At 37.7% G+C, this 72,089-nt stretch overlaps 1 long non-coding RNA gene across 1 annotated transcript; it reads right to left on the reverse strand.

Annotated features, from left to right (window-relative positions):
• Positions 1-3,088: 3,088 nt before the first annotated feature.
• On the reverse strand, positions 3,089-58,243 carry LOC113624532 (uncharacterized). Its single transcript, XR_003434374.1, has 4 exons — positions 58,037-58,243; positions 57,408-57,515; positions 6,825-6,917; positions 3,089-5,422 (listed from the first exon to the last, which is right to left on the reverse strand). It is a non-coding gene; the product is annotated as an uncharacterized LOC113624532 (long non-coding RNA).
• Positions 58,244-72,089: the final 13,846 nt, after the last annotated feature.

The raw sequence follows: 72,089 nt of genomic DNA on the forward strand, positions 1-72,089 counted from the left end.
GTTTTGGAGATTAATCCTTTGTCAGTTGTTTCATTTGCAAATATTTTCTCCCATTCTGAGGGTTGTCTTTTCGTCTTGTTTATGGTTTCCTTTGCTGTGCAAAAGCATTTAAGTTTCATTAGGTCCCATTTGTTTATTTTTGTTTTTATTTCCATTTCTCTAGGAGGTGGGTCAAAAAGGATTTTGCTGTCATTTATGTCATAGCGTGTTCTGCCTATGTTTTCCTCTAAGAGTTTGACAGTGTCTGGCCTTACATTTAGGTCTTTAATCCATTTTAAGTTTATTTTTGTGTATGGTGTTAGGAAGTATTCTAACTTCACTTGTTTTCATGTAGCTGTCCAGTTTTCCCAGCACCAGTTATTGAAGAGACTATCTTTTCTCCATTGTATATTCTTGCCTCCTTTATCAAAGATAAGGTGACCATATGTGCGTGGGTTTATCTCTGGGCTTTCTATCCTGTTACATTCATCTATATTTCTATTTTTGTGCCAGTACCATAGTGTCTTGATTACTGTAGCTTTGTACTGTAGTCTGAAGTCCGGGAGCCTGAATCCTCCAGCTCCGTTTTTCATTCTCAAGATGGCTTTGGCTATTTGGGGTCTTTTGTTTTTCCATACAAATTATGAAATTTTTTGTTCTGGTTCTGTGAAAAATGCCATTGGTAGTTTGATATGGATTGCATTGAATCTGTAGATTGCTTTGGGTAGTAGAGTCATTTTCACAATGTTGATTCTTCCAATCCAAGAACATGGTATATCTCTCCATCTATTTGTATCATCTTTCATTTCTTTCATCAGTGTCTTATAGTTTTCTGCATACAGGTCTTTTATCTCCTTAGGCAGGTTTATTCCTAGGTATTTTATTCGTTTTGTTGCAGTGGTAAATGGGAGTGTTTCCTTAATTTCTCTTTCAGATTTTTCATCATGAGTGTATAGGAATGCAAGAGATTTCTCTGCATTAATTTTGTATCCTGCTACTTTACCAAATTCATTGATTAGCTCTAGTAGTTTTCTAGTAGCATCTTTAGGATTCTCTATGTATAGTACCATGTCATCTGCAAACAGTGACAGTTTTATTTCTTCTTTTCCGATTTGGATTCCTTTTATTTCTTTTTCTTCTCTGATTGCTGTGGCTAAAACTTCCAAAACTATGTTGAATAATAGTGGTGAGAGTGGGCGACCTTGTCTTGTTCCTGATCTTAGTGGAAGTGGTTTCAGTTTTTCACCATTGAGAACAATGTTGGCTGTGGGTTTGCCATATATGGCCTTTATTATGTTGAGGTACGTTCCCTCTATGCCTACTTTCTGGAAGGTTTTTATCATCAATGGGTGTTGAACTTTGTCAAAAGCTTTTTCTGCATCTATTGAGATGATCATATTGTTTTTATCCTTCAGTTTGTTAATACAGTGTTTCACATTGATTGATTTGCATATATTGAAGAATCCTTGCATTCCTGGGATAAACCCCACTTAATCATGGTGTGTGATCCTTTTAATCAACATATGAATTTTGAGGGGACATAAACATTCAGTCCATTGCAGGCAAGATCTATACATTAAATAAAATAGTTGATGCTAAAGCTAGAGGTGAAAGTTCACCTGATTCTTATGAACTGGTAGGTACACTTAGAAATAATCTAAGTGGAAAAATCTCTAAGCCTTTGAACAACCTCAATCTCTATTTTCAACCAGAAGCTAAAAGTGTATTATTTCTTGACAATCTAAACTATAATGATTTTAGTGCAAAATTGTATTTGTCATTTCTATATTTTATAGCAATTACAGTAAATGTAGCTATAAATTTCAATTGCAAATTTGAGCTGTGTTGAGGAGGTATCTATGTACCTATCATGTCCTCAGCGCCCTCCTGTGAGGAAAACAACTGTAGAGAATGTCTTCTATTAAAGCTGTTTTGTCATGTGACCTCTCTGTATGGGTCACAGCTGGCTGAACTAGAATGCCCAGAGAAAGAATTCACAGAAGCCTACTCCTGAGTGGATGATAAAATAGCCAGGTCACAGGAATTGCTATTTGGTCTTGGACCTATTGTGTTTTTTTTGTTTTGTTTGTTTGTTTTGTTTGTTGTTGTTGTTGTTTGCAGTAAATGGGCCTCTCACTGTTGTGGCCTCTCCTGTTGTGGAGAACAGGCTCTGGATGCACAGGCTCAGCAGCCATGGCCCGCGGGCCCAGCCGCTCTGCGGCATGTGGGATCTTCCCGGACCGGGGCACGAACCCATGTCCCCTGCATCTGCAAGCGGACTCTCAACCACTGCACCACCAGGGAAGCCCGGACCTATTGTTGAATCTTGAAAAATGTTCCAATTTTCCATAGACCTGATTTCATTGTGAAATTTGGAAAACAGTTTTCTATGCCTCCTCATTTCTCCATGCATACTTAAAGTAAATCCCTACTACTTGAAGGAGACAATTCATCAGAGCCTAACTAGCAATGTGTTCATCACTATTACCATAATTTTTAACCACTAATAGGAAGAACTTTTAAAATCTGCATTTAAAGCCGTGGTACACATGATCAAGCAATCCCACTCCTGGGCATATATCCAGAGAAAACTCTAATTCGAAAGATACATGCACCTCAATATTCACTGCAGCACTGTTTACAATAGCCAGGACACAGAAGCAACCTAAATGCCCATTGACAGATGAAAGGATAAAGAAGATGTGGTATGTACATATACAATGTAATACTACTCAGCCATAAAAAAGAATGAAATAATACCATTTGCAGCAACATGGATGGACCTAGAGATTATCATACTAACTGAAGTAAGTCAGAAAGAGAAAGACAAATACCATATATCACTTATATGTGGAATCTAAAATATGACACAAAAGAACTTATTTACAAAACAGAAACAGACCCACAGACATAGAGAACAGACTTATGGTTGTCAAGGGAAATGGTGGTGGGAGAGGGATGGATTGGGAGTTTGGTATTAGCAGATACAAACTATTACATATAGAATGGGGGTAAACAACAAGGTCCTACTGTATGGCACAGGGAACTATATTCAATATCTTGTAATAGAACATAGTGGGAAAGAAAATAATAAATAAATAAAGCCATGGCAACAACAATAAAAAAATACTCCTAAAAATAGCTTAGCAATTTTATATGGTCTGTAAGTCTACCATAAATAATCAGTAAAAAACTTTCCATACTATAGGAAAGTCCTGAGAACAACTAGGTTATCACTTCTCTCGCTGTGTGATCTGAAACAGAATGGGTTTAAGTCTGGTTCTGCTCTTACTAAACAGGTACCTTGAATAAGTTAGTTTACCTGTCTGATCCCAAATGTTCTCACCTTTAAAATGGGCAAAAATTAGTTCTTATCTCATAGGATTATTATAGGGTGAAAGAGATAAGATCTGTAAAGCAGTGAAAACAACTCTTAGAACATAGTTAATACATTTTTTTTTCTTTTCTTTTGAACTTCTTAGTCTCTAGGACTGGCTACTAAGCAACTACAGCCACCACGAACAACAAATGTGTTCTCTGACATATCTCACTGGAGTCTTCATTCTGAAACACATTAAAAAATGGTCCCCTTTCCCTGAATTCTCCAATTCTTCACCACTTCCCCTCCCCGCCACGTCTCCACATTCCTAAAGTGAGCTGCAGGACCAGTGTATGGAGAAAAGCGTGAATGTAAAAGGTACAGTCTGATAGAAAGGCTCTTCCTCCCTCCCCTGGATAGTGGCAGGGATTTATGTACTCAAAAGATGAGGCAACAGGAAGTTAGATTAGGATATGCCCATTTCATCACAGGATCATTCAGTCAGTTTCTGAAATTTCCTGGTCTCTGCATGTACCCTATTTCTAGATCCACAACCATGGTTCCTTTCAAATGTGTACAAAATGTCATAGCAATAAATAAAAACCCAACTGCCCCTGGCTGCCATTTCTACCTAAGGGACATGGTTAGATATAGGAAATGAAACTCTGGCTGACAGGCGGTCAAAGGATCATTTATTTTCATTCTCTGCACATAAAAGAAAGAGCTTATGAACCTATGAAACATGCCAATATGTACATTAAAATAAAATCTTCCCCATTAGAAGTTTGACTTTCAAAGCAATGTAAAGGTCATGTATCAAAATTAAGCAGGTGCAAAGAATCTCAAGACATCAACAATTCAACTCTAGAAACCCGAAATGGTTCAATAAAATGAAATATCCATATTTTATTCACCAAGTGAAAAATATTTTTGACTCACCACAGAAAATGGATGATTGACAAGCCAGCTAACAAGTGAAGCCTGAGACTTGAAGAAGCAAGTCAAATTACCTTGAGTTATAAGTGATGTGGAATGAAAAACCACAAGTTAGTCTTAGGAAACAGATGCGGGGGTGGAATTTAGCCAGTTTCTTAATGTAGTAGAAACACCTTCTTGGTGGGGCATAAGTAAGGGGCAGAGTGAGGAAATCTGTACAGACTTCAGAGTTAGAAACCAGGTACATTTTCTTTGGCCTGGTAAAATGTGATAGGGTGATTTTTTAAAAATTACTAATCTCCTATCAAAGGAATGAAAGATGATTCTTCACACACCTCTGCCCCCTAAAAAGAAGTCCATTAGACCTTTCTGCTCACTGCTAAGGAGCTAGTTAAACATTTTTTTGTTGTTAAAGACAAAAAACGTTGGTAAGACATGGTTGAAAGTAGAACTACTTTGGAGAAAACTCCCACTAAGACCTCTATGTGGAAAGATCTGGTCCATGGATCTCATCAAATATTTATACAAGTCAAGTCAGTAATAATAAAGAAATAAAGCAATAATAATATAAAATAAAAACACCTACAAAGCACTTACTATGTGCTAGATATGGTTCTAAGTGTCACACATACACTAATTCAGTTAATCCTTACAACACCTTTATGAGATAGGTGTCTTTTATGTATTTGCAATGTAAAGGTGGGGAAACTGAAATACAGAAAGGCTAAACAACTTGACCAAGCCGTACAGCTAGTAAGTGGTGGAGCTTGGATTTAAACTTGGACAATCTGATTTTTGGAGTTGGGAGGTGAACCACAAATGTAGGAAAAGCAACAGTGAAAGAATGATGACACAGATGCTCAGTTGTATTGTTGGGAAACAGCAGGGAGTAGTGGAGACTAGCAATTGGAGAAGAATCCCATCTGTGAATCAAATTCAATCCTTAGATCACTGGTTTGCAGCCTTAGGCCTTACGAAGACAAAGACTGCATTGCCGAAACAGGACATGGTAGAAGCTGTAGCCTTGAGAATTGAGCAGGGTAGTAGTTCAAAGCCTCGTGGTAGCTTGATTCCCAAAGACTGAGGAGCTGGATAAAAGTGGGTTTTGTGGAGTGGCATTCACTGGCCTATTTATTCATGGCATCATGAAAAGGACAGGATCTAGGACATCGACAGCTACATGAATTCCTGTGGAAATGGAGACAAATAGAGCCTTGGCAAAAGTTCCTAGAACAGCACTTGGTTCTTGAGAAAGGATGCTACCTGCAGAGCCAGACACTTTCAAAAATATCTTACGATCAGACAAAAATCAATGCTCGTGGTGATGTCCAGAAACGGAGAGCCAGGGATTGCTCTTAATTTTCCGGGATTGTGTAAATCACAGGTTTGGACTAACCCAAGACATAGGGCAGGACTTGTGAAAAATGAGTGATACTAGACTTCATCCTTGGACAGTGAAAAATAGAAAAAAAAAATCCAGTAGGGCAAGACCTTGTCTGCCTGCTTTTCCAAGAATATCCCCATAATTGAACACGTCTGGCATATAATGGCCGTTAAATGATTATTTGTTGAATAAATAAACCAGATTTAATTTCACCTAAAAAAAGGCTCTGTGATATTTCTTACATCTCAAGTTTTACAGCAATTCTTCCTCTACTTATTGCCAATTTATAAATTATTTTTAAGCTGAAAGGGACTTCTGGAATTAACCCTATATTTTATGGATGAGGAAACTGAATGACCCAAGAACTCAGCCAGTTAGTAGGGGAGCTAAGACTAAAGACTCACCCAATCCTTCCTCACTCTCACAATATCACTATATACTTTCCTTCTCAGGAGATCTCATGGGATCAAAATAAAACTGCTGGTTGAGTCACAAAACTTCAGACAATTACTGTCCTTTTGCATTACATACTTTCCACTCACCCACACTACTGCAGTCATATAAAAGTAATTTCCACTTTCTATACATGTCCTTTGTGGCCTCACCTTCAACTTTCACACATGCCATTTACTTCTACCCAGAATGCTTTCCCACACTACTCCTTTATAGGAAAAACTCCCTCTCGGAGCTCAAACTTTTCTCACCATGGAGTCTTCCTTAACTACATAATTCTTTCATTGAAAGTTTACCCAATTACAACCGAGAGCCACCAGCTGGCCAAAGGGCCCTCCCCACGTTCTAAGAGGCCATTAGGGTCACTCACTCAAAACTACGTTAAGTGAAACAACTTTTCTGTATAGATAATTCATTCAGTTGTTTTTTGGGGTTTTTTTGCTTGTAATTCAGTAAGCAGACATTTCAGAGCACAAGTCTCTTACCAATAAATTCTAGTGAATCCATGTTTTGTTTATTTTTAACTCACTTGGGTGGGGCTAATCATTTTTTTTTTCCTTGACTGAAGTTTTAGTGTTTTAGCCTTTTCTTACTCAGAGGTATGAGAACTCTTCCTCCCCAGTTGGTTTTAAAGGAAACTTCTGGAGACAAGAAGAAAGCCACAGAAGTGGAGGTGCTAAAATATAAAATCGCAGTTAGAAGTCACATCACCATCATGGTAGCGTAAGATGGCCCGCATTGTTTGGTCCCCACCTCAAAGGAGCAGTGTGACTCCAGCTGTGACACCATCTCCCAAGGCGGTACAGCTTGGAGCCAAGAAAGATATTCCTCAGCCTGTGATTTATCCTGTAAAGGAAAAGGAGGGCATGTGAGTAAGCACCCAACTTCCCCAGCTGTGTGGGAAGCTACCAAAGGAGGCCGTCTCTCTCTCTTGTCCTGTCTAGAGTGCTAAATCCAGAGCTCCATTATGGGGGCGGGGGGCAGAAAGAGTCTGGGAGAGCAGCACAGAGGAATCTCAGAGACTTCAGCTGTCAGGTAGAGGGAAAATGGGAAGCTAGCGGCAAGTTTTGAGCATAGAAATGACACGACTGCTAAGAAGAAACTCACAGTGGGCAAGAGAACAGAAGAGAGAACAGTTAGGAAGCTACTGCAATAATCCTCAAGCAATAGCTGTTTGTTGCCTGGTTTATAATGATAGCAGTGGTGACAATGAGAAATGGTCAGATTCTGGATATTCTCTGAAGGCAAGGCTAAGAGGCAATGCTAAATGATTACATATAGCATATCAGAGAAAACAGCTTCAAGAATGACTCCAAGGCTTTGGGCTGGAGCGAGTGGTATGATGGAGATGTCACAAGTAGCCCGTGGAAGAAGTCTTGGGGCAAAAATCAAGTGCTCAGCTTTGGACATATTACATTTAAAATGATTATTAGATCTTTAAGTTGAAATGTCAAATAGGCGGTTAGATATGAGTCTGGATTTAGGGGAAGTATCCAGGTTATAGCTACAAATTGTTTAGTCATCAGTGTACAGATTGTTTTTAAATCCATCAGAGTTGTTAAGACCTTGAGCACAGAGAGAAAAGAAAGTTCAAGTGTAAGTTCTAGAGCACTACTACGTTAAGTTTGGTAAGATGAGGCAGAACCAGCAAAAGAAATGGAAAATGAAGGGTCACTGAGATAAGAGAAAAACCAGAAGTATGCAGTGTCCTAGAGGCCGAGAGAAAAAAGAGCTTCAAGAAGAAGGGAGTAATCAATGGTACCAGTGCTGAAGATACATTAATAAGCTGAGTACTGAAAACTGACCATTGGATTTAGAAACCTAGAAATCATTGGCAGAGGTTGGGTGGAATGATGGAGGCAAAAACCTATTGCAGTGGATTCAAGAGAGACTGGGAGGAGAGACACAAAATATAGAATAATATTTCAGAGGACTTTTCTCCAAAGGGAAGTGGAGGAATGGGGCAGTAATTTGAGAGTGAATGGGGTCAGGACAAAGTTTTTCGTAATCTAAAGAATTAACTGCATGAATATTGGTGAAAGGTGTTGCTTTGAATTTATACAGAAATTAAAATTTCCCTTGATAATTAAGAGTTAATTTTTATCTGATTCATCGTGAATAGCTATGTTTAAAATTGGCCTACACTTTCTTAACAAGAAGACAAAGTTGTGGAATCAGTTCAGTTTAGGGATGCAGAGTAGTGTTAACATAATTCTAATTGGATAAAGTCCTCAATTAAATATTTCCTTTAATATTTTAACTTGAATGTAAAGAAATTATTATTGTTTCCTTTGATCATTACAGATTATTCGATTTTTTTTAAACTTAGTGTAGAGTCTAGAGTAGATGTAAACACCACAGAACATAAAACTGGGACAATAAGCAGAGGATAAAAGGTTAATACCTCTAACAATATGAACACATGTACTGAAAGTGCTATAGAATTTACTGAGACATATTAATCAGTAACTTCTATATTTTTCATGTTAACTTTTATGAGGAAATGATTCTTGGCTTATATCAAAAATGACTATGAATTAATTTTAATTATATTGAGTTATATATTAAGGTGTGAGAATAGAAACATTCAAAATTGCTGTGGTGTGCAGGCTGCTCTAGCATATGAATGGTATGCAACTGAATTTATGAATTATCTTAGTAGAATAAATGGAATTCTCAGTTCTGAATTTGACTGACTTCTGTGATGTGTTTCTTAAGAATGTACATGTCGGTATGGTATGTGGCAGACACCAATGGGCTGTTTGCCAAAATCATTCTTCCTTTAATTTTAGTGCCAGAATCCCCCAAATTTAGCTAAGCACACAGCAGTTCAAAATGTAGACATTTTCCCTCTCTTCGTGCAGCTAGGTGTGGCCATGTGACTGAGAGCTGGTCTGTGTGAAAGTGATATGAGGCATCTTCTAGGAAGCGTTCTTGAAGAGAGGGTGCTTGCCTTGATTTATCCGTTTCTACTTTCTGACTGGACTGTAGCCCTACTGGACCATCCAGTAAACTTGAGAATGCTAACTATGCATAAGAAAGGTAGCAAGGAGATAGAAGCCCAGATTTTTCCCTAACCCTATGGAATGCCATTCAGTCCTATGCTGTCTCTTCCAAATTTCTCAAATGCAAGAGAGAAATATACTGTTCAAGTCACTATTAGTTGATGCTTCTCTCTTGACCATGTTACATGGGATAATATAGGCAGGCCCAGAAATTAATAGCTTTGAATGGTGTGAAGTAAAAATAGGGGACAGCAGTCCCAGGAATAATGACTGAGAAACTTTTTAGAAAGAGAAATGATGACTACACAGATTCATATGTGGGATAATTGTCTGAAAGAATCTCTTTCTCTCTGGTTTTATCTAAGATGTTTATTTATTAAAGCAATGACTAGAAAGGCATCTGTGCTGTCTTAAGGCCCGTTCATGACCACCCATCTCCAAATAAGAACAAATGCTCAGGCTTCCCTAGTGGCGCAGTGATTAAGAATCCACCTGCCAATGCAGGGGACACGGGTTCGAGCCCTGGTCCGGGAAAATCCCACACGCTGCAGAGCAACTAAGCCTGTGCGCCATAACTACTGAGCCTGTGCTCCTAGAGCCTGTGCTCTGCAACAAGAGAAGACATTGCAATGAGAAGCCTGTGCACCGCAAGGAAGAGTAGCCCCCTCTCGTCACAACTAGAGAAAGCCGGTGCGGAGCAACGAAGACCCAAGGCAGCCGATAAATAAATAAATTAATTAAATAAATCTATTATTAAAAAAAAAAGAACAAATGCTTTATGAATATCCTTGTACCCTGCATGCAAAACATACCTTTGTCCCTTACTAACGGAGTTCAAGCGCCCAAACAAAAGTGAAACCATGAATATTGGTTGAGCAAGAGGATAGATCGTTAGCTGTAGTGATAATTGTCTTGAAAGAAATTTATTCACAGTATATTAGAGAATACTATCAGGCTACTATAAGAAGAAGAAAGAATTTAATAACTCTTACTAAGAGAAATATCTTTGATAAAAGAGACAAAAGATAGGAAATATGATCCAAGAAGGAAACTGATGATAAGTTTCCACAAAGAAAAACTACTTGTCATATAATGCTTTTTGAACCACATAAATAAAAAGGGACGCCAAATCAAGATTTTTCTATAACTTCCAAAGCCAATATTTTTTTGTCTTTTCTTCTTTTATTGTTTTTATTCAAAAGTAAAGATGTTCCTCTTATGGTAGTGAGCACTGTGGGTGGAACAGTGTTAATTCTGGCAACTTTGTGTGAACTTGAGAACATGAAAGGAAATAGAATAATTGTCCACATTTGACTCTATTTCACTCCCACTTGAGTGGTGAAAGAGGCAAGGGGTGGGGAGGGGGGCATGGATGTGAGGGTATATAGCCAAATTTCTGCTTCTGCATTTCAGGCATAGATCACAAGAACCCGGTTTTACTTCCATCAGTTGGAAGCGTAAAATACAAGTATATACTAAGAGAGGTGACTACCACAGGCACAGACCTAATACAATTAAGCATAATCTATAAGTATTATTGGATCCAGTAGAATGAGCAGCTATGCTACTGGAAGATGAGGCTGGTAGGAAGACCCTGTAACAGGAATACGCAAAGGCACTAAGGAAGATGCACAGACGGTAACTCTAATAACAACAAAACACAAACCCAGTTCAGTTTCTGACTAGATGAACTCAATCCCCATGCAAAAGGCTTAGCAAAGTAAGAGGTATAACAATTTCCAGGCTTTTATTCCCAGATTCCACTTACCTCAGTCTCTACATTCCTACACAAGATTAATACAATGCATGTAAAACCTAAAAGGTACATGAAGAATCAATTAAAAAAAAAATACTGTCAAGAGACAAAGTAATCAACAAAACCAAACTCAGATATGACTGAGATGTCTTAGACAGGGAATTAAAAACAACTATGCTTAAAATACAAACATGGGAAAGTTGGACAGCGTGCATGAACACATGGTAATTTCAGCAGAGATACAGAAACTATAAGAAAAAATTGAAAGGAAATGCTATAAGTAAAAAATACAGTAGCAGATGAGGATTCTGTCAACAGGTTCACTGGCAGATTTAACACGACTAAGGGAAGAAGAAGTGAACTTTAAAAGAGGTCAACAGAAATCAGCCAAAGTGAAACAAAGAGAAAAGGTGAATTTGTTTTTAAAAACAGAATCACAAAGGAAATTAAAGAAGATTTTAAATTGAATGAAAATGAAAACACAGCCTATCAAATTTTGGGATGACTGGAAAGTAGTGCTTAAGGGAAATTCATAGCACTAAACACTCATATTAGAAAAGAAGGAAAATTTCAAATCATTGATCCAAGTTTCCAATCTAAGAAAACTAGAAAAAGGAGAGTTCAGATAATCACAAACCAAGCATAAGGAAGGAAATAATAAAAAGAGCAGAAATCAAAGGAATTGAGGACAACAACAAAAGTAATAAATGAAACCAAGTGCAGTCAGCAGGATTCAACAGCCAGCAGCTTCCCTGGTACCTCCCTTAGGTGGTTGTGTCATGAAGTACCTCCAGTGAGACACTTCCTCATGAACAGCTTTCCCTGGAACCCTAGATTCAGATTTCCAGCAAGTTCCACCTGTGCAGTACCCCAGTGAGTTCTCAGCCATATACTGACCCATAACTGTGTCTTCAACAAAGTGCACCTCAGCCCTACAGGTAGTGGCTGCTCCTTATATATGCTATTCTTATCGTTTTTAGAGCTTTACTTTATACTATCTAATCTCTCCTTACTCGAATCCCCTGTTATAGTCGACAATTCTTTATATTTAACTTTCCCTGTTCAAATAACTAATCACTGTGTGGTTTCTCTCTCCTGACTGGACACAGACTGATAAAATCACAAGTCATTCTTCCTTCCACCTGGTGGTTTGACTCTCAGACAAAGGGCTTTATACTACCCTCCCTCTAAGGATCTTCAGACTACTTCACTGCAATGCCTACACTCAACCCCACTCGAAAAAAGGAGGGGGGATCTATTTTTTTCTTGTCATACAGGAAATTATCAATATGGCACCTGCATATAACATGTGAGTCAGACACCCAAAGAAGCTTGCAATTTTCTTTTGCCTCTTGAATGGAAAGCAGAATAGAAAGAGCACTTGTGCCTCCCACAAATTCTTCATTTAATCTATCCTTTGGGACCACCCAGGCTGGGGAAAAGAATTGTTCACTATATGAATAAAGCTTCCCGTTGATGGGAAAGCACAGCAGGAGAGTCAAATTCCTGATTTCTCATTTCGCATGACACCTAAGACTTCATTACAAGACTGCATCTCTTTCCAAGCTTTAAAAAAGTGAAATTCTGTGCATGGTCTTCCAAAATTTCATGTGATTTTTTTATATACCTACTATTTTAACACCATATAATTTTCTACTTGGAGGTTATTCCATTTCCCTAGCTGGTAGAAGTTAGAAGACAAGACCAGAATCTACAATAATAATGAGAATAGGTAAGAGAGAGAGGAAAGATAATTTGCTTTTTGTACGTTGATTCATTTGAATTTGACATGTTCGAAAAATTCTGACTGGCTAATCAACAGATCTGGAAAAAAAAAAGGCAAAATCACAAAACCACAGACTATGGATAAAAAGGAGAGTTAGAATTCATTTATTCAGATCATTCCCTAATATTTGAACACCTTGTAGAAGTCCCACTTACGTGACTGTCTCTCATCATGGAAAACTCAGTGTCAACACTACAGTCCATTCTATATATGGACAACTGACTGTTAGAAAGTTCTGCTATTTATTTTAAACTGAAGTCTATTACCATTGTTCCTGGTTTTATTCCTTGGTTTTACAGAGAGTAAGTCTCAGTTCATTTTCATCCAGCAGTCTTTCAAATAGCTAAAGACATTTGCTATTTTCTCCCTTACCACACTGCCTATGTACCTTTGGTAATGACGAACTTTGGTTCGCTCCCAGAACTAGGCTCCTGAAACAACAAAGATAGAAATTCTAATCAATGATGAGACGAGACAGAGTTCTCCTCACCTTACTCCCACAAAGAGAGACTGAACGCTAAGGTCCAACCTCACTAGAGTCTGAGAGGAATGAAACCAAAGCACATTTCCAAAATTCCTCCTAAGCAGGAGCCGCCTCAGCCCAGAAATGCTTCCTTCTATCGAGAGCACCTCTTAGAGCCCCAGAACCTCTGAGATCCCTGTACTTCTGGAGACTGAGTCTCTGATCCCAGGATCTGGCTGAGTTTTTCACAAAGAACCTCACTGTGTACAGCTAACTTGGGATGTGAAGAAATATATTTTACTCTGACATTCTACATTTTCTCTAATGGTCTTCTCAATTCATTTTAAGTAGTCTGTTAGCTGATGTGTCCTCCTAAAAATGTATTTCTCTATTGGAATACCAAAGTAAGCATTGACAGTATACTGTTTGCAGAAGTTGGTTAGAATATACATGCAAGGTTAAGCGTTGAGTTCAAAGACCCAGTATTTTTCATGCAATCAATAATGGGGGTGGACGTCACATGCTAACACTTGCATCATATTTTGCACCAGCAAAGCAGAGATGAAAGGGTTCCAGATACCACAAAAAAATGACTGAAAAATAACATCTATGGAATCTGCGTTCAGAGCTCATACCTGGGGCCTTCCACACTAATCTTGGTTCTAAGACATAGACCCCAATCACTTGCCCCCAAACCCAAAATATAGTCATATTTCTTCTTTCTTAAATGTCCAATGTTGATAGATATTACATTATATACACTATTTAAGGTAACATATACATGTCTCAAAGGAAGTTCAAAATAAGAGATATCCACCATTTATCTTTATTCTGTGAAATAGGATACCAGGAACTCTAATCACAGTTGTGAGCACCAAGTGTACAGATGACATCAAAACCTAAAGCTGGCCTAGATTATGGAAAAAAAACAGTTCCATGAATGAGTTCCTCCTTTACACTGGAAGGGAGGGGCAATATATTTCAATACACGACAGCAGGTGCTAAATGCCGAGATAGAAATAGCTACATACACAAGAAGGGAGAGATCTTTAGGAATCCAGCAGATGGGGAAGACTTCCCAGAAAACATACCCCTTATCCTGAGGCCATGAAGGAAAAGTAAGATCTAGATAAAGGAAAGGGAGAGAACAAGGCATTTCAGATGGTGGAAACTGTATGATCAAAAATGCAGAGGCAGGAATGTGCAGAGTATCTCCATTAAACAGTTAATCCAATTGGACTGGAGAAAAGGATCAGTGAGAGATAAGTATGGAAGACAGACAGGTTAGAAGCCAGAGGGTAAAATGCCTAATTGATAAAGGAAACCTCAATTTGTTAGGAACAGAGGAGTTTCCAAGAAGAAGAGTAGTTTATCAATAGCATGATTTAGAATTGCTGGTGCAGAGTGATTTTAGTTGGTATTATTACTGTTTTTAAACTCTCTACAGATAATGCATCTCCTTTCTGCCTGCACCTGGGAGTTACCTGCTCCCATCTCCCCCGTGGTACCCCAGTGGTTTAGAATAAGTTATAGAAATTTCTTGTGAGAGATCATGCTCATATTTGATATGGGTCATTCTCTCCCCTACCCCGAGCCCTCTCTCTCTCTCTATGTAAGTACTTACAATTTTCTAGGCATGGGTTAAACCTTTTACCTACATTATCTTTCTTAATCTCCAAACGACCATGTAGCTATTATTATTCCCACTTTACAAACTGAGGAAACAACACTTAAAGAAATTGTCTTGCCTGAGTTCACACTGCCACTGAGTCAAATTCAGGTATCTCTAGCACTGATGTATATGTCCTTAACCAGTTTCCTTATTTTAATTGCCATCCATAATTTGTAGTTTTTGAAAAAAAAAGTTGTTTTTTTTTATTTGGTTGTGCCGGGTCTTAGTTGTGGCAGGCAGGCTCCTTATTTGTGGCATGCAAATTCTTGTTTGTGGCATGCATGTGGGACCTAGTTCCCTGACTGGGGATCAAACCCTGGTCCCCTGAATTGGAAGCACAGAGTCTTAACCACTGCACCACCAGGAGGAAAGTCCCCATAATTAGTAGTTTTGCAACTATTTGCAACATATTCATATCATGTTTTTAAACCATTATTTTTCATAAGAGTTTTTTCTTTCACATTCTCTGCTGCCACCATCTGGTCTCTTGAAAAATTTTCAAGCTTTTCTTCTCAAGTCATTTTCAGCCTTATAAGAGTTTTTCATTCCCTTGAAAAAGAACTGAAATGTGTGTGGACTGGATTTATTTAACTGAAAAATCCCTAAACTTATCAATAGACTCTTCTTGTCTACAATGTGTTAGGGTCATAAATTAATTGGCTAATAAATTGTACTGGAAAAGAAATTGAGAGCAAATCAGCCACTGCGCCAAATGCTGCTGAGGGGCTCTGTCAGTTCTGGATTCAGAGAACAAAGTGAGTTTGATGCATTTTTCCTTTGGTTGACTATGGGAGCCCTGAATTAACAAGGGAAGGTAGGCAAATACCAGAAAATCAATAAGGCTATGAAAAAAAAGGTTCAGAGGGCAGGGAAGAAACCAACAGAGATTTAGCACATAAGTCATGGACCTCTAAAAGGTTGATAGCTGTAATCCTATGAAAGATAAAACAGGTTCACATTTCATAGAATGAGAAAAACAATAAAATGTTTGCCAAGTCCTTACCATTATCCTGTTTCTTCTGCCTATCTCTACCTTCTACAAACTACTGATTGTATTGAATTTGATTCTCCCTCATGTGGGAAGGAAGGGAGAGAAACAAAAGAGTGTATGATAAAAGGAGAGCTAGTCAATGTCGAAGATGGAGAGATAGGGAGTTTGCAGTCCTCTCTGATCTGGCCTCACAGACCTGTCCATGAGCAGTTCAGCTGGTTGATTTCTGAGTGCTTTCCCAATTCTCACACTTTGAGCCCTTCTTTGAGCATATAACCTTAGTATCCTATTGAGATTATGGGAATATTGAGGATGGAAGAGGAGGCAAATGATGTTCGGTGCCTTCTACTTTCCAGGCACCATGTAAGGTTCTTCAAACCCATTGCTTCATTTTGTTAATCCTCACAATAACCCTATGAAGTAGAGATCATTAACCTTATTTTACAGTTGAGGAAACTAAAGTTTATGAGCTCAGAGGTAAAATAAGCTGCCCCAAATCATGCAAGCTGGTGGCTAAAGGAACCAGGATTTAAATCAAGGATTTTTATAACTTTATTCACATGACCTTTCACATCTGCAAGCATACAGGACTAATTTCTGATACTGAAATTATTTATTTGTAAGTTTGATTAATATTGCAAATTACCTTGCATAGAAGATGTTCGGTTTACTCTCTGTGAGGATTAAGTGATATCTGATATACAGCCAAGTTCTACCTCACATAATATACAAAAATATATTTACAGACAGATTAAGGATTTAAATTTGAAAGCAAAACTTTGGCACCTAAAATAATATAGTATTTCTGGTTTGGGTTAAATGAAAGATTTCCCAAATATGAAAAAGTTTCCCCAAAAGAAATAAAATTAAATTTGTTCAATTGGACTACACTAAAGTTAAGAATGCTGTTTAACAAAATACACCATAGTGTTACAGAAAGCAAGAAAATATAAGAAATGTAACACATTATCAATTATAACAAATCAAGATTTACTTAAATGTATTAATGAATGAATGAAGTCTGAAAAGGAATGTATTCTCTTTTTTAACAAAATAGATAATTAACTTGCTGTTTCATTTCCCACCAATCACTGGGACTTCTGTTCCACTTGAAGCCACTTGTCAGTCAAAGGCAAAAAGGCATATAATAGTATTTAACACTCACCCAACACTTACTATGTGTCAGGCACCATTCTAATTAATCCACACAATGCCCCTATGAAGTAGGGACTATTACTGAACTGTTTAACAGATAAGGGATGTGAAGATAGGAGAGGGTAAATAACTTGCCCAAGATCACAGTTAGTAAATGTGGGGCAGAGAGTTAGACTCCATCTGGTTCCAGAGTCTGTACTCTTAACCAGTACGCTATAACACCTAACACCTCTTCAATACACACACACACACCCCTTCACATACACATACACGCAGATGTGAACACACAGTCTGACTTACTTCTTACACAAAAAAATGGACCTATAGAGCAAATAGATTTGGTGTTCAGATGTTTTGGGACACATCAAACTCTCATCATCCATTGTAACACCCCCTCTCTATTTACCTAACAAGAAGTCAGAGGAAACAGAGAAGCTCATAAAAGTTGTTTACAGATATCAGGGCTGGAATTCATAAAACCTCCCAGAAGAGTGAAGACTTGTCTTGGAATTTCCATAGCTATGGCTCTACTGTATTGGTTTGCTAAGGCTACCATAACAAAGTACCACAGACTGAATGGTTTATAAAACAGAAATGTATTTTCTCACAGTTCTGGAAGCTACAAGTCCAAGATCAAGGTGCCAGCAGGGCTGGTTTCTTCTGAGGCCTATCCCCTTGGCTTGTAGGTGGCAGTCTTCTCCCTGTGTCTTCATTTGGTCTTTTCTCTGTATGTTTGTGCCCTAATCTCCTCCTCTTATAAGAACACCAGTCATATTGGATTAGGGCTCACCCTGAAGACCTCATTTTAATTTAATTATCTTTTTAAAGACCCTATCTCTAAATATACTCACATTCTGAGGTACTAGGGGTTAGGACTTCACATATGAATTTGGAAGGGGTGGAGTGGGGAGAGACACAATTCAGCCCACAACAATTCCTAAAACTATAACAACATTCTAACAGTTCAAAAACTAATTATGTTCAGAGGTAGGTGCTTCTTAGTGATGCTAACATAAATTGTCTAGTTCAAGTGAATACTGCTATTACATTAATCATGTTTAAAATTGCCCTTTTATCTGTTATCTCTATAACAAAGTGAAGGACAAACAATTTTAATACATGAACAAAATAAGATACAGAAATTCTTAAATAGTAACTATGAGAAATTAATTTTTATTGAGAAATTAAATATTAATTTTTAGAATGTTTACTCTGCTGCCTCACCAAAAACAAGTACAATGTCTGATTTTTCTAGAAATAAAGTTCTGCTTCCTTCTACAACAATTCTCAGCATAATTTAAAATCTGTAGTTTAAACTTTGCAGTAGAAAACATACTTGGACTTAGTGACTTACAATTTAATATTAGCTAGTATTATAAGAAAATTTATTTCAATACAAGCTGATTCTAAATATTTTTTTTTCTTCTGGTAAATGTGTGTTTGATTGCTTCCATAGCAAAAACAAGATTTTTCAAGGAAGTAACAGTATTATTATGTCTGGAATATCCTAGCAACAGAAGATCAAGTTTCAATGTATTTAAATACTTAGAATGAACTTCTGTTTTTCAAAACAAATAGGAAAGCCTCAGTAATCAATTTTTTAATTAATTAAATATTCATGCATATAATTGTCAATTTCATACATTTAGTACAAATGAAACTGTCTCAATATAAGAGAAATTGCTAGTAGGTAGTAATTATGTCTATTATACTTACATTTTTAATTTTTCATGACTAACACTGAAAAGAATAATAAATAGTTCCTCATGACTAACACTAAAAAGAATAATAAACAGATCCTCAAAAAGTAAATTTTACCCTAAGAATTGAAATAAAATAACAGAACTACTTTCTTATTCTAACGGTATACATAGGCCTGGCTGAGTTTTAAAGTTTGTTTGACTTCATTTCTTCACATGAAACCATAAAAATAATAAGCCCCTGAATAAACTACTAGGTGATTAGCTCACTTGGTCAATTCCAATGTCACCAGGAAAAGCAGGTGAGATATCACACTGATTTGCAGATCTTGAAAAATCCTTGCATCCCTGGGATAAATCCACTTGATTATCGTCTATGATCCTTTTAATGATTGCTGGATTCAGTCTGCTAATATTTTGTTGAGGCTTTCTACGTCTATGTCCATCAGTGATACTGGCCTGTAATTTGCTTTTTTTGTGGTATCTTTGTCTGGTTTTGGTTATCAGGGAGATGGTGGCCTCGTAGAATAAGTTTGGAAGTGTTTCTTCCTCTGCAATCTTTGGGAATAGTTTCAGAAAGATAGGTGTTAACTCTTCACTAAATGTTTGATAGAATTCCCCTGTGAAGCCATCAGGTCTTGGACTTTTGTTTGCTGAGAGTTTTTAAATCACAGATTCAATTTCAGTACTTGTAATTGGTCTGTTCATATTTTCTATCTCTTACTGGTTCAGGCTTGGGAGATTGTACCTTTCTAAGAATTTGTCAGTTTCTTCTAGGTTGTCCATTTTGTTGGCATATAGTTTCTTGTAGTAGTCTCTCATGGTCCTATGTATTTCTGTTTGTCCATTGTAACTTCTTTTTCATTTCTAATTTTACTGATTTGAGTGCTCTCCGTTTTTTTCTTGATGAGTCTGGCTAAGGTTTATCAATTATGTTTATCCTTTCAAAGTACTAGCTTTTAGTTTTGTTGATCTTTTCTAGTGTTTTTCAGTCTCTATATCATTTATTCTCCTCTGATCTTCATGATTTCTTTCCTTCTGCTAACTTTGGGTTTTGTTTGTTGTTCTTTCTCTAGCTGCTTTAGGTGTAATGTTTAGGCTGTTTGAGACTTTTCTTGTTTCCTGAGGTAAACTTCTATGGCTTAAACTTTCCTCTTAGAACAGTTTCACTGCATCCCACGGGTTTTGGATCATAGTGTTTTCATTTTGATTTGTCTCTAGTTATTTTCTGATTTCCTCTTTGACTTCTTCAGTGATCCATTGGCTGTTGAGAAGCATATTGTTTAGTCTCCACGTGTTTGTGTTTTTTTGCAGTTTTTATTTCTTGTAGTTGATTTCTAATCACATAGCATTGTGGTCAGAAAAGATACTTGATATGATTTCAATTTTCTTAAATTTACTGAGGCTTGCTTTGCAGCCCAGCATGTGATCTACCCTGGAGAATGTTCCATGTGCACTTGAAAAGAATGTGTATTCTGCTGCTTTCAGATGGAATGCTATATAAATATCAATTAAGTTCATCTTGTCTAATACATCATTTAGGGCCTGTGTTTCCTTATTGATTTTCTGTCTGGATGATCTGCCCATTGATGTAAGTGGGGTCTTAAATTCTCCCACTATTATTGTGTTACTGTCAATTTCTCCTCTTTTGTCTGTAAACATTTGCCTTATATATTGAGGTGCTCATATATTGGGTGCATATATATTTACAATTGTTATCTTCTTCTTGGATTGATCCCTTGGTCATTATGTAGTGCTGATGAAAGAAACTGAAAATGACACAAACAAATGGAAAGGTATACTGTGTTCTTGGACTGGAAGAAACAATACTGTCAAAATGACTATACTACCCAAGGCAATCTACAGAGTCAATGCAATTCCTACCAAATTACCAATTGCATTTTTCACAGAACTAGAACAAAAAAAATTTTAATTTGTATGGAAACACAAAAGACCCTGAATAGTCAAAGCAATCTTAAGAAAGAAAAACGGAACTGGAGAAATCAGGATCCCTGGTTTCAGACTATACTACAAAGCTACAGTAGTCAAAACAGTATGGTACTGGCACAAAAACAGAAATATAGATCAATGGAACAAGATAGAAAGGCCCGAAATAAACCCATGCACATATAGTCAATTACTCTACAACAAAGCAGGCAAGAATATACAATGGAGAAAAGATAGTCTCTTCAATAAGTGGTACTGGGAAAACTGGACAGCTACATGTAAAAGAATGAAATCAGGACATTCTCTAATACCACACACAAAAATAAACTCAAAATGGATTAATTACCTAAATGTAAGACTGGATACTATAAAACTAGAGGAAAACATAGGCAGAACACTCCTTGACATAAATCACAGCAATATCTTTTTTGATCCAATTCCTAGAGAAATGGAAATAAAAATAAACAAATGGGACCTAATGAAACTTAAGATCTTTTGCACAGCAAAGGAAACCATAAACAAAACAAAAGACAACCTACAGAACGGGAGAAAATATTTGCAATTGATGCAACAGACAAGGGATTAATCTCCAAAATATGCAAACAGCTTATACAGCTCAATATCAAAAGAACAAACAACCCAATCAAAAAATGGGCAGAAGATCTAAAAAGACACTTCTCTAAAGAAGATATACAGATGGCTAACAGGCACATGAATTGATGCTCAACATTGCTAATTATTAGAGAAATGCAAATCAAAACCACAATGAGATATCACCTCACACAAGTCAGAAAGGCCAGCATCAAAAAGTCTACAAAGTGAATGAGAGAGTGTGGAGAAAAAGGAAACCTCTTACACTGTTGGTGGACGTGTAAATTGGTACAGCCACTATGGAGAAGAGTATGGAAGTTTCTCAACAAAAATAAAAATAGAGCTACAAAATAATTCTGCAATTCCACTCCTCGGCATATATCCGGAGAAAAACATAATCCAAAAAGGTACATGTACCCCAGTGTTCATAGCAGCACTATTTACAATAGCCAAGATATGGAAGCAACCTAAGCGTCCACTGACAGATAATGGATAAAGAAGATGTGGTGCATATGTATACAGTGGGATAGAACTCAGCCATAAGAATGAAATAATGCCATTTGCAGCAACATGGATGGGCCTAGAGATTATCATACTAAGTGAAGTAAAGCAGACAGAGAAACACAAATACCTTATGATATCACTTATATGTGGAATCTAAAAAAAGGATACAAATGAACTAATTTACAAAACAGAAATAGACTCACAGACACAGAAAACAAACTTATGGTTACCAAAGGGGAAAGGCTGAGGGAGGGATAAATTAGGAGTTTGGGATTAAAATATACACACTACTATTTATAAAATAGATAACTAACCAGGACCTACTGTATAGTACAGGGAACTGTACTCAATATCTTGTAATAACCTATAATGGAAGAGAATGTGAAAAAAGAATTACATATATATATATATATATATATATATATATATATATATATGAATCACTACACTGTACACCTGAAACTAACACAACCTTGTAAATCAACTATATTTCAATTAAAAAAATTTTTAATTAAAAAAAGGTGAATACTTTTGTGCAACTAATAAGTAGCATAGGAATCTTGGTTTTCTACAAAATTATGTCAGATTTAACTTTAAAAAAAGAAGTTAAAGCCAAAATTAAATGTCTATTTAAAAGAATACAAACACAAAATCATTTTCTAGATGCCTATTATGTGTGTGGTGGGCTCTGTGTCAGGCACTGCCTCCTAAGCCAATGTTTCCGAAAACAGAAGGTCTTCAATCATCAGTCTAAGAAAGACCTATGGAGAAAATCAGGAAAATCTACCCAGACAACATTTGAGTCCATATGATAAATAACTTGGTCTGCATCTCTAAGAGAAATTAACTATTGGTGCTTAGAGTTAACAGTAGAACTAGGTAAAGATCTTTTGAATTCAAAATTCTTCCATAATGAACTAATTTTGACCTAACACAACATAGTAAAAAAGCTTTTTAATTCCTTTTTAAAGATCAATTAATAGAGAAATAAGTACAAGAAAAATTATAGTAAAGGGCAGATGAAACGTATCATCTCTTAAAATACTAGAACCTGCCCACCATCTCCCATGTGTTCACTAAGTTACATTACATTATTTTTGCCAAGCCTTAGTTACACAGCTTGGTGAACAAATTATTCAGATCTTTTGCCCCACCTCTTTGCTTCTAGTAACAATTCTTTGAGCAGGTCACAAATCACCATTATCAAAATGGAAAATAAAGTTTTAATACATGGAGTTATATCAGTTTGCAATTTATTAGCCATTCTGAAAAAAATGTTTGCTTTTACTGGAAACTGATCCTTGTATAATGGCTTTAAGGTTTGAGACTGATTATTGGTGGATGCTCATTATGCGTGATACCACTAAAGTTAATACAGATAGTTCATACTTTCCTCTATTTTTAAAGTACTATTTTTAAACATCTACAGATGTCTTAGAAGATTTTTGACCTCCACTCAAGTTTCCATATTGGATTACCCAAGATATTTATGTATTTAATCTTAAGGTATCCTGCATGATAATGCTTCTAAAATACTGAGTTTATTTCTATTGAAGTAAAATTCGTACATAACATTATATAAGTTTAAGGTGTCCACCATTATAATTTAGCATCTGTATACACTACAAAGTGATCACCACTAAAGGTCTAGGTACCATCACATCCCATACAATTGACCGTCTTCACCCGTTTTGACCATCACCCCCAAATCCCTTCTCCTCTGGTAACCACCGATCTGTTCTCTGTATCCGTGAGTTTTGTTTTGCTTTGTTTGTTCCTTTTTTTTTTTTAGATTCCATATATGAGTGAAATCATATGGTATTTATTCCTAAATGAGTTTTTCAAAGTTCTGCAAAATGAATCATTATAGACAGTCTGTTTTTAAAGCAATTGTTCAATTTATACATTTCTGCAAAAGAGGCTAGCATTCCAACTCTCTTCAAAGTTAGCACCAGGTCCCCAGCTCTCACTTAGATGGCTGGAGACAGAAATATATAGTTTGGAACGTCAGCCAGTGATATTTTCTAATTTAGGGATTGACATAAACACACTGTCTTCTTATTTTTCTGGCCCTTGGAGATATTTCTCTTTAGTGACAGAAAGAGTGTTTTGAACCCTGCCAGACTTGATCCATTTCTCCTACTTTATGAGAAAAGCAAAATCAACAAAATTCTGCTTGTTTCTCCAGACTTCGTATGTTTTCGGGAACAGCAGTTGCTCCAACATTTCTCTTAGATCTGCACGACACAGAAACTGACTTCCCAACAAACTGGCCTCTTAATTTCATCTTGCTCTGACAGTAAAAGAACAAGGAGCTCAGTGATGCTGAAGCAACACTCTCAACCACCAAAAAGAAAACCTTGGTGCCCATTCTGTCACTCACTGAACCAGGTTCAAGACTAATGAATTTCTGCCACACAGTGAAGTGCTTGCTCCTATACAGGAGTAATTCCTTGTGTTTAAGTCATGGTAACCTTGCCAAGCAACAAAGGATCAACTTATGAAAGGATATTTATATCTCAGTTGTTTTTGTTTGTTTTTGTTTTGTTTTCAAGTGCTCTATGTAGAGAAAATGGAAGAGTTGGAAGTAACCATCCCATTTTTCTCCAGTAAATTGCCAATTTTCTAAGACGACAAGTCTTCCTTTACTTTCCTTTTATTATTCCTCTTGTAATCTGGCTTCTGGACCCAACCATTGGGGCCTGAGAGTCATCAGACACTTTCTGATTCCCTACTGTATCATTTACTATGAACACATACAATAATTTCCTACTTACTTCTCTGATCCTCAGTTTTCCACATCCGTAAATACGATCATAATAATAGTACTATTCTTTTAGGTTTGAGGAGATTCAATTAAATAATGTTTGAAAAACATTTATCAAATTCATAGTACCTGAGTTTTTCAATAAATATTATTAGTAGTAGTAGTTCTAATTTCAATAGTCTTTGACAGACAAAATTAAAAATGAATCAGCACTAGAGATCTTAATCAGAATGGGACAGTTGGATTTTAAGTTTCTTGCAACTTTGGGAGCCAGAAAAGACCACTGAGTCCAGGAGTCAGCAAGCTATACCCCGCAGGACAAATACAGGTACCACCTGTTCTTGCAAATAACCAGTTACTGGAACAAAACCTGTTAATTCATTGATGTATTATCTATGGCTGCTTTTGTGCTTCAACAGTAGCACTGAGTAACTGTGAAAGAGACTGCATGTCCTGCAAAATCTAAAATATTGCACAGGAAAAGTTTGCTGACCCCTAATCTATTCTCACCCCCTTCATTATCCTGATGAGAATATTAAATACAATCATACAATTGAATATTGCTAAGAAATTTCCTAATGTATCATCTTTGTTAGTTACAGGAAACTTCTGTGTATGCAGACTGCTTACTGATAGAAATAAAACCTGCTTCATTAGCATGTTTTGTTGTTTCTGTGACACAGTGATGGTTCCTGGGAGCCCTACAGAATGTGGGATTTTATTCTAGCACTTGCACTATGGAAAGGAAAGTATCAATAATTCCCACTAGGACCAGAAAAACCTGAGGTTAAAAGAAGGCAGCATAAACTCATGCCAAAAGCTGAATTTTATTTAATATAAAGAAAGGTGGTAGCTTCCAACTTCAGCATAAATTAGGAGTGTCAAATTGCTGCAGAAACTGCTGTCTTCTGGAGACTGATGACCAGAATGACCCCAGAGAAATATTTTATTCTCATGAGATGGCTTGCTTAGATATTTCTGGGAAGAAGCAATGGGCCTTCAGAAAGAAACATGTTGTTTGTTTCCTGGTAACTGCTTGCCAAAGTTGGCAGGAGTCCGTGAGACCAGACATAAATCAGGAATCGGGTAGGGCCATGGCATTGAATCTGTGGCTATAGAGGGTATCAGCAGATTGTCCAGAAAGAGGGACGTTTCATGGGTGAAGCTTTGATTTGCTTCTATTATATTCACGTTGCGCTAAATACAGTACGAACATCACAAATAGAAACCACTCCTCGCGTTCCCAAGGGTAAAGCTTAGCTTCAACCTAAAGCTTTCAAAAGTGATATATATGCACATCTAGCAGTGGCATCAGGACGACAGAGAAAAATAAAACATCATTTCTCTTTTAGGGAAACCAGCTCTATTTTCTTCTATGCCATAGGGAATGGCATTAATCCTAACTAAATAGCACATGATGTTTAAAGGATGGAGAAATAACCTATAGCTTTTGCTTCCAGGAGCCTTCACGTGTAATCCATACGGTGTTGTCCTATAATCACCTATTTCAGAATTACCAGCGTAGTTGCTAAAAATGCAGATTTCTGGTCCCTGCACCAGACAGTGTGGATCAGCACCTGTATGTGTTCACACCCAAGCACAAGCATTTTCTACAAGCTTCCTGCATGATTCTACTGCAAACTATAGTATGGAGATCACGGGTCTACTGAAGAGGAACTAGCGCTAAATCTCGTAGTTTTGCCATTGTCTAGCCTTGTGACTTTGAGCAATTTACTTAAAATGAGTGTAATGTGATCTATTCTGCTAGCAAACAGATTCATTAATTTTGAGAATTAAGAGGGAAGAGCCCAAGGTGTCATGTCAGATGGAGGTATAATTACCTGGAAGAGACTAGTGCAGTGATCTACAACAGCTAAACTGCTTGAAGACAGGGATGTGCAGATGGTAATGTTGGATAACACGGCTTTTTTTTTTTTAATGTACTCAGGGAAAAGCATTTTAATTTTATAAAATGTAAGCTTTTCATGTTATGTTGTCTCTTCCCTTTATCCCATAAATTTGGGTAATGTCTAATATGTATTTTCACGAGGAGGAAGAAAATCTCAAAAATAAGCAGTTTACCGAAGATTCATGTAGTTCTGCCCGTTCAATATATTCTGCACAATTAAAATGTCTAGGGGCAGAGCTTGAGCTACCCCAGATGAGAAACCGTCTAAACATTTGAATGTTGCTACAGACTAAACTAATGAATATTTTACACTCACCAGCTGCTTCATAATCCTTCTCCTGCCTAAAAGCCATGAGATTACAAAATGCAATTTCACCTTCTCTGGGGCTTTGTATCACTGTATATACAACAGCCAAATCTCTTTGGTATTTTACTGACAAAACAAAAGGCCGCAAAAGAAGCCGTAATTGAAGTCACTGCTACTAAATAAATCCCAAACCTGTTCTTTTGCTCTTTTCTGCTACAATATACAGTTCAAAACTGGGCCTGCACTTCTGTCCTCTTGATGCTGTAATAGCTTCTGGGATCAAGGAACTAAGTGGCCACTAAAACTGACGTAAGGTATGCTGGGAAGCAACATCCCCTCCCACTCAGTTTAGAAAAAAATGATTCATTAAAAGATATACCAGAGCATATTTTTAATAATGATAACCATAGATAACATGTATTCATTATGTAACTGGACTTTTAATACACCATCCCACTTAATCCTCACAACAAATCCATGACGTAGATATTCTCCCCATTTTATAGATGAGGAAAGTGAGAACGAGCTAAAGATTGCAATGAATATCACAGTACGTATACAAAATGTCATGTTAGGCAGTCAGCCACGGTCTACCTGGCTCCAAATATCACAATTTTAACTGTTACAACAAGATAGACCTGATGGCGCTGATATATCTATCTCTGTTAGCAAACTAATTCTTGTTTGAATTGAATCAGATTGCTCTGTTAGTTGTTATTTTCATTTTTCTTTCAAATCTAGGAATTATCCCAATTTAAAGGACTGTATCTTTAAGGCATGTAGTAAGGTGCTCAGCAAATATTTGCTGGATGAATGAACACCTCAGTACTTAGAGGAATATTGCCAGGTATTTTAAACCCCAAATACTCTTCCTTATAATGAACAACCATCAGCATTATTCTCACACCAGTTGTTTAGCAGTTCTTCACAGGTAACTTGTCACTATTAGTAATTACAGAAACAGTTTATAAATCATTTACTTTTTAAAAGAGTGTGGAGTTACGGGGCAGTCCACCAGACCACTCTCACTTCTGACACCAACTGCAAGTCCAGGAGTCCCCAAGACCACACCTTGGTTCAGTAATTCACTAGAAAGACTCACAGAACTCACTAGAAGCTCTTATACTCGTGATTATGCTTTAGGATACAGACTAGGTTAGGTTAAAAGATACAGTTAAAATCAGCCAAGAGCAGAGGCACATAGGGCAGAATCTATGAAAGATTCAAACAAAGAGCTTCAAGTTGTTCTTTCTAGATGAAGTCATGGACATCATTTTCCCAGCAACAGTATATGATGATATATATGGAATATTGACAACCAGGGAAGCTGAGCCAAGTCGTGGTGTCCAGAGTTTTTATTTGAGCTCTATGGTTGATCGCCCACATGGCTGCCCTCCATTTCCAGACACTCTGGAGGTCAAGCTGATACCATATGACTCAAAGCTTCTACCATAGATAACATTGTTAGACTGTTTGGCATGGCCCAAAGCCCCCAGTCACACAAAGAAACTCCTATCAGGCCCGGCATTGCAAGGGTTTAGAGATTACCTCCCAGAAGTTGAAGGTAAAGGGCAGACCTCTCTTAGGTAAGGTTTAATTCTTCACTACACAAAGGGTTTAAAGAAAATCCAAGGTTTTTCAAGAATACTATTTTTACTTGCATTTTGATATATTTTCTGATGTAGGAGATGTAGAGGCCCAGTTATAGTTTTAGGGCCAATATGCAAATGTGAACGTCATCTTCCAGCTATGTTGTTACTTCATAAACATAGGATTTTGAAAGGAAATAGAGATGATTTGGAGGGCAGCCAAGGACTACAAGTGTAAGCATAGATTAACATCAAGCTATAAGAGAGACCAATGTGCAATTATATCATGTGATCAAATTAGAGAATCTAAATATGGAGATAAATTTTAGAATTTCTTTAGTTTAGGATCCTGTCCAATAACTATACTTTGAAATCAGCCCTCTTTTACATAGTTGTTCCCCCAAATCAGTCTTCCTCTTAATTCTACCATCTTTTCCTCCAGCCATTCCAGACTCCTTGCTGTTCTTTCTTTTGACCACCAAGGAAACATGTGGTTTGTCCATCTGGGACTACAAGTTTTGCTCCATTCTGATCATTTCCAAATATGCTGAAGTGCCAAAGACATATATTGTTCCAATTATTTTAATTATTAGGTCTTTGGGTTGAAAGCAACAGTACTTTAATTCCAATTAATTGGGCAAAAATGTTGGACACAGACACACATACAGGGAGAATGCTTTGTGATTTCTGTTGCTTAATCCACCTAGTGTGTGTTACTTTGTTACAGCAGTCCTAGCAAACTTATATATAGATTAAATATGTATTTCTGGTCATTTGAATGTCATGTTTTGTAGTTGCCTCATCTGTTTAGTCAAAGTGCAGTACAGTTTCACAAAAAGAATTTCCTCTTTTGTATGTGCAACTTCAGGCTCTTACATTTCTTTGCTATTCATCAGCCTACACCTATTGGTTTCTATGTTCATATCACAGATTTTATCCTATGTGACAGATAAATACAATTACCAAGAGATTCTAATTAGTCATATGTCAGACATAAAGACCTTAATTTCAAATATTCTACTTTGCAGACCCATCTCTATAGATTCTTTTAATAGATTCCAACTTTCTGTTAAAATCATCCATCTTTTTATTCATCTTGATCATCTTTTCCTTTATTTTAACATATTATGATTATTTTGAACTCCTAACATTATAGTCAATATTTATATCATCTCTAGGTCCTTATTTATTTTCTGTTTTATCTTTCATTAGTCTCTTTTTCTGCTTACTTGCATGTCTAATACTTTTTTATTATATGCTGGGCATTATAAATGATACATCATAGATGTTCTTGAGCACGTTATCTTCTTCTAAAGAGTGTTAAGTTTTTATCTGGTAGGCAATTAAATTAGTGGAGGATCTCCCTGATCCTGCCATAGCTTGATTTTAGTCTTTGTTAAGGTGGGTCTATCTCACTTTTGTCCTTTCTCCTAGATTCTAGCCCTCACTTCTAGCATACTTGTAGCTTTCTAACTTCTAGGATGTGATATTTCAACAACAATGACAACAAAAACTAAGGTATTCACCAGCTAGACCCAAATTTTAATGCCCCCCGAAACCGTGAAACCTCTGAAATCTCCTGATTATATTTTAGCCTCCCTGCATTTTTCTCTGTTACATCTCTTGAAATTACATTCTATGAATGCACAGCTTTCTGAGTCAGCCAAAAACCCAATGTAAGTTCTTATGTAGATTTTTGGAGCTCCTTCTCTGAAACTCTCTCCCATCTAATACCTTATCCCTCAAATCCCAATCATTATGGTAACTCCAAACACCAGTCTCTGTTTCCTCTGACAGCAAAATTTCTATTTTCTTCTTGGGCTATTCCCCATACAATGGCTTGGAAATTGCACCCAGGGAGAAATCAGGGTGAATGCAGGATGTAGCTTATGTGCTTCCCTTAGCTCAGAGATCTCAGCCTTGCATTGGTTGCTGCCCATTTCCTGCACATAATTGTTTTACATATTTTTCCATATGTATATACATTTTGGTGGAAGGGGAAGCCTGATACAAGCTAGTTATTCATAGCCAAATTTAAAAGTCATGTGTAAGGTTCTTCAATACAGAGTTAGGTCCTCATGATTCATTTCTTTGCTCTTCCCTATTTTTAACTCATTAGGGATACTTGTTTCCAGTTTTTTGTTTGGTTTTGGTTTGCTTTTGTCATTTTTTGTTGTTGATGTTAACTGGGTTTATTTGCTATATTACAAAAAAGATTTTGGTAAATATTCTGCACAAAAATCTTTTTATGAATCACTAATTCCATAGATGAGATTTCTAGAGCTGAAATCATTGGATCAAAGGGTATGGACTTTTCTAAGTCTTTGCTAACATATTGTCAGATTCTGTTCCTAAAGTATTGTACTTGCCCACAATGTTGTAGTAAGGTTCAGCTAATGTAAAAGAAAACCAATTTTATGGTAGCCTTGTCATGATTACCTATTTTAATCATTACCAATATCATAGGCAACGAAAAAGAGCATCTCTTTACTGTTTCATGATTACTAGTGAAATTGGAAAATTTGTCGTGTTTATTGATTTTAATTATTTCTGCCATGAATTCTCTCTTCTTGTTCCATTTTCAATATTTTCTTTATTGGTATTTAAGCACTATTTATACTTTGAGAAATTAATTTCTCAGTTGTCATAACTCATAAAATTTTCCAAATTTGTCATCTACATTTTAATATTGCTTATGATTTTTACATTGTAAGTTTCTAAGTTTTTTAAATCAAATTTACCAGCCAGTTTCTTCCATTGCTTTCCTTTTTTATACTTTGTGAACTAAGTAGGGGGAATACCTCTGGCATCTATACCATCAATTCATTCTTTTAATAAGAACAAGTCCCTGATATTCAAAGACTGAGCAATCTAGAATTGGCACTAACCCAGACACAGCTCTATTTATAGGCCACTCAGATACCTCCTGTGCTATGGCATGTAGCCAATGGTGAGCACCCAGAAGTTCTGACACTTGGAAAAAAGAAGGTCTGTACTGGTACATCTGTAAGTCAGAGGGGGTCAGGCTCAGGGCTATTGACACCACGGAGAGGGTAGGAACAGGAACTAGAACAATACCAAAATCAGTTCTGTTAGAGAAGATTGGTTTGCAAGTGTCTGAGATACAGAAGCTATAATTTAAAATGTGACTCTAAAAGGAGTTCAGTTTATATCCCAGTTCTAATGTTCTCTTGTTTCACTGTTCTCTGACTTTATTTGACTCTGTACTGAGTAAGGGCAAGCTTCTTGCTTACCATACATTTAAATTCTACACTTCTGTCTTTAGAAATACCCCTGAGTAGGCAAACTCGCATCTTCAGCAGCATGAATATTAATCATGCCTAATAAAATTAATAATAATTAGCATTGATTAGGCTCTCTCTTCTAAGCCCTTTATATTCATGGAAACCTTCAAACCACTTTGAACTGTTTAGGAACTATAATTTTCTTCATTATAGAGTTGAAGAAACTGAGGTACATAGAAGTTAACTTGCCCAAGGTCACACACAACCACTAAGAAGATGAACCAGGATTTGACAGCAAACAGCCTGGTCCCAGAGTTGGCACCCTTGTGATATTCAATGATATTCTGTAGTTATTAATGTAAATCTTGAGAATAAGTATTAATTATAATTAACATATGTGGAAAGATGTATACATATGTATTTATACATATGGGAAGATGTATAAATATTATTCCCTTCAATACCTGTTCTTATTTATTATGGCAATGGAAGGGGGGAATTAAGAATTCTTGGATTATCTAAGCTTTTGGCTTTCCCAACTTCCAAAGCTTCTATCAGAAAACAAAAATAGAACAAAGGAAAAACACATACATGACAGTTTTTTTAGTTTGATGTTAGTTCCACTGGAGATTGATTTAAAAGGGAAACCAGACAATGTAATGATCGAAGTAAGATCAGGTTTATACACCACCTGCAATATTCCTACTATCATCAGTACTTCCCCCCAGTTCCAGCTTAGAGTAGAGCAGTGGATGGTGCAGAGCTCGTATGGGTGAACTCCCAAAAACTACACAATTTGAGTTCTCCCTGAGCGAGCCTTGCCAGCATAATTGATGGACTCTTGTCCCTACTGTCCCTTTCTCTTTTCACTTTGGTACCCCACTCAGACTCGGGGTTTCTCATGGCTGCAATTCCAGGACTGTTCATGGCCAAGTCACTGCTAGAGGCCTCACAGAGTGACTAGGAGAGGCTGCTCCACTGCTGTTCTGCTTTTGCCTCTCATCCTGTTCCCTTCACTCCACCCCCCACAGCACTGCTAGACTGATATTTCTAATGTGTGAGTTCAGTCACGTCCCTCCCCTTAAAATCCTTCCGTAGATTCCCACCTTTTATGGGACAAAATCTAATCTCCCTAACATGGTGTACAAGACGCTTGATGATATAGCTCCACCTGCCTGTTTGCCCTCTCCTGCCCTCACCACCTTCAAGTTTGTATTCCAGGCTTAATGGCCTACTTGCAGATCTTCAAATATGCTTTACCGTCTCATGGGTCTATGTCTTTGTATATTATGTTTCCTCCCCTGGAGCATCCTCCACCTACCCTCACCACATCAACATACACTTAAATGATTCACATATTTCGGTCTCATTTTAAATGCTGTCTTCTCTGTAAAGCCTCCCTGACGGCTTCAGGCCACCTTAAGCGGTTCTTAGAAACTCATAGTGTTCCAACCTGCTTCCCTCAAGCACTCATCACATTGTATGGTAATTGTTCATTTGTGCATCTGTATCCCACTTACACCACGTCCTATCAGAAGGAAACCCTACTTTTCGTCTACGCAAATGGCACTTAATAAATATCTAATGGATGAGTGGATGAGTGGATGAATACATGGCTCAATGAAAGAATCACTTTTACAACAGTGATAATTTTTTATACTGTTCCTTAAAATAAACAAAGGACCCCAATATATATTATCTTATTTAGACATGACAACAGATTTCTGAAATAGATGCCACTGACAATTTACACATGAAGAAACAGGTTCAGTAAAGAGACTTGCCAGATATCACATAGGTTAGTCACACCAAAATTCGGGGCCTTTCTAGTATGTCACAGCTCTTTCTCATAATACATTAGATGATTAAAATGAAGTCATTACTGGTCCATAGACTTATGGAGTTTCACAGCCAGGAGACTTCCCTAGTCAACACTTCTTAGTGGAAACATGAAAAACTGTGGCCCAGAGATATGAAATGGCCCAAATTATATCACTCATTAGTGGCAGACCCAGGGATGACTTCATGGCTCCCAATTCCCACTTTGTAGGTTCTTAAATCCAGGTTCTTCCACTCATTGTGAGACTATATGACTTTAACCTCTTTGTACCTCAGTTTCCTATGTTGTTAAATGGGCTAATAATGTACTTACCTCATAGAGTTGTTGTGAGGATTTAAATGAGATAATCCATGGGAAACTCTTAACAAGAGTGACTGACAACCATGAATGCTTTAAAAATGTTAGCTATTAGCCATCATCATTTCACTTGGCTGGGTTCTTCCTCTTTCATAAATCAATAGCATCAAAGAAGTGCCAATGTAGTGATAGCAGTCACACTCAAAAGAAAAAAGGTAAAAGACAAAAAGCAATCTAATGCATGTGCAGAAATGCAAATAGTAAGTTATAAGATGGAAGATATTATGAGTGAACAAGAGAAAAACCCTATCTTGAGGTCACAGGCAAACAAATTGTGTTAGGCTTTTCCTTCCATGAAAACTACCCACTTTCTGAGGGAAGCAAATTGATATAAATTGCATTGCATAGTTGAAAAATAATAAAGTAATAGGTAATAATTTTTCATTACTTATTTTCCCCTTCAAATAATTAATTTATGCCTCTCTCTTCTAACTGAAATAGATAAATGCACAAATATATACATAATATATAACCAGCAGTGCGTACACTGTCTTATCTACTGAAGGACAATTAGATTATAATCATTGCCTCTCCTATTGAGTTCCAGCCAGCTGGTTTTCTCTGAATGGATTGTCCACAGTTCTCATTCATCAGCCTCATCAGAATTGCATTTACTCATTGACGTCTTGCCATCCTAGCTTTTAGCAGCAGTCAGATTAGGCAGGGCTATGCTATAGTAACATACAAAATTGCATTAGCTTGCAGGAGCAGAAGTCCATCTCACTCATGGCTCATGTCAAGGAAGATTGACTGCAGGTCTCCACCTCTTCTCATTCTGGAACTTAGCCTGAAAGAATAGCCTCCATCTAGAATATCACTGGCATCACAGCAGAGAAATACATTGTGGCAAAGAATGAACCCACTCTCAAAGCTTCTGCCTGGGTGTAATGCACATCACTTCCACTCACCTTCATTGGCTAATGGAAGTCACATGTCCAAGCCAGTCTTCAGTAGGGTGAGGATACAGATATTGATCAATAGGAATATAATCTATGGCATATTCCTATTGCAACCGTATTGATTCTATTTTTTTCTACCGAGTTTCAATGGATTCTTATTTTTCAAGGTAAATGTAAATTGTCTTTATCATGCTTCCTGCTTATTGCTCTGTGACTCCTAATTAGTTTTGTAAAGTCTGGAATATAGTCTTACTGTCCCAGAGAGGACTCACATTATAAAAATGACTAAAGGATTTTTGTTTTGTTTTGTTTGCCACAGCTCGGTTATCAGATTACTACATGAATTCATTCTGACACAAATTCTCATGAGTTTATTTACTGTTTCTCCAACTATTAGAGCAGTAAATGTATCTTCAATCTTCTAAATCTTTTGCCCCATGGGGCCTGGCACTTACAGTAATTACACCATTTGTGTTTTCATAAATACTTGCTAATAAAATGATTAAAATAAACTGAGAGCATCTCCTAGACTAAAACTAATAGACTTCAATCCTAGCTCTACAGTCAAACTGTTCTGCAATTTTTTAAAAAGCAGGTCTATGTCTTTGGGTTTAAAAAGTGATGATGTCAGTCTTAATGGAATTTGTGAGATTGGAGAAGAGAGTGCTCATTATTTAATGACTGTAATGGGCTCTGAAAGCATCCTGCAATCCATGTGCCTTATAATGCCAAGCCGCCAAAATAAAGGGGAAGGAAAAAATTACTGTGGAAGTCATTCTTTCCATGAGTCAGGAAAAGAAACAACTTTTGTATAATTTACCTCACATACAGTTTCCAAAATTACATTAACAATTTGAGTATGTGGAGTATTTTTACTGAAATTACCTAGACCCACCTCAACGCAGTACCCTATCTCCATGATATGGACCAGAACCAGGACTTAAGTAAGGCAAGTTACTTTCTTCAGAGGGCTCCATAAAATTCACCATTTTGCCAGAATCCATCTATAGCAGTGTTTCTTAACCTTTTTTTCATTGTAATCCCCTTAAGAAATCTTTTCAGATATTTTTTGCTAATCACCCACACACTATTTTACTGCCACCGATTACTGTGTGTCTGATTATTTATTGTATGTATATCTGTGATTTACACATAAAAATGTAAAAACAGGGCTTCCCTGGTGGCTCAGTGGTTGAGAATCTGCCTGCCAATGCAGGGGACACGGGTTCGAGCCCTGGTCTGGGAAGATCCCACGTGCCGTGGAGCAACTAGGCCCGTGAGCCACAACTACTGAGACTGCACATCTGGAGCTTGTGCTCCGCAACAAGAGAGGCCGCGACAGTGAGAGGCCCGCGCACCGCGATGAAGAGTGGCCCCCACTCGCCGCAACTAGAGAAAGCCCTTGCACGGAAACGAAGACCCAACACAGAAAAAATTAATTAATTAATTAATTAATTTTTTAAAATGTAAGAATTTTTTTACCACCTTAGGAGTAATATTGCCCCATTGAAAATACTTGATCTTTAGGACCGATGCCTTTCCTCTCCTACCACCTCTATCCATCTTACACTTAAGCCATAATGTTCTGCTCTTCTTCCTCAACCATGCCCTTTTTCATTTTCTCATCTCTGGATTTTTGTTCATGCATGTTATGCCTTCTCTCTGGAATAATCTCTCCATTTCTGTTGAGTCCAACCATTTTTCAAGGAACAGATCATGCCCTACTTCCCCCAAATAGAATTTTCCCAGATACTAAGTCAGCCTCCTTCCCCCCACAATATTTACCTTTAATAGAAGACATTTTCTTTACTAGAATAAAGTATCTCAGTCTATTTTAAAGTTATTTAAGTTCATGATCCCCTCACTAGCTTGTAAGCTGTTAAGTGGCAAAGACTATTCATTATTGGCTCTCCCACAGTTCTTAGCACAAGACTTTGTACAGAGAGCACTCAATAAATATTTGTCGTATGGAGTTTATTAATTTATGGCTCTATTTATTCCTGCTAGCACCTCATAGGAAATATAGACTTCAGCTGCCAAAGAGCTCACATTGTCATTTAGATGAACATAAACACAGATGCACACACACACGTGCGACATAACTGGCATGGGAAAATGGGTTATTCCTTCAACCGTTCATCCTCTGCAAATCAAAAGTGGGGTTCCTCCTTGGAAAGTACCCTGATCAATAGCACCACTCTCATGGCACAGTCTCAAAATTACAGAGGAACTTTAACTCCTTCATCTCCCCACGTCTATCAATAAGTAGTTTCCCAAATTTGTTGATTCTTCATTTTTCATGAATCTTTGATTTTTGCTTTTCTCTAGGAGCCCACTGTCAGTGCCTTACTCCAAATCCATGACATCTCATCTGTAGTCAGCTCCTCCCTCCATAGTTTACACCTTTCCACATCACTAGTTATAATCACTCTTCAATCATTCTCACTATAGATTATCTTCCTGAAACATACACTGTGATCTTATTCTGCTGCACAGCAGCTTAAGAACCTGCAGACACTTCAGAATAAATTCAACCAACTCAATATGACTGCTATCAAGTGAACCGTGTCCCCCAAAATGCATATGTTAAAGCCTTAACCCACAATGTGATAGTACATGGATATGGGGCCCTTGGGAGGTCATTAGGTTTAGATGAGGTCAGAAGGTAGGGCCCTCATGATGAGATTAGTACCCTTATAAGAAGAGACATCAGAGAGCTTGCTCTCTCTCTCTTTCTCTGCCACATGAAAACACGGCAAGAAGGCACTGTCTATAAGCTAGGAAGAGATCTCTCACTAGAATCCAGCCAAGCTGGCACCCTGATCGTAGACTTCCAGCCTCCAGAACTGGGACAAAATTAATTTCTGTGGTTTAAGTCACCCGGCCTATGATATTTTGTTATGGAAGCCTGAACAGACTCATGTAATAGACTTCAGGATTCTGCTTTAAATGGCCTTACCTGATCAGCCCCAGCTGCTAAGGCTCCTCCCAAGGAATATTCAGATCTACTCAGGCCTTCATTCTTTCACACACACAAACTAGGAAGACATTATCTCTACTTAAATCAGTTAAAATGTTTTTCAAAATAATTGGTTATAATAAGGATTGTTATTGTTTATACACTTTTTCTAAAGAATGTTCTTGCTAAAGTGATCTACAAGCCTCAACGACTGTGAAATGTGTAGTCTGCCCTAGTGCTAAGAGAATAATAATTGTATTCAAGTTCAAAATACCTTAACTTCTCATATCAAAAATAAATTAAAAGAGAGAAATTTGACCATTATATTCATGCATTTAACAAATATCATTGTTCACCTATCATAAGCCAAGTCCTAAGCTAGGTGCTACTAACACAATAGTCAAAATGGACAGTTTCTACCTTCCTGAAAACTGCAGTCTAGTCTGCTGGATGAGCCTAGATCTTTTCTATAAGCAAGTGTGAAAAATTACTTTCATTTGCTTGAGAACAAATGTGCATGTGCTTTCAGGTCTGAGCCATAGAGAAATAGTTAAGTGGCTTGTTCGTTACATCTCTCATTTCATTCCATCCCTGAGGCTTCCTGTCTCTCTCTCTTCCTCTGTCTCTCTTTCCTGCACTAACTTCTTATGTTAGTGAATGGAGGAATGGAAGGAAAGTTCTCCCCACACAGAAGTTTTCCTTATTCAACTACAAAAGAGCAGACTGAAGTGACAACTCTCCACTGCTTCAGCAGGAATATCCTGACAGCCAATGGGCTTTCTGGGAAACTAGAGCAGGGAGCTGTGACATGAGGCTAAAGAAGGTTTCCTTGTCTGAGGATTCACCCACTATGGACTTTTCAAAATAAACTGGCTAAGGAGAATAGCAGGGAACTAAGAAAGTAAGTTTGTCCTATATCTTGGAAGATAACTTTTGTCTTTCTAAAGTTAAAACCTGTGCCCCACAAAAGATTTTAATTTAGAGAAAGTAGTTTTAAATTCAAATCCATGGATTTTGGTTTTGGAGTTAACGTAAACCCAAACAAATACAATTGTGTTTTATTTCCCTTTGTGAGAATGCTATGGCATATTTTATGTGTCCTCCAATGTCACAGAGCAGCATTTTATTCATTTTGATGATGTAATCTTCTACTTAGCCAATTCTTACCCAAAAATTAAATGCTAAACTTGAGAGGTTTGCAGACAGTTGAGCACATTTCCAAACAGACCCTCAGTTCCTAAAACAGGTTTTTATTCTTAGTTAAAATAGGACCACGTCATTCACTACCTCACTGAATTTTAGGCGCTTAAGATCCACCCACATGAGCCCACTTCTCACATCACACGTCTTGCAGATCTTTGTGGAAGACCTTATCTTTCATCAGCAGACCTGAGGTCCCCACATGGGGGAGACCTCACTATGCAGCAGCCCTGCCATTTTAAAGTCATAAATTAAATAGAATGTACACGGATTTCACAGGTCTTACAGTCCCATGGAATTAAGGGTAACAAAACTGTTCTGAGAGAAGAAACACAAATGCTGAAAACTGGCTTTCCATTGAGCTATGCACCACAGCAAGCAGAGAACGAACAGAGAAAAGCAAAAAATCTTGCTTCTAGAGACCAAATTCTTAGACAATTTTAAGTCTTTGGCAGCTTCTTGTATCATTTTTCTCTTTTCCGAAATAGAACTAATAAAAGTTTCTCATTCCTAGATGGCCTGCTAAGAGCAAAGCCTTGGACTTTTTCAGAAGGAAGATCAAGCTACTTGAATATTTTCAATATATTAGAACTTAAAGGGTATATTTATTTTTTAAATAATAGTTATACATTATTTAATACCTTCTGAGTGTCATATCCTTTGTTAAATTGTGTTTCATCTTTCCTATAACCCTATGAGTGGATATTATTATCCTTATTTTACAGGTTAGAAAATTGGGGCATAGAGAGGATACACGGCTAGTAAATATTGAAGCCATGATTTTCACCAATACTTTGTATCACCACACAATATTGCATCTCCATAATTTTCTTTAGGTGCTTCATTAACCATCACCAGCTCCAGTTCCAGCCCCATAGCCAAACTCACTAGCTCTATGCCAGAAACAGACAGAAGTTGTTCAATACATCAGGCAGAACCAAGTAGGTGAAGTTGCATAGCATATTGGTTAAGAATTAGACTGTCAGCTCCAGCTTGCTCCTATGGGAGCCCAGGCAATTTATTTGGCCTTCTTGTGTTTTATTTTCTGATATGTGAAATGGAAATGATAATAATGATATCTACTTGAAGCGTTAGTATTAGTATTAAGTGAGATAATCCCCATAAAACACTCAGTGTCTGTCACTTATATCAGTCTTTTTTGTGTTAACACACGAAAACTATCATTTTAAGCTTTGTATTCTCAGTGCCCACTTAATGCATGACTTATGGCAGGTTCTCAGTAATTGTTTGATAAATTAATAAAAATAAAGTAGGTCAGGGTTCTTTGTCAAGAGAGCGTAAGCCTATCCCAAAACTAGGTTTTGTAGCAAATGTGAAGTCAGAGAGATAACCAAGGTCAGATACTTAGTAACTCAGAGGACAGTTACACATGTAAGCAAACATGAGCATTGGGACTAAGAACAAAATCAAGGTCAAAGTTGACAGAAGCTAAAGGAAGAGAAGTAGGGCATTGGAAAATGGATGCATGCACCAGAATATAAAAGGTGACTTGTCTGCCTTTCTTCTTCCCTTCCTTCTCTAAGCAAACATTTGCTGGGTTCTTTCTATGTATCCAGAACTGTTCTAGGCTCTGAGATTACAATTAATAAAATCATTAGAATTACTTAATTTGCGTATTTCCTTATCATGCTTATTTGAAAGCAAAGAAGGTTGTTAGAGGGAGATTTCTCTTGCCTTGATTTCTACTAAGGTACCAGTATCTATTTCAGATGCCAAACGGAGTGTGGGACAGGTTGCCGTACTCAGAATCTGTCCCCACCAAAGAGGTAAGAGAAGTAGTGTCCTAAGTCATGAATCCACTTTACTCACTTTAAAAATATAAAAAGAGGAAAGGGAGAGAGAGAATAAAAATGGAAAAAGATTTAAGAAGACATTTCTTCCTCCCACTTATTCAGGACAGAAGAGTGTTCTGGTATTTTCTCATGTCTCTCCAGCTAAGTGAATAGACTTTCATGGCAGCATTTGAAGAACTAGGTATTCCCTTGCATCTAATGGGCACAGAAAACTGAAGCTTGACTCAGGTGTGAGCTAGTCAGACTGACCTGTGTCAGGCTCCTCAATGGGTTGATCCTGTTGTGATTGACCTACTCTCCCAAATATTTGATGGGACAAAGGTTGCATAAATGTTTATGGTGGGTGAGATGCAAGTCCCTTGGTAGAAAGAGCTGGCCTGGCATGAAAGTAGGTCCTGTGAGGTAAAGCCACCTAGAATAGCAAAGGAATCCCAGGAACAAGAAGGTAGAAGACCTTGATTCCTGGGGACTGTGGAAGGGAGTCAAAATGATGGTGCACTACAGAGATGGATCTGACAGGTCAAAAACGCTGAAAGTGAAAGGTCTTCAGGGATGAGAGAAAGACCACAAAATGCTCACCTGGGAGACAATCACCTTAGAAGTGTACCCAACCCAGAAGGGCCAATTTATAACCTTTTCTATTCCCTTACTCCTGACCTTTCAAACCTCAACAGGGACAGGAACAAGCTCAAAAACAGGGACGAAAAGATTGCTATGGAGGAGGAAAGCACAAAGCATAGAAAGACAGACGCCAACCATGCCAATCCCACCATGTCTACCAACAAGAAGAAGGCCTGAGTTGGAAAAAGGGAAAACAATCTGATGCTGAATCAAATTCAGTTTGTATTAACGTCTTAGACTTGGCAACTCTGATTCATTCACTGTGACTAGGCTTGTTTCTTAAGAGACATGGTAGGATACACTAAAACCTATATGTGAGCTAAAAAGTTATGGAACCTACCCAAGTTCTGATTCAGCAGCAGGAGATAATTATTCTCACCGAATATCTGAAATAAGGCTGAAGGAGACAATAATAAAGTTGTGTTTTCATTATATGTCATGAGTCATGCTTTTCCACAAAGGCCTGAATCTCTCTCCCTCTTTCCTTCTTTCTCTCTCTCCCTACTGTATGTGTGGCTGTCCATCCTTCTCTTTTTCTTTCTCAAGAATCTTTGGATTTATAATTTAAAGAAACTGAAAAGAATTGATATTGTAACGTACGAAGATAGATAAGTGACATTCTCAACACAATCCAATTTGGACCCTTTATTAGTCAGCATATTATTGCAGACAGCAATAGCACTCTGCATAAAGCACACGTAAAGCACTTAGTCCAAACAGAGCCTTTCACACAGTAAGCGCTGAGTGAATAAAAGCTGTTATTACTTGAAACACCACTTCTTGAGCATTGCTGAGGGACAAGCCTTCTTGGGAATCACTCCCTTTTTTCAAATGTTGTTCTGCTTACTACTTACAAAGAAACATATTGTATCATGAATTCTCTTTCAATTCATACCTTTATTTGCAGATACCAGGCCTCTTTTCAATCATTAGAAACAATAAATCACACTTGCACATTCCAAACTCTAAAGAAGGTTAAATATTTACAAAGTTCTGCATGCCAAATAAAGAACAATGTATTGAGACAGGCCCTGTGAGAATGATCCCTTTATACATTTTTGCAAGACTCTATCAGAAATTTGGCCTGGACATTATAGCAATAATTCTTCTGAACTTTAATGTTATCACTGCTTTTAACTTCCTCAGATCCATGCAAGAATAAAATGCAGCAAGACCAATCTGAGCTGCTAGTTAAACTAGTATCTTTCTAGAGGCTAAACTTTTGATAGTGCCAACTGCAATCACCTGGAAGACACAGAAAGGTGAAGCAGATTTTTTTTTCCATTTTCCTTCTGCCTTTCCTTGCTCCAAAATCAAATGGTAAAAACTGGTCAACATTTCAGGCATCCAATATTACCAGAAAATTCTAAATTTTCTGGATTTTTATGAAATCATGCATCTACAAAATCAAACATCCAAATAATAATTAACAATATTATAAGTCTTTGTGCCTACGGAGCACTTCCACTGTTCATCACTCTTGTAATGTTCCTCCTCTCATGAGCTAGGCTTATTCCTAGTTTGTAGATTAGGAAACTAAAGCACAAGGCCAACTAACTAGTAAGTGCTGGGTTATAACTCAACTATTAGATTTCTGAACTCAAACTCCTTGTTTATTTCAGTATCTCATGCTTTCTCAGCCTCTTCAAAGAAATTATTTTCTTATTCTTATTGAAAGTTGGTCATCTATAAGGAAGAAGAGTTATCCAACAGTTAGGACACATGAGGAGGACAGAGGAAACCTGATTCTTCTCTTATAGTTACAGATGACTAGGAGATGCAGCAAATACTCTCTGGGCTTTCAGATTTCCTCCTAGGAAATAAACATTCTCATCACCTTCTAGGGAAAATAGTGAGAGCGAGAAGGGAACAGATGAGGGTGGGGAAGTGTATCACATGGTAACTGATCTTGAAAAGAAGTAGAGCTGACTTGAGCCTTTCCAAGTGTATAGTTTAACATAGACCTTGGCAGATGGCGTGAGAAAATTCAGAGAGGCTACGGAGAAATGATTAGGAAGATCTCAGCAGAACCCTCCAACGCTTCTCTTGTAGCTGCAAATCCAGGATTAGGCAGGGCTGGGCTGCTTCACACAGTGAATCTGTTAGTCAACAACTCTGGTTGAATTCCCACTGTGGACTGGGTAGGTACAGATGCATGTGGGTTTATCTGGAAGAATAAAGGATCTAAAGAAACAGAAAGTGCCCATGAAGTGCTTGAGCTCTGTAAAGATAAACACTCCTACTCTGAGGTCCATCAGCAGTGACTGTGGTACTAGAAGGGAGATGTTAATTGCATGTTATATGTAAGCTTGTTTTGCTTACACCTACAAGAATAGTGACTGATAAACCTGACTCACCAGATAGACACAGTTCGTAATCTCACTCTCATTAGTATGCAAAGGAAAAGTTTTTAATAACATTGTTGGCTCTCTTTCTACTCCATACCTTGAAGATTGGTCACCTTCGTTAGCTGCATTGTGAGCTGTGTTCTTCCTTTTATTCAAAGGCCTGCAATGAAGAGAGCTCTGCTTCCAGATATGATCTTGCCTCCTTCCCCTGTTAGCTACTACCTCACCTTCCTTTTACCTAACAGCTACTTCCCGTTGACACTCACAGCATTAAACACATATGACCAAATTTTTTGAAGTTTAAGAAATAGAAAAAAATTTGAATTTACAAGTATAGTAATCATGAGTGATGTTTCTCAGATATTTCTTTAATTTACAAAAGATTAACAGTCTTGTAAATATTTTTCAAAGCACATTTTAAATGTATTTAATATATTTTTAAATATATTCCCAAGTACTTTTCCAATTACATAAAATGAGGCTTACTTATATTATTTTTGTTTAGCGAACCACTGAGTGGCAAAAAAAAAAAAAGAATCAGAATTAAGCCTCAATATTATACTATCATATTCTTCTATTGTGTTGGTCTCAGCGATGCTATGAAATGGATAATGCTAGATCAGCCAATGGATTTCGTGCAAGTTGTAGCTAAGTCATAATTTGGGCTTCACTACAAAGTACATTTCAGGCCCTAATTACTTTTTGGCATGGGACAATTTTATATTTGTGGCCTACAAAAAGCCATACAACTCTTGTCATTCTTCAAAATTACAAGTAAACCCTTTGTGAAAAATAATCTGGAGGAAAGCTTTGAACAGTTATTTCTTAACTCTTTTCAAGGCAAATGTGTCCACTCCTGTGACCTATATTAATTTACCCAAAACAAGGTAAACTTACTATCAAACTATTAATTCCACTAATTGTGAAGACTGAATACATAAAAATCGATAAAACAAAACTTTTTCTTCTCTCACAAATTTTTTGAAATGCTCCTAAATCCCAAGGCAGACTCTTCCTTTAAATCTTTATTCTGATAAATGTCAATAAGATTAAGAAAGTGGGCTTGTAAAGATTATTTAGCTCCTACACATCTATCAAAGCAATGTAATTATGTGGTCAAAGGACCCAGATCCAGAATGGATTTTTGAAGTTTCATCAATAAGTTTCTGAAAAGTAAGCTCCTGAGGAGGTGGGATGGGGAAATGGTATGACCAAGGCTCAGAAAGACAAGATTTTATTTTTAGTTTATCAATATTTTCTATAAATACAAACTCATCATGAAAAGAAAGAAACCCAGAGAAGTAAGGCCTGCATTCAGGGCCACTTTTTTTCTGGAAACTTCTGCCTCTTTTAGGAAAAAAACTGACATGCTGAGCAGACAATTTAAAAGCCTCACAGGCTAAAGGAATGAACTTTCTCTGGTTAAATATCCTATATTTTGTGTTATGACTCCAAAGGTCTGAGCCCTAGGGGTAAGGATAAACCAAAAATAGTTCAACCTTTGCAGAGACTGAAGCACAGCTTCATATCATATAATTTCTATAATTAGAATGAGATGATCTGGGATTGCTAGTGTTCCTAGGCTCTTGCCAAAAGAAAACATACAATTAATAAGCTCTGGGGTAACACTATCATATGCTTCAAATTAACAGTTTTTCATCATCTACTTTTTAGCACAATCAAAAGTAACCAGAAAATGTAATTAAAAACCAAAAGTAATAAGAGAAAATAGATTTAGAGCTGCAGGAGATCCAAATGATGAAGGTGTTATATACAGACTTTAAGTCTTTATTAATATGTTTAAAAAGACAAAATACAACATTAAGAATTTTGACAAAGAAATAGAATCTATAAAATAAAACCAAACAAAAATTCTGGACATGAAAAGTATAATAAGTGATATTAAAAATTCATTTCATGAGTCTAAAACTACATTATATACAGCTGATGACAAAATTAGTGAACAAGAAGCAATATTGGAATAAAATCATCAACATGAAGCATGGAGAGATGAAATACAGAAAATACAGAAGAGAGAGGAAAAGATATAGGAGATACAGTGAGAAAGTCTAACTACTTGTAACTGAAGTCCCTGAAAAAGAACAGAAAATGAATGGGGCAGAAAGTCGCTGAGCAAGTCTCTTTCAAAGCAGTTAAAATCAGCTGGGTTTAGCAGAATCTTCTGCAATAATCTATGCTAAAAGAAAAGAAAATGATAGAATTCTCAGTCATAGCCCAAGAATGTTATAACTAGCCTAACTGCAATTTGCCCAAATTCAAAAGCAAACTATGAAAGTTACTTTCCTTAGTAAACTATTAACTAAAAGAAATAAGTAGAGAAGTGTATGACTTCTATAACTATATTAATGTCTCACTTTTTAGTGATAAAACTGGTTTTAATGTATTTTATATTTTTTGCTTTAGAACTTGTTAATAAGATCCTTATTAGCCTACAAAAATCCAAAGGAAAAAGTATCCTACAATTGCTTTACGTAAGCTTTCAAAAATAACAAGTTTCAAGGAACAAGACAGAGCAAATATTTGGTATGCTCCTTAGTTAAATATTCTTATCAAACTAAATGTGACCAAGAGGTAGCTGAACTCTGGGGAATTTTTGCCCAGTGATGTGGCACTGAGTAATCAATTAGAAAGAAAGTCAGTCCCTAGGGAAATTTTTAGTTGTAAAATATGCTCAAATATCACAAAGATTCTTTCTCAAAAGTTGATGAAAACTCTTTGCAATTCCCAGGCTTTACAGAAAGATGTCTCCTGTGGAAGTCAGTTAACCTAAGGTTTACTTGGATTCTATTTGATATCACATAAAATGACTGGACTGGTACCTAGCAGCACGTGCTTTTGAAATTGAGGGAAATATGATCAAAAATTGCTTAACTCATTTAACAATACATGTCTCCAGGATACTGCTTAGTGTCAAAGTTACCTGAAAGGATTCATTTACCTCTAAAATGTGAGTCGTTTACTACCCACTCACTAGTCAGATGAGGTCAATATTGGTAAAGCTTTTCTAATATTGTCTTAGTGATATTCATTCCCAGATTAACTGAGAGGAAGAAAAATTGTTTTGATACACAGTGCTTCTGGATAATTGTGCTTTATTTTATCAAACTTGATGAATTATGCTCAAAAAAATAATACACAAATAAAATTTCTTTACAATTCCAACACATTGTAAAAGGTCACAGGATTCCACAACAGTACTGGGTTGACCTGATGACAATAACAAGGGGTCTTTTATATCATGTGATAAAGCCATTGTTGTACAGAGAATGAAATTTAATGCTGAAATAATTATACAGGCAACTCCATGATAACAGTGATTTAGAAAATTATTCTCTTTGGGAAGCTGAAATATTTCTTGAAGTCCTGTCAGATCAAAGGAGAAAGAAAGTAGAATTCTGAACAGAGAAAAAGCAAATAGCAAACCTAGCCAGAGAGCACAGCTCACGTCAGGACGAGCAGACAAGAGTCCACAACACTAGAACTAGAGTCCAAAACAGGGTTCGCAAGTCAGAACAAAAGTCAAGCTGAGAAAGGTAAGTAGCACCATTCAGATTCTTTCCACCCATAAGCATTAAACTATTAGATGAACAAGGACATTAGGCAATCTGTATCCTTTATGAATGGAGAACTGACAGATAGCCATGGCCTTTGGACGATGTCGGTGTGGGTCATTAGGTCACCCTGCTCCCATCAATCAAGGGGCCATATCTGGCACTTGGACACTGGCAGGACAATGTTTTCAATGTTAGTTGAATGACATTAGGTGTTGTACAATTTCTCCTTTAATGCAAAGCCTTTTTCGTTGACAAGGTAATCTAGTCAAAATAAAAAGTAGACAAAGCATGCAATTAGAAGCAGTGTTTGCTGGATTTGACTAAATTAACAGGTTCACCACAGCATGTACTTAATGTACATTTCTTGAATACAGGCTGAAGAATAGAGAACCCACTCACATTCAGGTAATCACAACACAGGGACATTGGAGGACATCAAATTCTAGCTCTCACCCGTGGAAGGGATAACTTTTAACACCTTCCTTGGTTAACGGGCATGCACACTCAACCCAACACTGCCAGGGAAGGGAACAGATAAATTCTTAATCATGCCAATTCTACTTATTTTTTTTCCTTTTTTAAAAAACTTGGATAAGTAATACATTCACAGGGATCAGACTGTTTAATTTATAAAATGATACTAGTAAAAAGCCCCCTCCAATCCATCTGTCCATTTCTGCAACCACACCACCACTGTACCCCACCTTGCAACAAAGAACAATCATAATAAATTTCCTATTTGTTCCTCCAGAGATTTCGTGCATATAAAAGTGAAGGCAAATAGAGTTCCACTATATATCCACTAGTTTTTCTAGTACCACTTTTAAAGAGTTCCATTTGGCTTCCTTCTGTTAAGCAGAAAAGTTATAGCAATCATGGTCAAAGACATTAAATTGTATTATATCTGAACATGTATGAGTATTTGCACACTACCCTAAATGCTTTACAGATATTATGCCACATTATTTTTATAGAAATCCTATAGTGTGGGTATTATTATCATTATAAAGGTAATAAGCACTTGATACATCAAAATCAGAAAATCGCAATATCCTCTGATCTCCTCTCTTCATCTCCCCTAATGCTCACATCTTCATTCATATCTTCTTTTTCCTCCTAAATTCTGCCATGATCCAATACTCGGCCTCACAGTTCCTTAACCTAGCATAGACTTTAACATCGACTTTGGAGACAGACAGACAGATCTAGATTTGAATCAACTTTCACTCTTCACTAGTTATGTGAACGTTGAATTCTTTTCTTACCTCTCCGAAAGTAAGAAATTGGGTATGGGCTGGGGTGAGTGTGAAGGAACATGAAATGGAAGACACTCTATAGATTTTTGCAACCAAAGTGTTACAATTCTCAACCATAAGTGGGCCTTCAACTTTCTTTTACTTAGTCCCTTTTTTATATATTCTATGGTAGTTAACCCAAACCATTGCCATTTTTTTCCTTCTTACCTCCTGTCTATCACCCTCATTATCAGCATATTAACTTTAAATAAAACCATACAGGGGACTTCCCTGGCAGTCCAGTGGTTAAGATTCCACACTTCCACTGCAGGGGGCGCAGGTTCCATCCCTGGTCGGGGAGCTAAGATCCTGCATGCCACACAGCGCAGCCAAAAACAAACAAACAAACAAAACCATATAGGCAAGTGTGACAAAACCATATAGGCAAGTGTGACATAAGAGGAAATATATATTTGACCAGGAACTTTTGTTTCTGGTTCCTGACACAGAGCTCCTAAAACCCTTGTAATTCCCTGAGTGATACAAATGCTAGGAGCATCTTTTTTCCTGATACTTGGGTTTTTACTCCAGTTCCTGACACAGAGCTCCTAAAATCCTTTGGAATTTCCTAGGTGATAGAAGAATGATAACCATTCTTTTAGAGTAGGTCTGTTAATGATAAATCCTTAGTTTTCCTTTAACTGAGAATGTCTTGATTTCCCCTTCATTTCTTTTGTTCTAATGAGGCAACTCTTAGTGGGCTCCTGGATAGTTTCAGGGTGGGGGCTGGTAACCAGGAAGATCAAGCCATGATTAGAAGCTTGGAAATTTCAGCCCCACCCCCCATTTTTCAAAGAGGGGAGAAGGTCTGGAGATTGAGTTGATAATTGATCATGCCCACACGATAAGGCCTCTGTAAAAATCCCTAAACTACAGGGTTCATAGAGCTTCCAGGTTGGTGAACACATCCATGTGCTGGGACGGTGGTACACCCCAACTTCAAGGGGGCAGAAGCTCCTATGCTCAGGATCTTTCTGGGCCTTGCCTTTTGTGCCTCTTCATCTGTATATAATAAACTGTTAAACATAAGTAAATGTTTCCCTGAGTTTTGCAAGCCATATCAGCAAATTTTCAAATCTGAGGGAAGGTTTTGGGAAACCCCAACTTTGTAGCTAAGTTGGACATAGGTGTGGTTCCCCTGGGAACCCATTACTTGCAACTGGTTTCTGAAGGGAGGACAGTCTTGTGGGACCGAGCCCTTAGCCTGTGGAGTCTGACACTAACTCCAATCAGTTATTGTCAGATTGAAATAAATTATAGGACACCTAGTAGGTGTCTGGAAAGTTGAGAAAGTGGTTGATGTGAGGGGAAAAAAAAAATCACACATTTGGTGTGAGAAGTATCCAATGAAATTTCAACAAACTTAAGAGAACTGATATCATACAGAGTGTATTCTCCAACCACATCAAATTAGAAATCAGTAAGAGAAACATAACAGGAAAATATCAAAACTTGGAATCTAAACAACACAATAATCCACAGATGAATAAGAAGTCTCAAGGGAAATAAAGAAATACGCTAAACTGAACGAAAATGAAAATATATCAAAATTTGTGGGATACAACTAAAGCAGTGCTGAGGGAGAACTTTATAGCATGAAATGTATACATTAGAAAAGAAAAAAATGTTTCACATCAATAATCTAATCTCCCACTTCAAGAACCTTGAATAAGAGCAAACTGAACTGAAAGAAAGTAGAAGGAAAGAAATAATAAAGATAAGAACAGAAATCATTGAAATTAAGAACAGGAAAACAATAGAGAAAATCAATGAAACAAAGAGCTATTTTTTTCAGAGATCAATAAAATTAACAAATCTCTAGCAAAACTAAAGTAAAAAGAGAAAAGATATAAATTACAAATACCAGTAATGAAACATACGACATCACTACAGACCCTGCAGACACCAAAAGGAAAATGAAGAAATACTATGAATAAGTCTACATACATAAATTTGACAAAGTAGATGAAGTGGACCAATTCCTGAACCTAGCACAACTGAACTAATCTGAATTAGATAATTTCAATATCCCTCTAACTAATAAAGAAGTTGAATTCACAATTTGAAAACTCCCCAAAGAAATCTCATGGTCCAGGTGGTTTCAATGGAGAATTTTAACAAACTTAAAAAAATTAACACCAATTCTGTACAATCTCTTTCAAAAAACAGAAAAGGAGGAAACTAGTATTTGGTGAAGATAATATTGCCTGACAAAGACATTACAAAAAAAAGAAAACTATAAACCAATATTCCTTATTAACAGACATAAATCCTTAACAATATATTATTCAGTAGAATTCAATAATATATAGAAAGAATTATATGCTGTGACCAACTGAGGTTTATTCTAGGAATGCAAGGCTCATTTGATATTTAAAAATCAGTCCATCTAACCCACCATGTTAACAGGGTAAAGAAGAAAAATCATTTGATCTTATCAATTGACGCAGAAAAGGCATTTAGAAAAATCAGTATCTTTTCATGATAAAACTCTCAGAAAACTAGGAATAGAGGGGAACCTCCTCAATTTGATAAAGGACATCTGTTTTAAAAAAACCTACAGTTAATGATGAAAGACTAATGTACAGACCCCCACCATCACCACTACAACCACCACCTAGATCAGGAACAAAACAATAATGTCACTCTCACTACTATTCAACATAGTTCTGGAATTTCTAGCTAATACACTAAGGAATGAAAAAAAGGCATAGAGGTTGGAAAGGAAAAAAATAAAACTGCTCATATTCTCAGATGACATGATTGTCTATGTATAAAATTTTAAAGAATCTCCAAAAGAACTTCTAGTACCTCCTAGTACTAATAAATGAGTTCAGCAAGTCACAGACATAAAATAAACACAGAAAAATCAATTATATTTCTATATGAACACATAGACACTGAAATTAAAAATGAAATACTTAGATGTGAATTTAACAAACACAAGTACAGGACTTTCATGCTGAAAATTACAAAACACTTATGAAAGAAATCAAAGAAGATCTAATAAATTGAGAGACATACTGTATTCATAGATTGAAAGACAACATAAAATGGTGTCCAGTTCTCCCCAAAATGATATGCAAGGTTTAAGAGGATTCTTATCAAACTTCCTCAAAATTACTTGTAGACATAGACAAGACTGTTCTCAAATTTATATGGAAAGGCAAAGAAACTGGAATAGTTAAAACAATTTTTAAAAAATAAAGTGGGAAGACTCATACCTGAATTCAAGACTTATAATACAGCTACTGTATAGTAATCAAGACTGTGTGATATTGTTGGAGGGATAAGCACATAGATCAATGGAACAGAATAGAAAACCCAAAAATAGATACCCACAAATATGCCCAAATGATTGTCGACGAGGGCACAAAAACAATTCAATGGAGGAAAGAGTGTCTTTTCAACAACTCATGCTGAAGCAATTGGACAGCCATAGGCAAATAAATAAATAAATAAAGATAGGAGAAGAAGGAGAGGGAAAGAGGAGAGGGGGAGGAGGAGAGGAGAAGAAAGAAACTTGACCTAAACCTTACCTAGTACAAAAATTAATGCAAAAAATTGTAAAACTTGGACTTAAGTGGAAAACATAAAACTATAAAACTTTTGTAAGAGTATATATGAGAAAATCTTCAGAACCTAAGACTAGGCAGAGTTCTTAGAACTGATACCAAAAAAAAAATTGATAAACTGGACTTGATTAAAACTAAAACTTTTGTTATGCTAAATACCTTGTTAATGACAAGCTACAGACTAGGAGAAAATATTTGCAAACTGCATAACCAACAAAGAGCCAGTATCTAATAACTAGAATATATAAATAATTCTCAAAACAAAACAGAAAAAAAAATCTAGTTAATAAATAAGCAAAAGACATGAAGAAACACTTCACCAAAGAGGATATACAGATGGCAAATGAGCACACAAAAAGATGTTTGACATTATTAGCCATTAGAGAAATGCAAATTAGAACCACAGTGACATATATCTACACACCTGTGAGAATAACTAAAATAAAAAATTGTGATAATCCCAGATTCCGGTCAGGATACAGAGAAACTGGATCACTCACACTTTGCTACTGGAAATGTAAAATAGCACAACCACTCTAGGAAACACTTTACCAGTTTCTTCAAAAACTAAATGCAACTATCATACGATCATAGAGAAATTGCACTCTTAGGCATTTAACTCAGAGAAATTGAAGACTCACATTCACATTAAACCTGTGCATGAATGTTTGTAGCAGTTTTGTTCATAATAGCCCCAAACCGGAAATAACACAAGGCACTTTGTGCACTGAAATTATACACTCGGGGCATTTTAGTTATTTGTTCCATGTCCTTCTCTCCAACTAGAAATTGACATGTTTGAGAGGTCTTATCTACCTGTGAGATATAGTATAGAGTATGAAAGGATGACAACTCTGGAACCAGACCATGTGGGTCAGATCCTAATGTGGTAGCTGACTGGACTTGCCAAATTATTTGATTTCTCTGTGTCTGTATTTCCTCACCTGTTCCTGGCACATAGTAAGCTCTCACCACATACACTTGGCTTTTGGTACTTGGTCCAGAGCCTGGGAACAAGTAAGTGCTTTAATAAACTTTTTTTGAATGAATGAATAAGACAGTGAATGAATGAATGATCACGGTCTTAAAATATTTTCCCCACAACTGTTTAAACTGTTGCCCTTTCACTATTACTATAAATCTAATCAAGGCCCTTATCATGTCTTCTTATACTAATATAATAAACTCTGACATAATAAATGAGATCATGTTTAAGATACTTAGCCCAATACCTGACACAAAATCAATACTCAATAATTATAGCCATAATTAGGTTACTAAAGAATTGTGGATTTCTTCACAATTTTACTACAGGGAATCATTCTCTACTTGTTCTAAGAATAAAGTAAATCTCTTAGCATAACATTGAAGGCCTTACAATCTGATTTTAACCTAGTTTCATGTACCAACAAAGTGCTCAATAAATAATAGCTATAATTATATTTACTATCTTTCTCACTAGATTCTTTACCACATTTTAGAGTCAAATCCCACCAAATTTCTATTTCCTGAAGAAGCCATGGCTCTATCTGAAATGTATTTTCTCTCTTCCTTATCTGACAAATATTTTCTCTTTAGTAAAGCTTCCATGCCATCATCTACCTCTACCCAAACCCCACCCATCCATCTATCCATACCCCATCCAACGTCTAAACCTTTCTTCAAGCATTCATTTCTTATCTTTTTACACCCGGGGGCCAGCACAGTGCCTGGCACACGGTAATGCTTATTAACGTTTGTTAAATTGGATGGAGGAAGAGAGGGAAAAGTGCTAAAGCCACCAGTTTTCCAAACTCCTGAAACCTGCACTGGTTTCTTTGGAATGGAAGCATGATAACTGAGTGCCATGTGCAATATTTGGTAAAGTGCTTCAGTTTCTAAGAAGGAGGATGTTTACTTTTAAGATGTCATAAAAAGTTGCCACATGAATCTCCTAGGAAACCCTGAGGGTGTCTCTCTAAGAAGTGTATCTAAGTTGAGTGTGAAAGGAGGCCGCGCGGTTCTGACCCCTTGTCTCCCTCATTCTCTGACCCCCACCCCATCCAGGAGCAGTCCTCCAGACACCGCAGCCCATGCTGTCAAAGCTCTCAAGCACACACATCTGGGTCCACATTCCCACTGTGTCCTTTCCACCTCTTTAAGCAACCTTCCCATCAAAAATTCCAATTCCTAGGGTCCTAGTCTCAGCTATTTTAAATGATACTAATACCTTGACAACTAACAACTCACAATTTTTCCTCAGCATATATCCCTGTCACATCATTTGAGCACTTGAATATTTTGAGGTAATTCCTGGTTTGACTTCACAAATCCCAGCCAAGAATTTTACCTCATCCTTCAAATTACTGCCACCAAATAGACAGGGCCAGTGATGAGAATATAAGCTTTACAGAACACTGAGCCTAACTTTGTATAAACCTGACTTCATTTCAAAAATTAAAGACATCTACCTAAAAAGGAATAAATTTATATTCATTATATAATTGAATCAAATAATTCTGAGAGCAAAAATACCACTTTTGAGGTATATGAATCTACCAAATACTTTTATTTACTTAATTTTCTGTGTAGTAAAACTTTCTGACAAGATTTTGGCAAATGTTTCTAAATAGATTTTTCCAACAGATTTTTTTCCACACCTTTAATGAGCTAGTTCTTTTTGTAAATTAACAATTAGTCTCTGACCAAAATTGGTCTACAAAGAATTAGAGTGCTCTTTCCCCAGCTGGTTTTTACCTTTAATCACTGTTTCACACTGACTCCTTATTTTACTAAATCTTCATCTCTCCACTATTCAGGTAATAGAAATATAATTGAATTTTAAAATCTATGCCTTTGTTTTCTCTTTCCTTATATTCTACATCATATCTGATCATATAAACACATTTTCTAATTGCAACCTCAGCTAATTCCACAGATCCCCCCACCTCTTAACATAGAACTTCCAGCCCCAGGCAAACTCCATGTTCCCAAACTCCCACCCACCCAAGGCTGCTGATACACAGGTAACTGGGGCTTCTGAAATGATCTATGGAGGCTTGTAAAACAATGCTTCTCTCCTACTTGGGTTGATCTCTAAGGTTAGGAATCTTCAGAGGTGCTCCTCAAACTTCACTGTTTATTTATTTCAGTGAAACAAACTTTTCTATTTTTACTTATTCTATTTCCCTGTCAAAAGACAAGCAATACACTTTTATGTTCAGAATCATTTTTCCTCTTCAATGTCTAATGCTTTATGGCTCAGCCAAGCATAGTGTCTGGCTCTTTTTGCTTTTAGAATGAAGTTTCCACCTAGACCTGTTCAGCCCGTACAAACAGTTCTGTGAACTGCCCCAGTATCACATCAGACATTAGCCACAGTACCTGAGCCCTGGAAGGAGCAAAGCCCAGGTTCAAGTGATTCCCCACTAGGAGAATTAAAACTAAGTGAAGGAGTAGGACAAAAATGCGTTGTATTAGACCCTCTTATAGATTCTTTCTGTTTAAAAGAGAACATCTGGGGCTTCCCTGGTGGCGCAGTGGTTGAGAGTCCGCCTGCCGATGCAGAGGTCACGGGTTCGTGCCCCGGTTTGGGAGGATCCCATATGCCGCTCCGCCTGCGCGTCTGGAGCCTGTGCTCTGCAGCGGGAGAGGCCACAACGGTGAGAGGCCCGCATACCGCAAAAAAAAAAAAAAAAAAAAAAGAGAACATCTGAAAATGATAACACCTTAACCTAAAGAAACAAACGCCTTAGAGCAGAACTTCCAACAAGGAGACAACAGGTGAGGAGATATTTTTAGAGATTTCTATCAAATCGTACTCTAAACAGGATCACAGAGGTAGCCTCCCCCCATCCCCAAAACAAAAAAAAAAATCCAGGCCTTTCTTGCTCACACACAGGATGGCTCTTGATGCGCACTACCAACCTACCAGACAGCCTCAAGCCCAGGGTCCTAAGTAGCCCAGACTGTATCCTTTCCCATCTCTATAAAACTCAGATATGTACACTCAGACATGGCCAGCTGCCACCAAAGAGAGAAGCTTCACATAGGTTTATTGTGGGAATTTTCAGATCCAAAAACAACCTGACATTTAAGTTCTGCCACTAATTAAAACCCACTGTTTTTCAGGGGGTTACCTCAAGTTTCTTTCATTTCCATCCAAGCTTTCTTTTTGAAATAAGTCATTTCCCACCTGACTGTTTTTGCTTTCTATCTGTCCAGATTTGTGAAAATATTTCCTCTAGATTTATTTTATGTTTAAAGCCAGCTGAGGCTGCTCTCTATCCTACTGTGGGAAGGCTTCTTCTCAAAGTGTATAGACAGTGGTTGGTCATGCAGCTGTTACACTGAGCATTTGCTCAATATGGGGAAGGAAGAAATGGGGGTATTGACAGTTATAGAGCATTATACTGGGTTCTTTACACAGACGGGAAAGCCTCACAACTTTCTTTGAGGATAAGTAGTACTGCCTTCATATCACAGATGGAGAAATCGAGGCACCAAGAGGCAAAGTAATATGCTTAAGGTCATACAGCTCTTACTGCACAGAGACTGGGTTTAAGCCCAGGTCTGTCAAACTCCAGATCTTATTCCTTTTTCCCTATACCAAAAGCCTTCCATGAATCAGAAAGAGAGTTCCACAGATGGTTCTCTCCACACCAGGCAGGGCCCTGCCTTTAAGTTTAGCATTTCATTTCCCAACACACCTTTTAATGAACGTTCTGGTGTTCACCATGATACAGGAATATTTCTGCCTTGTCTTTGTCTCCAAATAGATGTCTCCATTATTTTGTCTCATTTGTGTATTTTTTGTATCTCAGAGGTGCACAGTTCTAGAATTAGTGTATACTTTCTTACAAAGTCCTAGGCTGTAAATGTACTCTGTCTTTCCTATAGACTACTCATTTGGATGGAATTACTTGGGAACATTTAGCCAAATTACAGTTATTATTGAGGTATGAAATTAAGTTGAAAGATTTAAATCTGCAATCTCAAAAACTCTTGCTTCTTGTTTATAGGGTTAATTAAAACATTCTTCAGTTAGTTGAGAAATTTCTTGATATAAGATGATTTTAGCACGATTGATTGGAAAAATAGTGAGCTGTAAAATCTATAACAGTTTGATAAGCTGCAGTGAAACAGACAACTAATGTTAATATAAATTGGTAAATACCAATCAGACATACCAGGTGAAGGTTACACAGAGTCAAATATTTGTATAGAACATGCCTAGAACTCCAAGTATTTAACTTTCCCTTTAAAAACTCTCCTGAATTTTGATTTGTGTGGGCAGCTTAACTGAAGAATTCTACAAAGAAATACTTAACAAGTGAGGTCAGCTTAGTTAAATATCTGTGAAAAGAATGAAATGTGTATACAAAAATATAAATCGTTGAGTCAACACCACCAAAAGAAAACACAGCAGCTATGTGTAAACGAAACTAGATGATTTCGAAATCCTAAAGAAATTTGCAACATTATTACCTGGTTACAATAGCCGACATGAGCATCCTGCATATAAAGGGCAAAGTGGCCACGGTCTTGATGGCATGCCACCTGCTTTGGGTTGATCCTCATTTATAGGATTGAGCTCTATAAGCAAATAAAATGATTTAAATTCTACTTTTAAATATTTTCTCTCTTTTCCTTACATTCAGAGCAGATTTGTGGTATATCAGCACACCCATGCTCAGTAAAAACAGGCTCCAGGAGAGAGGGGGAAGATGGCGGAAGACTAAGACGCAGAGATCACCTTCCTCCCCACAGATACATCAGAAATACATCTACACGTGGAACAACTCCTACAGAACACCTGCTGAACGCTGGCAGAAGACCTCAGACCTCCCAAAAGGCAAGAAACTCCCCACATACCTGGGTAGGGCAAAAGAAAAAAGAAAAAACAGAGACAAAAGAATAGGGACGGGACCTGCACCAGTAGGAGGGAGCTGTGAAGGAGGAAAGGTTTCCACACACTAGAAGCCCCTTCGCTGGCAGAAACTGGGGGTGGCGGAGGGGGGGAACTTTGGGGCCGCGGAGGAGAACGCAGCAACAGCAGTGCGGAAGGCAAAGCAGAGAGATTCCCACACAGAGGATCGCTGCCGACCGGCACTCACCAGTACGAGAGGCTTGTCTGCTTACCCGCCGGGGTGGGCCGGGGCTGGGAGCTGAGGCTCGGGCTTTGGTCGGAGCGAAGGGAGAGGACTGGGCTTTGCGGCGTGAACACAGGCCTTCAGGGGGTTAGTGCACCACGGCTAGCCGGGAGGGAGTCCGGGGAAAAGTCTGGACCTGCCGAAGAGGCAAGAGACTTTTTCTTCCCTCTTTGTTTCCTGGTGCGGGAGGAGAGGGGATTAAGAGCGCTGCTTAAGGAGCTCCAGAGACAGGCGCGAGCCGCGGCTAAAAGCACGGACCGCAGAGACGGGAATAAGACGCTAAGGCTGTTGCTGGCGCCACCAAGAAGCCTATATGCGAGCACAGGTCACTCTCCACACCTCCCCACCTGGAAGCCTGTGCAGCCCGCCACTGCCAGGGTCCCGGGATGCAGGGACAACTTCCCCAGCAGAACACACGGCACGCCTCAGGCTGGTGCAACGTCACGTCGGACTCTGCGCCGCAGGCTCGCCCCGCCCTCCGTGCCCCTCCCTCCCCCCAGCCTGAGTGAGCCAGAGCCCCCGAGTCAGCTGCTCCTTTAACCCTGTCCTGTCTGAGCAAAGAACAGACGCCCACAGGCGACCTACATGCAGAGGCGGGGACAAATCCAAAACTGAACCCCGGGAGCTGTTCGAACAAAGAAGAGAAAAGGAAATCTCTCCCAGCAGCCTCAGGAGCAGCGGATTAAATCTCCACAATCAACTTCATGTACCCTGCATCTGTGGAATACATGAATAGACAACTAATCATCCCAAATTGAGGAGGTGGACTTTAAGAGCAAGATTTATTTTTTTTCCCCTTTTCCTCTTTTTCTGAGTGTGTATGTGTATGCTTCTGTGTGACATTTTGTCTGTATAGCTTTGCTTTCACCATTTGTCCTAGGGTTCTATCCGTCTGGGTTTTTTTGTGTTTTTTTTTACTTAAAAAAATTTTTTTTCCCTAATAATTATTTTTTATTTTAATTATTTTATTTTAGTTTATATTACTTAATTTTTTTATCCTCTTTCTTTCTCTCTCTTTCTTTCTTCCTTTCTTTCATCCTTCCTTCCTTCCTTTCTTTCTTTCTTTTTTTCTTTCTTTCTTTTTACTTTTTCTCCCTTTTATTCGGAGCCATGTGGATGAAAGGCTGTTAGTACTACAGCCAGGAGTCAGTGCTGTGCCTCTGAGGTGGGAGCTCCAACTTCAGGACACTGGTCCACAAGAGACCTCCCAGCTCCACGTAATATCAAATGGCGAAAATCTACCAGAGATCTCCATCTCAACACCAGCACCCAGCTTCACTCAACGACCAGCAAGCTACAGTGCTGGACACCCTATGCAAAACAACTAGCAGGACAGGAACACAACCCCACCCATTAGCAGAGAGGCTGCCTAAAATCATAATAAGTCCACACACACCAAAACACACCACCAGACATGGACCTGCCCACCAGAAAGACAAGATCCAGCCTCACCCACCAGAACAACGCACTAGTCCCCTCCACCAGGAAGCCTACACAACCCACTGAACCAACTTTAGCCACTGGGAACAGACACCAAAAACAATGGGAACTACGAACCTGCAGGCTGTGAAAAGGAGACCCCAAACACAGTAAGATAAGCAAAATGAGAAGACAGAAAAACACACAGCAGATAAAGGAGCAAGATAAAAACCCACCAGACCTAACAAATGAAGAGGAAATAGGCAGTCTACCTGAAAAAGAATTCAGAATAATGATACTAAAGATGATCCAAAATCTTGGAAATAGAATAGACAAAATGCAAGAAACATTTAACAAGGACCTAGAAGAACTAAAGATGAAACAAACAACGATGAACAACACAATAAATGAAATTTAAAATACTCTAGATGGGATCAATAGCAGAATAACTGAGGCAGAAGAACGGATAAGTGACCTGGAAGATAAAATAGTGGAAATAACTACTGCAGAGCAGAATAAAGAAAAAAGAATGAAAAGAACTGAGGACAGTCTCAGAGACCTTTGGGACAACATTAAATGCACCAACATTCGAATTATAGGGGTTCCAGAAGAAGAAGAGAAAAAGAAAGGGACTGAGAAAATATTTGAAGAGATTATAGTTGAAAACTTCCCTAATATGGGAAAGGAAATACTTAATCAAGTCCAGGAAGCACAGAGAGTCCACTACAGGATAAATCCAAGGAGAAACACGCCAAGACACATATTTATCAAACTGTCAAAAATTAAATACAAAGAAAACATATTAAAAGCAGCAAGGGAAAAACAACAAATAACACACAAGGGAATCCCCATAAGGTTAACAGCTGATCTTTCAGCAGAAACTCTGCAAGCCAGAAGGGACTGGCAGGACATATTTAAAGTGATGAAGGAGAAAAACCTACAACCAAGATTACTCTACCCAGCAAGGATCTCATTCAGATTTGATGGAGAAATTAAAACCTTTACAGACAAGAAAAAGCTGAGAGAGTTCAGCACCACCAAACCAGTCTAACCCAAATGCTAAAGGATCTTCTCTAGGCAAGAAACACAATAGAAGGAAAAGACCTATAATAACAAACCCCAAACAATTAACAAAATGGGAATAGGAACATACATATCAATAATTACCTTAAATGTAAATGGATTAAATGCCCTCACCAAAAGACACAGACTGGCTGAATGGATACAAAAATAAGACCCATATATATGCTGTCTACAAGAGACCCACTTCAGACCTAGAGACACATACAGACTGAAAATGAGGGGTTGGAAAAAGATATAACATGCAAATGGAAACCAAAGAAAACTGGAGTAGCAATTCTCATATCAGACAAAATAGACTTTAAAGACTATTAGAAGAGACAAAAGGACACTACATAATGATCAAGGGATTGATCCAAGAAGATATAACAATTGTAAATATTTATGCACCCAACATAGAAGCACCTCAATACATAAGGCAAATATTAACAGCCATAAAAGGGGAAATCGACAGTAACACATTCATAGTAGGGGACTTTAACACCCCACTTTCACCAATGGACAGATCATCCAAAATGAAAATAAATAAGGAAACACAAGCTTTAAATGATACATTAAATAAGATGGACTTAATTGATATTTATAGGACATTCCATCCAAAACCTACAGAATACACATTTTTCTCAAGTGCTCACGGAGCATTCTCCAGGATAGATCATATCTTGGGTGACAAATCAAGCCTCGGTAAATTTAAGAAAATTGAAATTGTATCAAGTATCTTTTCTGACTACAATGCTATGAGACTAGATATCAATTACAGGAAAAGATCTGTAAAAAATACAAATACATGGAGGCTAAACAATACACTACTTAATAACGAAGTGACCACTGAAGAAATCAAAGAGGAAATAAAAAAATACCTAGAAACAAATAACAATGGAGACACAACGACCCAAAATCTATGGGATGCAGCAAAAGCAGTTCTAAGAGGGAAGTTTATAGCAATACAATCCTACCTTAAGAAACAGGAAACATCTCGAATAAACAACCTAACCTTGCACCTAAAGCAATTGGAGAAAGAAGAACAAAAAAAACCCCACAGTTAGCAGAAGGAAAGAAATCATAAAGATCAGATCACAAATAAATAAAAAAGAAATGAAGGAAATGATAGCAAAGATCAATAGAACTAAAAGCTGGTTCTTTGAGAAGATAAACAAAATTGATAAAGGATTAGCCAGACTCATCAAGAAAAAAAGGGGGAAGACTCAAATCAATAGAATTAGAAATGAAAAAGGAGAAGTAACAAGTGACACTGCAGAAATACAAAAGATCATGAGAGATTACTACAAGCAATTCTATGCCAATAAAATGGACAACCTGAAAGAAATGGTCAAATTCTTAGAAATGCACAACCTGCCAAGACTAGATCATGAAGAAATAGAAAATATTTCTCCACTCTCAAACTCATTCTATGAGGCCACCATCACCCGGATACCAAAACCAGACAAGGATGTCACAAAGAAAGAAAACTACAGGCTAATATCACTGATGAACATAGATGCAAAAATCCTCAACAAAATACTAGCAAACAGAATCCAACAGCACATTAAAAGGATCATACACCATGATCAAGTGGGGTTTATTCCAGGAATGCAAGGACTCTTCAATATACACAAATCAATGTGATACACCATAATAACTAACTGAAGGAGAAAAACCATATAATCATCTCAGGAGATACAGAGAAAGCTTTTGACAAAATTCAACACCCATTTATGACAAAAACCCTCCTGAAAGCAGGCATAGAGGGAACTTTCCTCAACATAACAAAGGCCATATATGACAAACCCACAGCCAACATCATCCTCAATGGTGAAAAACTGAAACCATTTCCACTAAGATCAGGAACAAGACAAGGTTGCCCAGTCTCACCACTCTTATTCAACATAGTTTTGGCAGTTTTAGCCACAGCAATCAGAGAAGAAAAGGAAATAAATGGAATCCAAATTGGAAAAGAAGAAGTAAAGCTGTCACTGTTTGTAGATGACATGATACTAAACATAGAGAATCCTAAAGATGCTACCAGAAAACTACTAGAGCTAATCAATGAATTTGGTAAAGTAGCAGGATACAAAATTAATGCACAGAAATCTTTGGCATTCCTGTACACTAATGATGAAAAATCTGAAAGTGAAATCAAGAAAACACTTCCATTTAGCATTGCAACAAAAAGAATAAAATATCTAGGAATAAACCTACCTAAGGAGACAAAAGACCTGTATGCAAAAAATTATAAGACACTGATGAAAGAAATTAAAGATGATACACATAGATGGAGAGATATACCATGTTCTTGGATTGGAAGAATAAATATTGTGAAAATGACTCTACTACCCAAAGCAATCTACAGATTCAATGCAATCCCTATCAAACTACCACTGGCATTTTTCACAGAACTAGAACAAAAAATTTCACAATATGTATGGAAACACAAAAGACCCCGAATAGCCAAAGCAATCTTGAGAATGAAAAATGGAGCTGGAGGAATCAGGCTTCCTGACTTCAGACTATACTACAAAGCTACAGTATTCAAGACAGTATGGTACTGGCACAAAAACAGAAATATAGATGAATGGAACAGGATAGAAAGCCCAGAGATAAACCCATGCACATATGGTCACCTTATCTTTGATAAAGGAGGCAGGAATGTACAGTGGAGAAAGGACAGCCTCTTCAATAAGTGATGCTGGGAAAACTGGACAGGTACATGTAAAAGTATGAGATTAGAACACTCCGTAACACGAAACACAAAAATAAGCTCAAAATGGATTAAAGACCTAAATGTAAGGCCAGAAAGTATCAAACTCTTAGAGGAAAACATAGGCAGAACACTCTATGACATAAATCACAGTAAGATCCTTTTTGACCCACCTCCTAGAGAAATGGAAATAGAAACAAAAATAAACAAGTGGGACCTAATGAAACTTCAAAGCTTTTGCACAGCATAGGAAATGATAGACAAGACCAAAAGACAACCCTCAGAATGGGAGAAAATATTTGCAAATGAAGCAACTGACAAAGGATTAATCTCCAAAATTTACAAGCAGCTCATGCAGTTCAATAACAAAACAAACAAACAACCCAATCCAAAAATGGGCAGAAGACCTAAATAGACATTTCTCCAAAGAAGGTATACAGACTGCCAACAAACACATGAAAGAATGCTCAACATCATTAATCATTAGAGAAATGCAAATCAAAAGTACAATGAGATATTATCTCACACTGGTCAGAATGGCCGTCATCAAAATATCTAGAAACAATAAATGCTGGAAAGGGTGTGGAGAAAAGGGAACACTCTTGCACTGCTGGTGGGAATGTGACTTGGTACAGCCACTATGGAGAACAGTATGGAGGTTCCTTAAAAAAGTACAAATAGGGCTTCGCTGGTGGTGCAGTGGTTTAGAATCCGCCTGCCGATGCAGGGGACACGGGTTCGTGCCCCGGTCTGGGAAGATCCCACATGCCGCAGAGCAGCTGGGCCCATGAGCCATGGCTGCTGAGCCTGCGGGTCCGGAGCCTGTGTTCCGCAACGGGAGAGGCCACAACAGTGAGAGGTCCGCGTACCGCAAAAAAAAAAAAAAACTACAAATATAACTACCATATGACCCATCAATCCCACTACTGGGCATATACCCTGAGAAAACCATAATTCAAACAGTCATGTACCAAAATGTTCATTGAAGCTCTATTTACAATAGCCCGGAGATGGAAACAACCTAAGTGCCCATCATTGGATGAATGGATAAAGAAGATGTGGCACATATATACAATGGAATATTACTCAGCCATAAAAAGAAACGAAATTGAGCTATTTGTAATGGGGTGGATAGACCTAGAGTCTGTCATACAGAGTGAAGTAAGTCAGAAAGAGAAAGACAAATACCATATGCTAACACATATATATGGTATTTAAGAAAAAAAAAATGTTGAAGAACCTAGGGGTAAGACAGGAATAAAGACACAGACCTACTGGAGAACTGACTTGAGGATATGGGGAAGGGGAAGGGTGAGCTGTGACAAAGCGAGAGAGAGGCATGGACATATATACACTACCAAACGTAAAATAGATAGCTAGTGGGAAGCAGCTGCATAGCACAGGGACATCAGCTCGGTGCTTTGTGACCACCTAGAGGGGTGGGATAGGGAGGGTGGGAGGTAGGGAGATGCAAGAGGGAAGAGATAGGGGAACATATGTATATGTATAACTGATTCACTTCGTTATAAAGCAGAAACTAACACATCATTGTTAAGCAATTATACTCCAATAAAGATGTAAAAAAACCCAAAAAATACACAAGCTCCAATTTTTTCAAAGTCCTGTCCTTTAGAAAATGTTTAACCATTTTTTATAAACATAGTACAAATGCTATAATGTCTAAAATTATTTTAAACTGTTCAGTGTATTATACATATCATTCCTTAATAATTCTAGGATGTTATTTCAATCGAAATGTTTTAGCACATATTAACCCCTCTATAGTTGCCAGATAACATTGCAGTATAAATCTTTCTAAAGCTTTGAAACTTTCAGGCATTGGTTCATTTGCTGCTTTGGCAGAGCTAACAAACATTCTCTAATTTTATTATTCCATTTCCTTTTCAATGATCCAATGCCTTTTATATTTTTTTCATTTTTATATTATGATATAGAAATTCAACTGACATTCAGCATGTACTTAATTCTAACCTTGAAAAATCCATAAAGCAAGTAAATGGTGAAACTGACAAGCATTCTGTACCTTACCATGAATTCTGACTTTCTTTGGAAGGCAGCATAGAGGGATATATACCAAATCAGTACAAGAAAACCATGACAAATTAACTGATAGGGAGAATTTTCCAGTTTTTTAAAAGGTATCAACCTTTAACAATGTAAGACTGTAATAAGCTTCGGATAAAAGCTGAAAGCATTTTCCTATCTCTATCCATTATGAACTCGGACTATATCTGGTCTGGGGAACTTGACCTTTACATTACCGCAAAGTGTAATCTCTAGCGGCCAATCCTCAAACAAACATGGTGGACTCCTAATAATGAACAGGAAATCCGGCATTCAACTTGGTGCCCAAACCCCTGCCCAGATCTCTAATATTCATTAACCTTGAGTCGAAGCACCATTTAGGAAACTTCCGTCCCACTGGAAATTTTGAGATAAGCCAGAACTGGGAAGAACGTTGTGAGAGAACCCAACAGACAACTCTGAAGAGGAAATCAGTTTCACAATTGAGCTATCAAACTCAGGCAAATTGAGACCAGTGACAGCTTTAACAGAGGAGAAATATCAAGAGAAAATCCCAGTGAGAAGAGGAGTAAGTGTGCCATGGGAAGGGAAGCAGAAAGTGGAAAAGGTGACTAAGAAACTAAAAGGAAAAGGAGGTGAACAAGGCCAAATCCGAGAACTTTGTAGGAGGTAGGAGGGCAGGGAATCCCGTCTCCCAACTTTCAGAAAGCCATTTCTTACCCCAGCTTTCTCACACACACGTGCACACAAACACACACCACACACTCTAAGAAGGTTAGATTTCCAAAGAGCGTTGATTACAATAATCCACACTGAGATGCTCGGCTAAGCACAGAAAAGTGGCAAGAAAAGATCCTTGCCCTGCCCAGCGAGGCAGGGTGGGTGGTGGAGATGGGGAGATCAGGACAAAGGGATGAACTGGTAGGGGAGCTTGGAAGGGCACCAGAATGCCGTCAGCATCTTCTTTTCTAGCATCTGCCTCATGAGCATGTGGCTCAACATAACTGTAGGAGGGAAAGCTGTGCGCAGGTGAAGACGTCTGTTTGGGGCAGTGCTGTTCCCCTCCCCTCCTCCAGTTTACATCAAGAGAGATAGGCTAATAGAGATCTCTCTTTCTAAAACCTTACTCAGACTTTTAAGCAAATCTGCCAAGTACTTATTAATATTGCTACTTTGGTAACATAAAAGCTACAGTTGATATACTCCCAATTTATCCTAAATGAGGAGGGTGTCAGCACCCTCCTACCTGAGGAAAAAACGACAGCCAAACTATAGTTCAATAACCTCCCACCAAAAAATGCAGATTTTAATGCAAATTAGGGGAAAAGTTCCTTAGAAAACACAATCAAAAATAAAATAGATTGCCTTTTATGAGACAGAGGTCTTCACTACTTCTTCGAGCAGAATCTGGTAAATCATGAAAGAAGATTCATGAATCAGGCAGTTCAGTGAAATCAAGTGTGTGTATGTGCACGTGCTCACGCACATGTGCCCAGAGAAAGAAACGTGGCAAAATGTTAGCAATTATTGAATCTAGGTGGAAAATATAAGAATATTTACTGTGCTTTAACATTTTCTGTATGTTTAAAAATTTTATAATAAAATGTTGAGGAAAAAAAACCTATGCAAACTTATATGCATAACCTGAGCATTCCCAGTCAAATTATTATATTATACCATAAGTGTTGTTTTGTGATCTTTTTTCACCAAGTGTTACATGGATATTCCTCCATATCGATCAATGTATGTGTATAGTATTATTTGCAAAAGTAGTCCATTGTATGGCTTTGCTTTAACTTTTTTTGCGGTACGCGGGCCTCTCACTGTTGTGGCCTCTCCCGCCGCGGAGCACAGGCTCCGGACGCGCAGGCTCAGCAGCCATGGCTCACGGGCCCAGCCGCTCCGCGGCATGTGGGATCTTCCCGGAACGGGGCACGAACCCGTGTGTCCTGCATCGGCAGGCGGACTCTCAACCACTGCGCCACCAGGGAAGCCCTGCTTTAACTTTTTAAAACTAATTCTCAATTACAGATATTTAGGTGGTTTCCATTTGTTGTTATGTTAAATAAAGCAGCAATGAGCATTTTACATACACGTCTTTGCTTGTATGTGATTATTTCTTTAACTAATCCCTGAAAGTAGAAATACAGAGTCAAAGAATGCACATTTTTACATGTTGAGACAATGGTTGCAAGATTACTCTTCATACAATTTGTACCATTATATATTCCCTCCCACGGTGCATGAGAGGGCCCGTTTCCTCACAGTCTTGCCTAACACTGGTTATTAACAATTTTTTAAAATATTTTCTATTGATAAGATGGTAAGCATTCTTTTTTTTTTGGTGGTACGCGGGCCTGTCACTTGTGGCCTCTCCTGTTGTGGAGCACAGGCTCCGGACGCGCAGGCTCAACGGCCATGGCTCACGGACCCAGCCGCTCCGCGGCATGTGGGATCTTCCCGGACCGGGGCACGAACCCGCGTCCCCTGAATAAGCAGGCAGACTCTCAACCACTGCGCCACCAGGGAAGCCCCTAAGCATTCTTTTAATTTGCATTTCTTTCATCATTGGTGAGTTTAAGTTTTATTTCATATGTTTATTGGCCATTTGTAATTTTCTTTTGTTTTTCTCCTGGGGTATCCACAATTTCCTTATTGATTTCATAAACCTCTTTTATTATACTGATTTTATAAACCTCATATAATAAAGCCATGTATTTTTGTCTTTCAACTTGGCTTATAGTGTGAGTTCCCTGGTGGTTCAGTGGGTAAGACTCCGTGCACCCATTGCAGGGGGCCCGGGTTCGATCGCTGGTTGGGGAATTATATCCCGCATGCATGCTGCAACTAAGAAGTCCACATGCCTCAACTAAAGATCCTGCGTGCTGCAACTAAGACCTGGCACAACCTAAATAAATAAATAAATAACTTTGCTTATAGTGCTTTCTATCATGGAGCTATTTTCACGTAACCAATCTATGAATTTTCCTTTGGATTTGGCTTTAGATGTCACTTTTAGGGAATGTCCTTCCCTATCCCTAGATTATGAAAATCTTGCCTATATTTTTTCCACTATCATTATGCTTTTTCTTTTTACATTTAAATTATAATCTATTTGGAATTTAAATTGACGTTAAATAGCCAGACTTTTTGTCTTGTTCTGGTTTTCCCCAAACTGAGTAGAATAAGTACTTTTCTTCATGACTCCATGTCTTTCCTGTGTCATTCACCAGTACCTCAGGATTATTAATTCTGCATCCTAATTCAATTTACTCTCTACTCCCAAGTTTCTTACCAATTACAGCCATTTGAATTCAGAAAGTACTACTGACACAAATATTCATGCAGTGATATTTCAGGACATTCATACACATTTCTGAAGTTCTGAAAAATTACTTTAAAACCACACAAGTCCCCCTAAAGTATCAACTTTCCTGCCACCCCACTGGCAGGAAATGTGCTACGGGTCTCAGCTCAATTAAGAAGTGAGTGAAGTAAAATGTAACATTTCTAGCAGTCTTGAGAGTTTATCAAAGTCTCCAGCTCACAGAAAAGGACTGAATTTTCTCCCAGGCCACTGTTTCTTCACTTGCTCTACACATGTGACAAGTCAGAGTGTAGCGTTTCCTTACAAAGGCTTTTCAGGTATCCTCTGATCATAGACCTGACGTTAGAAAGACAGGGAAACCTGAAGCCAACGGTAAAGAAAAGGAATCTGTCCCACTGTTTTTATTCATGTTTATCTATAAAGGTTTCCTCCTCACTCAGAGATAACTGTGAGTCTGGAGTCTCTCCATATTTGGCAGAAATGAGGTGAGAAGAGGCATGTTTCTTTTTCTACAGAATAAAGTAGAAGGCCCTTTCCATTTTTTTTCGTAAAATGGTTAATGAAGTACTATAAAAAATAGATTTCCATGAATCAGGCAGAATAAACTCAATGTGTTTGCTATTTCCAAATCAAAATAGCTCCGTTTTCTCTCTCATCTGAAGCCAATAATCACAGTGTTTCACATCAATGAATTTGTTTTCTTTTGAACCAGCTACTTTAAGCCTAAGGTTAAAAATTGCTCTGTGAGTGTTAATCACAATTTTATTTCATCTCTTCCAAGCAGGTCATAACCTGTCCCTCCAACAATACCACCCTCTCCACCAGTCTCTCCAGGGGAACGGGCATCATTCTTGCATATGCTAGTCTTTTTTAAAATTTTTTCCCAGTCACTGGAATAAGGGTGAAGTCATCTGGTTAAACAGGTTTATTTTTTCCCAATCAAGAAAAATCTTCCGTAAGATAACACTGTGAGAGCTGTGGTCATTTAGAGATCTATTACTGAGCATGTGACCTATGAAAGAACCAGAAGCCACTAGAAATGTTACCCCATTCTACTCACCTGTTCAATGATGTAAGCAAGTACTAAGTCTGTGAAACTTAAGTGCTTATCTTCTATAGTCTAGTTGCATTCATGAAATTCACCATTTGAGGATAGGAAAATTAGCATCAAATAGGATATCTATGATTATTTTTTGAAGTGTAAGCTATCAGCCAGTCCACCACTCCCTCTGCACCTGAACTGTTTTTCTCACTTTGGGTTTTGCCTAAACAGTGCCAGTCCAGACCATATTGAAATATTGGCAGAGCTACACAAGACAGTTGGGAGGTACCATACCTTTTGAAAAGGTATGATTTAGTCATGCGGAATCCATCCTGTTTCAGGTAGGGAGCTTGCAAGCGTTGGCATGTCTCCTTGTGCTGGTCTGCCAGGCTCTACTACTATGTTTTGAAAGCACTTCCTCCAACTGCCGCTGAATTGGCAGGGTGGACCTCCTGTGGATCAGTTTTTCCATTCTCTCAGTCCTACTTAAGCATGGTGATCTGTTGTTATCAACCTTCTATTCTAGACCAGGCCCTGCCCTTGGCCTGCTGGAAAATCTGGGAACGGTTAGAAAAGAGAGAGCCCTGTTAATGGTGTGGACCACAAAGCCAGACATCTGAGCCTTCCCCACCTCTCCAGCCACATACCACTGGCTCTCAATCAGCCATAGGCAGGGGCAGAGCAGAGGGTATGTGATCATTTGGTTTGTGTAAACCATATTCCTTTACTGAATGCTTACTGGTCTCCTCACATATCCTGTGCACATGTGATATGTAGCCAGAATCCCTTTGTTCTTCATGAAGCTCAGGGATCATCTCTCTAGACCCAGCCCAGAGCTATCAATGACATCTCATGAGCTGTCCTCTTGATCCATGCCAAAGAAGGAATACTATTTTAATCACCTTCCAAATAGAAAGTAAAATCACCCATTGTTTATTGAGCACCAGCTCTTTGCCCAGCATCATCTAGAACACTCAAGTTAGTACAATTGTGGTATAAGGCATGATCCCTGTCTTCAAGCTACTTCAAATTCTATTAAAGAGACAAGACCACACCCAGAACCATATGAGAAAAACAAGTAGTGATAAATTAAATAGTATGTTTTGGCCTTAGTAATATGGGAATTTCAAGAAGAAGAGATATGAGTGAGATGAAAGTGTTGGGGAATACATCATGAAGGAAGTTGATCTCAAAAGATGAATTGATAGTATTTTGCTTTGTAGAGAAAATCAGGAAGTAGGAAAACCAAGTGCATCATGATGAAAGGCTTTTGATGTTTTCAAGGGATAATTGAATAGGGAGTGACTATTGCCAAAGAATATATTTTAATAATAGGAAGAGTTACCCTGAGGGCTTACTATGTGTAAGGTGTATGCACAGGATATTGTCATATATGACATGTGCACAGGCTATTGTCATATATGACATAATAATGTAATGCGCAGGATATTTTCATATATGACATAATGTGTAATGGCATTTAATCTACACAATAAACTCAGATACTATTGTTAACCTCATTTAAAAGACAATGAAACTAAATTTTAAGGTGGCTAAGTAGTTTGCTCAGCATCAGAGTAAGCAGCAGTGCTAAGATTCAAACACAGTTCTACTGGACTCCAGAACCAAGACCTTGACCAGCTTCACCCAGACCTCATGCTGTACTATTATCGCCCAGGAAAGGACAATGCTTGAACACTAGGTGGTCACAAAATTCCCAGTCAGAGCCCACGTTGCTCAAGGTTCCTAAAACCTCCATCCCTGAGTGATATTAGTTTAGAGTGATAAACTAAACTATGATAAACCCATGAGAGCAGTCTGCCTAAGGAGAGCACCAGACTACTTGGCCATGTGTTTTCATAATAAACAGACTGCAGTGCCCTGTTGGTGAAGAACCTGGATGCTGTGGGGCCTACAAGGTTATAGTGCTCCTCCTTACAGTCCAAAGTAGTCCCAGAATTTTCAACCTAGCCTTATGTAATTGGAAATCAAAAAAAATCCCTTGCCTGGTGTATGGACAACACTTACAGTCGTCTCCCCTGACCCCCAGGGATGAGCTCCAAGACCCCCAGGGGATGCCCCAAACCTCAGGTAGTACCAAACCCTAAATATACTGTTTTTTCCTGTACATACATACCTATGACAAAGTTTAATTTATAAATTAAGTACACTAAGAGATTAACAACAGTAGCTAATAATAAAATAGAACAATTATAATAATATACTGTGATAAAAGTTATGTAAATGTGGTGTCTCTCTTGCTCTCTCTCTCTCTCTCTCTCTTTCTCTCTCAAAATATCTTACTGTACAAATATAATGCCTGTTCCATCTTAACTAAGCATTTATCACATTCTGCAGCCATAACTTTTGCAGTCTGAGCTGCAATAGCAAAACTAAATTTCTT

This window comes from Aethalodelphis obliquidens, unplaced genomic scaffold (assembly GCF_003676395.1).
Source record: "Aethalodelphis obliquidens isolate GAN/ISIS:26980383/991018 unplaced genomic scaffold, ASM367639v1 scaffold13, whole genome shotgun sequence".
Lineage (NCBI taxonomy): Eukaryota > Metazoa > Chordata > Mammalia > Artiodactyla > Delphinidae > Aethalodelphis > Aethalodelphis obliquidens.